This window comes from Pseudorasbora parva, chromosome 10 (assembly GCF_024679245.1).
Source record: "Pseudorasbora parva isolate DD20220531a chromosome 10, ASM2467924v1, whole genome shotgun sequence".
Classification (NCBI taxonomy): domain Eukaryota; kingdom Metazoa; phylum Chordata; class Actinopteri; order Cypriniformes; family Gobionidae; genus Pseudorasbora; species Pseudorasbora parva.
In genome coordinates this window covers 46631184-46703272 of record NC_090181.1, presented here as the reverse complement: position 1 = coordinate 46703272, position 72089 = coordinate 46631184, and positions in this window count along the sequence as shown.

The window sequence follows — 72089 nt, the reverse complement described above, 5'->3', positions numbered from 1 at the left end:
GGATCCATGTGCAGTTTATTGGAAACACACAAACTCACAGTAGTAACAGGCAAAGGTCGGTAGCCAAGAATTAACAGTAGTATCACAGGCAAGGCGTAAATCTTAATCATACCAGGCAAGGGTCAGGGCAGGCAGCAAACAGTCGAATAACCAGAGTCCAGGCAAACACAGGTCAAAATGGCAGGCAGCAAGAATCAGAGTCGATAAACAGGCAGGTTCGTAAACAGGCAGATCAGAAACAACAATGGGTAAACGCTCAGAAATGTCGCCGGGGCAGAACAAGACTTCGCAGTGTGTGTGTGTGTGCTCAGAGAATATATAGGCCAGCTGATGGGGAACAGGTGGATGGTAATCAGTCCCGGCATGTGGGATTATGGGAAATGAAGTCCATGAGTGAGTTAGTACTCTGGTGAGCGCGACCTCTGATGGCCGACGGTGGGATCTTCACCAGCGGTTGTGACAGCAGCGTCTTGTGCGTACAGAGCGTGATTTACGAGTGCTAGTAGTTATAGTTGAGATTTGAAAGCACATGGTGAATACAGATCAGAGAAAAGGCCAGATAGGAATTAGAAAAGAACCGAACACAAATAATGAAAAGGAAGATGATACTCAAGTGCCTTGCCGGGGTCCTTGCTCGGGCGGAGTTGCGCTGGGAAGAGTTGAGGTCTTTACACTCGTTGGTCTTCACACAAGGAGGGCTTCACACTGCCGCTTCTGCTGCCGCGGACTATCACGCTATTTATACTCACCTGAGTATCGTTATTGAAAGCAGCTGGGAATGCCCCCAACAAACTCACTCCCAACGTGGCAATGACCAAACAAATGCTAACTCAACAAATGCTAACTCCCACACACACCGTGAGAATACACCAAAACTAATAATACACACCACTGCACTACACAGACACACTTATCCAACAACAAATGAACAAACAATCAAATGAGAAAAGTTACAAACACTTACAGAGTAGTTGTCTATCAGTCAATTAATTGCTCACCTCTAGAACTCTATATTCACAAAGTTGTTGACAAAGATGCTGTCACGTTTGCAGTAAAGAGGAGAAAACACTATTTTATTTATACCCTGGACTAGACTTAAAACAGAACACAGGGTTTACATATGATGGCAAACTAATCAACGCAAACCATGGGAACAAATACAAACAATGTAAACAGGAAACAGGGGCCTGGGGCCCGTTCTTCGTACGCTAACTCAGTTCGCTGGATTTGGTTGTTGACGGTTTGGCTTGATCTCGGATTGTTTGGTTCTTCAAAGCTCATCCTGGACTTGCTGTCATAGCAATAGGTCCGTCAGCTTAATCCTGCTCGGGCTTATTTCATGTAAACAGGATTAGATCGCATCTTGAGGTGATATTAAAATCTGTCCCAGCCACTGCTACTTTATTACAAGAGTTCCTTACTGAACTTACTTTTAAAATAAAAGTTTATTTGAAAATAATATTTTAATGTTGTGTAAAATTTGTGTATAATACTATTAGACACAGTCACTTGATTGAGAGATTTATTTGTGACTTGTGATGGAATAATTAATTTATAGATGTATTGGAGGTTTACACACATTGTGCAGTTCATCTTTTTTTTTTTTTTTTATTGCCAGAAAAAAAAAGTAAAATACAGCAAAGAAAATATATTAATACACATATATAACAAAAAAGAAAATAAATAAAACAACAACAACAAAAAACAAAACAAAACAAAACAATGAAACAAAAAAAATGGCAGAGTACAAACCTTGGTAAATTAATTTAAAAAAAAAAAATTCTTTAAGAATATTACAAGTCTTTCTTGCTTTTTTATTCATAATATTCTTTAAACTGTAGCAATCTTAGTCTCCTGAAGAAAATCACGTTCATTGGAATAATGTATATCAAAAATATTTAATTTAAATATAACATTTGTTTTTCTTCTAATGAAATTTTCAATGTCGACCCAAAAAATCTTTGTGTATATACAATCATAAAAGAGATGAATAATAGATTTTTTTTCTATTGAACAAAAATCACATGAATAATCAATATCTAAATTAAACCTCTCTAATAGTTTTTAACTGGATATATACCGTGTAACATTTTAAATGTAACTTCTTTTACTTTATTATTTAAGCAGTATGCTTCACAAACACACCAAGCTTTATTCCAGTTTATATTCCTAAATACACCGTTCCACAATTAACTTTTATGAGTAGCTGTTTCACCGGTTATAATATCCCTAATATCCCTAATATGTTTATTAGTGTGTTTCAGAATGTCAATGTCTCCTGAAACACGCTGTCTTGAACATTTACTGCTTCAGAAGAATCACTTCACACGCTCTTACAAACTGGATAACGTGTTGAGGTATGGCACCAAATACAGCAGCAAACTCTTTTGGTGTAACTGGAAACACACATTTTTCCAAAAATTCACTATAAGATAATAAATACAGTCTGAATGTAAAAGTTGTTTAACTAACACAATGTTGTTTTCATACCAAGTACTATAGAAGAGAGATCTATTTTTATATTGAATGCATCTATTTTTCCAAATGTGCAGTTCATCTCCATCGGGCATTAATGTGATGACGGATATTATGGGATGGCTGATGCAGCGCAAGAGATGCAGATCATTTGATATTGACTGTTAAGAAACTTTAATATTGTCACATAACAAATCTGCTTCAAATTGAATTAAAAATCAAATTACAACATTGAAATAAAAATGTAAAAGTTGTACAAATATTATAAAATCGTGAATATAAATAATTAGGAATCATGTTAATCAAAACAGTGCACATTTAATTTATCTAACTTTTTTGTTGGTTTGTTCATTTGTCTGTTTCCTTATAAAGGTTTTTTTTTTTTTCTTTGACAAGTTTTTTGCCAGGTGGCTTTTTTAATTATATGATGTCATTACGTTGTCTTGACGGCAGCCAATCGCTGCAATGCTGATCGTGGTTTTGAGTATCGATGCATCTGCCCTCTTCAGGGAACACAGGCACGAGCAGTGATCTAAGATAATTATTAATCCAATCCACAAATTCGTTTGAAGAACCAAATTAGCCAGAGATCAGTTATCAGGATTAAAGGATCTGGGATCTGTCAAATCATCTCGGATGTGTTAAGCGAGGTACGAAGATCGGGCCCCAGATCTGGAAGATGTTTAAAACCCATCCAAAACAAACACAAAACCAGAAAACTCGTGACAGGTGCCAGTACTTTAGGAGATTCGTGTGTTTCTCAGTGTTGTAATATCTGCAGCTAGATACTAAAAAAAAATCATTTTATATTTCCACTTGGGGAGCGAATTGCGACTCCGCAGATATTGAGCAGAGGTCATTTAATATCAGTGTAAGAATGTTTTCTCTTGGTGTCTTGAAAGATCTTCACATTCACTATAATAGGGGCAGGAAAAGAGTTCATCTCAGCTGAACGATAGGCAAGTCGCTTTGTTTCCCACTAAATAAGTCCAAATGACTGAAGGGCAGCAGACGTTACCCTGCGGGGTTTACACTCACTGTTATTATAAACCATGGCATGCTCCTGCCCTCCTGGGGTGCGTTTCCCAAAAGCATCACTGGCCAAATATTTTCTGAATTTCTGTGGTAATGAAGAAACTTGCAGCCATAGTTGGCTTCAGGAAACACACCCCTGGTTAGTTAAGGTCAGTGTCTTTGAGTGATCTGTAGGACCCTATGAATCCTTCCCAAATTCCATCCCCTCATCCAGATTCCATTTATATTATTCTGGATTCTACTTTAATGGTTAAGTTAAATTGTACTATTAAAAAAAAGCCTAATTAATTAAAATCGTTAAACTAAAATTTACTAACAAATACATTTTTTAGGGCCCTTTGAAATTCATTTGATTTTTTCCCAAATTCCGTGTTTTTCTCTAAAAATGTTCTGGATTCCATTTTAATTGTTTAATATGCTTTTATTGATTATTAAAATTTAGTCTAGTCAATTCAATTCAAAAACTTTAAAGGTGCACTATGCAACTTTTCATCCACTGGAGGGCGCCTATTCTAAACGGCTCGCGAGCACCGGGACTTTTATTATGATGGGACGGGACTTAGTCGCCGGGCGCGCGCACTTCCGCTTTTTCTGGTCAGGTAAAAACAGCTATTTTTATCATCTCAGATACATTTAAGGGGCTTCGGCCATCCGTCCGCTCTCTTCCCTGAACTGAAATGAAGTAGTGGGCTGTACTTTCCACACGACTGACATCAGGTTCAAGTATGCCAGGTTGGCTTGTGGTTATGTTGCCCACATACCGCCTCCCATGGCCAAGACTGGTATCACGACACCTGTCGGGCCCAGGGCCGTGTTAAGCCTTTGCGGGGCCCTGGGCTAAGTTTTTGCGGGGCCCTTGCCCCCCACCCCCCACCCCCATCCCCTGAACCTGATAGCTGTACTGGAAACTTAAAGTGTTTACAAGTTCATATCAATATTAATTTACAAAGCATGACAAACAATACAGATTATTGTCAGCCTTGCAATACACCCTTTAAATGTCACGTTTAAACAAAGTTGTATTCAAACAATCACTTTATATTTACTTTATATTTATTATATATTAGCCTACGTTGCTGGCAAAATATTTACCTATGTTGAAATCAAAAACGTTTTACATTAAAACTTACTATAGACAAAAAATCTAGTCTTTAAGTTCTTTAATTTTTAAATCTTTTAAGAAATCCTGCAGATCATAAAGAGCTTTATTTCTCCACCTTCAAGAAAGGATGAGAGCTCTCCATTATGTCTCCCTATTTACCTAAACGTGTCTGTTTTCTTGCTTTACCCGAGGCAAAAAGTTATTGAAACAGATTCGACTTTAAATTACATCAATCTGTGGTGAAATAACCAGATTTTCACTTCAATGCATGTTTATTTTAATGCGAACGTTCTATCACTTTAATCCACCGCGTCCAGCACAAAATAGACTCTGTGTAGAAACGATCGACTCGCTGCTGCAGACGCACCGCTCCTGGAAAACACTGCCGGACCGCATCCGTGTGCAGTGAGAAAGCTGAAATCCGTTAACATTGGGACGTATAACAGGCGATCTAATCGTGATAAAACAATTTGCGTTGCAGATCTAAGCAGTTCATAGGAGTCATTTTTTGGACTAGCTACTACACAATGATATAAAGACGTGTTTTATTGCTATTATCTCATCTCATTTGAAGCGCCGCTAATCTAAATCGGTAGAGGAACAATTTATAATTTATGCATTGGGAATTTGGGAAACACTATGCCTGCTGGGGTGGCAATGGTCTTTCTTTTAGGTTGGCAGTTGAAACCCCGGTAGATCCGCCCCTGCCACTGTCATATTTTCTTACATTTTCGTTTGACATGTTGAGGTGACGATGTACTGGGTGTCTGCTGTGACTCGATTCGGGTGTGTGACAACGATGCTCAACGTACGCATAATTACCTCGATCCAAAAAGAAACAAAAAAAAAAGGATAACGCAAAAGAGAATTGTCTTGGGGGCCCCCTGGTGTTCGGGGCCCTGGGCTGCAGCCCATGTTGCCCATTAGGATAACGCGGCCCTGGTCAGGCCGGGGCTAGTAATGCTACTGCTAATTAAGGTTGATATCTCTGCAGCACTATAACTTGACATTTTTTTAATGACATCATCGCCCTTATTTCTTCTCATTCTTTTGATGCGTGTAGGTCATTTTTTTGGGGATATTTTTACCTCAATTTTTACACATGGCACCTTTAATAATTGAATAATTTATTTAAAATATTACAATAATAGGACTCCATGAAAGTATTTTTTTTTTTTTTTCATAAATTCTAGTTTTCCTGGGATGATTTAATAGAAATATATCGTCAAAACAATCAAATGTAGGCCTAAAATGTTAGCAACTGAATTAATGTTTTAAAATATAATCAAAAGAGCATAACCTAAAGGAATTGTTTATTTTGTCAAACAAAGTGCTGCACAACAGGTTTATAGTTACCAGTTAAAACATTCTACAACATTCAACATTTTGAGATATTGCTTAAAAAAGATCCTTCGTTTCTAGAGCAGGAGTTTGTCCACTTGACTTCCTGCATTCACCCCATTGAAGCGCAGACTTTTGCGATTTGTTTGTCATGACAGGAACATATTTCACAATATAAATGTGAACAATATCAACGTTTGTTCTGGGCTTGTATAGCCGCCACTTCGTTTCACTGCGTCAAATCAGGCGGTTCTCTGTAAATGGGCTCAAAATGGAGCTTTTGTGAGACCAAGAACAAAACAGGAGTGACAAAGTAGCTCTTTTCGGATTATTAAAGAGCGAGGGTGAATGATAACCTGTCCTGATTATTAAAATAATCAGGACAAATCCTGGCCGGCTTGGCTGATTCCACCTGCCGCCCCCATTTTTCCCGCCCGTATCACCCGCAGCACACCCCCTCGCCATTCAAAAGCTGTAATTGAATGAGTCTTTGTCATTATTGTGATTAATCATATTAATTTGTGCTAATTAAGAGATGGTTTGAAGTGATGACAATTAGATTAATGAAATTAGTTTTAACTTTCAGCACCCCACCTCTCCTTCTTCTATAACTTATAACAAAGAAGGGGAAATCATAGCACAACTGTTATGAAACAGTTGGCAATCTGGATTTGGGGACTAATTGAATGTCCGATTTTATTAATGATGAAATTTATAAAAGTCCTTGGGGGGAATATTACGCAGATTCAGCGGTTGGGGGAGGAAATTAATTAAAATTCCCAGAGATACTCTTGGCATTAAAGGCCTAGACCCACCGCAACCTCGGCCCTCGCAGCCTGCCGTGATCTTCTCAAGGCATAGGGCTTGACTTGTTTAGTCGGACGTTTGACTGTGACTGGTTGAAGGGATTCTGATGCTGACCAGATAGAGCCAAAAACAAAGGACCAGTTCAAAGTCAAGGAATCAAAACCTACAGAGATGCAAGTCAGCTTTTCGGTCATGTCTGACTTAAAAAGAACTGAATGAGAAGTACTAAGATTTGTTTCAGTTTGATTTTGTGAATTGGTTACTGGCTTAAAAGAAGGATTCGTTCGAGAATGGAACATCACTACTGCTCTGGCAATAATTAATACCTCCATGTTTACAGTACAGTGCTATAGAATATCGATATAATATCTCATTCACAATGAGGGTGACCAACTTTTGGCAGGAAAGTCCAGATTTTAAGCCCCCTGTCTGACATCTGGACGCTCATTTGTCCTCCTTTTTGGAGTTGAGCTAAATCGGCCTAAAAAAACCCTGCTCTAGAATCTTTTAGCATAGCGTCTAATGTTGTAAAATCTCTGGTCAAACAAACGAATGGCTGAAAGTGGCGTCAAATAAATATCTGATCTTGGTTAAAACCCAAACAGGCACAACATGCTGGTTATGTCATATCATAATGTTAACATGTTAACAGGTAGCCTACGTCTTCTCTTAGGTCATTGTAACACAGTTCTTAGAATAAGGAGGAAGAAGACAGGGTCGGCGTTACTGGGACTCGTGTTTATTCAGAACTCTTATGGTACAAATAAAATAAGGTCGAGCTCACAGAGCTCTCAACAACTTAGTTCAATATAACTCGTTTACGGCAATCTTTCTTCAACTCTCCGTCTTCCTGCAGACCTTGCTAAACCACGCCCCTCCACCTAAACCACCCCCCTCCACCTAAACCACGCCCTCCACCTAAATCCCCCCCTCCACCTAAACCACGCCCTCCACTTAAACCACGCCCTCCACCTAAACCACGCCCCCTCCACCACGGTCATTTTTTTTTCGAGAAGCAACATCACCTCAGGATGACACAATCTCCACTGCAGAGCATTATAAAGTCTCTCATGCAGTCAAGCACCACCAGCCATAACAGAAATACATAAATAAACAAATAATGACTGCTAATAAATAAACAAATATACACACACTTCAGTTCTTAACAAAGAGCTACCTGAGCTGCTGCAGAGGGTGCACTTCTTTGTTAAGAACTGAAATGTGTATTTATTTATTTTTGGCATTCATTATTTGTTAATTTATGTATTTCTGTTATGTCCAGAAGTCCAGAAATGTTACATTTTCAGGCACTTCACAAGACTCAGTGTTCCTTTCAGTGGTCAGTTTTTGAAATAGACATCACAATGTCTTGAAGAAATACAAATACTGTGAACAAACACTTGTTTGCCTCTTTTGTTAAACATAGGTCTACATGAAGATATATCGTAGATCAAATTGTGTGGCAATAAATAGATAAATAAATATCAGAGTGCTTTGCAATTATTCTTGCCTCACTAAATGCCGCAGAGTGTCCTTCTTTTTGATGTTATGGAAATGGATGTTTCATAAATGTAATAATTAATAGTAATAATTAAAGAATTAAATTAATTCTTCCATGAAGAACCTTTGAAATACCTGAATTATGCTTAATGGGATATTCTTTTTAATGTAGTGTGTAATAGAGCTGTTTGGGAATGTAAAAGGTCTCAGAGATTAAGATAAATGGAATTGTTGTCTCCCAAAAGAAAGAAGTGATTCTGAACTGAAACGAGCCATCAGTTTTTAAGACTCACTTCCTGCTGAACCGTAGGTTTGTAACTAATTTGAATAAGGCCAGCCTCTGCTCCTCATTGGCTGAATATCGTCTCAAACACTTTGTTGTATCTAAGACTGGATGAGTTTGGTTTGTGGGGTTCATGTAGAGAGGACACTGAGAGCGTTTTCCGACATGCACTGTAAGCATTTGGCCAATCACAACAGACTGGGCCACCTGACCAATCAGAGCAGAGCAAACTCTGTGAAATGAGAATCCTTGACAAAACAGTTTCGAAGCTGATGCAGCAATATGCATTATGAGAAAATTGTATTCATTTTTATTTTATTTTTACCTCAGATGCATGTAAACCTAATTAGGAACCTTTAAAATATAATCCAGAGAACCTTTCCATTCCACAAATGTTATTTTCAGGGCGAAAAAGGTTCTTTCGATTTTTAAAATGTTCTTCAAACTAGGAAAAAAAGTGTTTATTTTAAGAACTGTTCGTGGAACAGTTTTTGGAAAATCAAAAAAGGTTCTTCTATGCCTGCCATCAATGCGGAAAAAAACAACAACAAAAAAAACAAAAAACAAAAAAACGTCTCAGGTTACGTATGTAACCCTAGTTCCCTGAGGGAACGAGACGCTGCGTCGAAACGCTGTGAGAACGCCTCTGCGTTAATGCGTCGTGAAGCGCCTGTAGAACCATTCCATTGGGAGATCGATCGTCGCCGACGTGATGACGTCGCCGACGTGATGACGTCATCAACCGGAGACTATAAAAGGTCCGCGAACACAAACAGGAACTAGCTTCTGATAAAGCCTGAAGTAAGTGATCACGGGCACGCCGGGAGTATGGCAGGGCGACGCAGCGTCTCGTTCCCTCAGGGAACTAGGGTTACATACGTAACCTGAGACGTTCCCTTTCGGGGAACTCGAGCTGCGTCGAAACGCTGTGAGAACGCTTATACCCACATCGCCATAGGACCAAGTGTCTCGTATGTGTGAAGCCGAAGCGCACACGGTTACGAGAGTACCTGTGCCCCAACTGTAGATGCCAGGTCTACTTCATAGAACCTGACGAAGGTTAAAGGAGACGACCATCCGGCCGCGTTACAAATATCGTGGAGGGAAGCCCCCGACAAAAGTGCTTTTGAAGCAGCCATACCCCTGGTTGAATGCGCCCGGACAGCCAGTGGAGACGGCTGCCCGGCCGCTTCATAAGCAAGTGAGATGGCCTCGACCACCCACTTGCTCTTCCTCTGCTTAGATACTGGGGCCCCTTCTTAGGGGGCCCGAAACAGACAAACAGCTGATCAGTTTTCCTCCACAGGGCAGCTCTGTGGACATAAGTATCTAACGCCCTGACAGGGCACAGCAGATTCAATCTTTCCTGGTCTGACGTCGTGAAAGGAGGAGGACAGAATGCCTGAAGAGTGATGGGGCCCCGTGGGCTCGTAGGAACCTTGGGGACATAACCCGGCCTGGGATGCAGAAATGCTTTCACCATCCCAGGCGCAAACTCTAAACATGAGGGCCCTACAGACAGGGACTGAATATCTCCTATTCTCTTTAGAGATGAAATAGCCAACAAAAATACCGTCTTGAGGGTAAGGAACTTATCCGAAACCTCCTCCAAGGGTTCGAATGGAGGCTCGGACAAGCCCCGTAAAACAATGGCTAAGTCCCATGCTGGGACCCTCGAGTGCATCACAGGCCTCAACCTTAAAGTGCCACGGAGGAAACGTGTAATCAGAGGGTGTCTTCCCAAAGACACTCCACCGAAAGGGACGTGGAAGGCACCCAAGGCCGCCACGTACACCTTTATTGTGGAGGGGGTCAACCCTGCCGAGAACCTTGCCTGCAGAAACTCCAGCACTGTACCAACCGGGCAGTTAACTGGGTCCCACTGGCGTTCTCTGCACCATGCTGAGAAAAGTTTCCATTTCAGAGCGTACAGTTTCCTCGTGGACGGAGCTCTGGAGTGAAGGATGGTCTCTACGACCTCGGCCGAGAGACCTTCCTCTATGAGCCTAGCCCCCTCAGAGGCCAGGCCCACAGTTTCCACATCTCCGGGCGTGGGTGCAGGAATCTCCCGCCCGCCTGAGAGAGTAGATCCCTCCTGGTCGGAATCTCCATCGGAGAGCCTTCCAGGAGAGATATCAGGTCCGAAAACCATACTCGGGTCGGCCAGTACGGAACCACTAGAAGTACCTGGGCCCCGTCCCGGCGTACCCTCTCCAGAACTCCTGGAAGCAGGACAATCGGGGGGAAGGTGTACAGAGGTAGCCTCGGCCACTCCTGTACCATGGCATCCAGCCCCAGCGGGGGTTTTTTCCGCTTTCCCATAAACCTTCCATAGGAGCTCCACCACCTCTGGGTGGAGTCTCCATTCCCCGGGCCTCGGCCCCTGTCTCGACAGGCTGTCTGCTTCCTGATTTAGGACCCCGGGGATATATACTGCCCTGATTGACAGCAATTTCCCCTGGGCCCACAGGAGGATCCGATGTGCCAATTTGTCCAAAGGACGGGACCTCAGACCCCCCTGGTGATTTATGTAGGCGACCACCGACGTGTTGTCTGTCCTGACTAACACATGGTGGCCCCTGAGGTCGGGCAGGAACTGTTTCAATGCAAGAAACACTGCGAGCATCTCTAGCCGATTTATGTGCCAGTGCCGCTGATGTTCCTGCCATAGACCCTGGGACGAGCGACCACTCATGGTCGCCCCCCAGCCCGTGAGAGAGGCGTCTGTCGTTAGCGTTACGCGACGAACATGAGCCCCCAACACGGGACCCTGAGATAAAAACCCCGGGTTTTTCCACATGACCAGAGCACGTAGGCATCGCCGCGTGACTTTGATCGTGCGGAGCGGATTTCCCCTCGGGGAGAACCCCTTCGTTTTGAGCCACCACTGCAGTGGCCTCATGTACAGTAGGCCAAAAGGTATCACGTTGGACGCTGCTGCCATGAGACCTAACAGTTTCTGGAACTGTTTCACAGTGACGGCCCGGCCTAGCTTCTGTTCTCTGACGGCTGCCAGGACCGATGCTATGCGTGTTGGCGATAATTGCGCCCGCATAATTACCGAATCCCAGTTCACACCTAGAAAAGTGGTTCTCTGAGCCGGAGAAAGCACACTCTTCTTGGCGTTCAGCCTCAACCCCAGCTTCGACATGTGGGCGAGAACAGCATCTCGATGCTGAACCGCCATCTGCTCTGTATTCGCTAGAATCAGCCAGTCGTCGATATAGTTCAGTATGCGGATGCCCTGTAGACGCAGCGGCGCCAGAGCTGCATCCACACACTTGGTGAACGTGCGGGGTGACAGTGCTAGACCGAAGGGAAGTACACGATATTGGTATGCCTCTCCCCCGAAGGCAAACCTCAGGAACTTCCTGTGATGTGGAAGGATGGAGACATGAAAATACGCATCTTTGAGGTCTATGGTGACAAACCAATCCTCCGATTTGACCTGCGCTACAATCTGTCTGAGTGTAAGCATCTTGAATTTGAGCTTGGCCACCGAGCGATTCAATAGCCGCAGATCTAATATCGGGCGTAAGCCCCCATCCTTCTTCGGCACGATGAAGTAACGGCTGTAAAAGCCAGACTCCCTGCTGGGAGGGGGAACCCTCTCTATAGCCCCTTTTTGCAGGTGTGTCTCTACTTCCTGTGCCATTACCAGAGCCTGCTCCGGGCCCACCTCTGTAGGTAGGACACCGCAGAAAGGAGGTGGCCGACTTCTGAACTGAATGGCGTACCCCTTTTCTATTATCTGCAGGACCCACTGAGATATATTTGATAGACGTTTCCACTCGTCTAGAAAATCTACTAAGGGAACCAGCCTCTCGAGGCTGGCCTCTGGTGTATTTTGAGCAACAAGCACAGTGCCCTGAAGCGGCGGACCGGCAGGGAACGACTGACTTGACTGCTCGGGAGCCCCCCGAAGGGGGAGCGGACCACCCTCGAGTGGCCCGCGGGGACCGTCTGCGCCCCGGCATTGCGGCGGGGTTGGCAGCGCGGCCCCCAGAGGGCGCTGCAGGACAACGGGTACCGTAGGCAGAGGTAAACACCGTTTCCCTTCGGAGGAGACTACCCTCAGCGTCCTTTTGTTTCCCCTGCCCTCCGAGGAGGGGGCGGACCACCCTCAGGTGGCCCGCGGAGACCCTCTGCGCCCCGACATTGCGGCGGGGTTGGCAGCGCGGCCCCTTGAGGGTACCGAAGGAAGACGGGTACCGTATGCTGAGGTAAGCACCGTCTTCCCACGGAGGGGAAACTAAGGGAACCAGCCTCTCGAGGCTGGCCTCTGGTGTAATTTGAGCAGCGAGTGCAGTGCCCTGAAACGGCGAACCGGCAGGGAACACCTGACCTGACTGCTCGCATGCCCTCCGAGGAGGGGGCGGACCACCCTCAGGTGGCCCGCGGAGACCCTCTGCGCCCTGACATTGCGGCGGGGTTAGCAGCGCGGCCCCCTGTGGGCACCGAAGGAAGACGGGTACCGTGTGCTGAGGTAAGCACCGATTTCCTTCGGAGGGGAAATGCCAGGGACGATGCAGCTGAAGGCGAGAGATAGCTCGCAAGCGTCTCTTCGATCTTCGGCATCGCCCCATAACCATAGGGTCTCAGCCCAAATATATTACTATATGCAGATGTATGTGGGCTGAACACTCTATATGATACCGGTTTCCTCCATGACCTAGACACCTCCGTGTGCAGGTCAGGGAAGAATGGCAGGACGTTGATGCTTTGCACGAGAGGGCAGGAATCGCTCATCTAATTTCGTTTTCTCTGATTTCGATGGGATTCAGATATTTCAGCCAGCCAGTCATTCCTTATTTTTATATTTAACCTGGCCACAGCTCTCGTGAGAACCTCAACTCACTAGCGGGTGACTGAAGTGGCGAGTCTTCAGTCGCGATGCTCTCAACGTCCACCTCCTCAGAGCTGGATAGTTGGAGCACCGGTGCCCCGCCCAGGGAGGAAGAGACCGCAGAGCGGGCTTCCAAACCCCGAGACGAGACACTGGACGATACAGGTGAGGGCTGAGATAAGGCTGGGCCCGTCTCAAACCCCTCTGTAAAGTCCATGTGTGAACCCCACGACTGAAGCCACCGCTCTGCCTCGGCAGCAGCGGGACCAGAGCCGCGGGGAACACGAGCCGAGGCACCCTCCTCGAAGAGTGCCCGGCGGGAGCGCAGCGTTCTCAGTGGCATACGCTCACAGTGCTCGCAAGCAGCCCCCTCGAGGGCTGCCTGGGCATGCTGCGCTCCCAAGCAGGCTACACAAAGAGAGTGTGTATCCCCGCTCGTGATGTAGCGTGGGCAGGGATGAACACACCTCTTAAAGCTGCTTTCACTCGCCATTTTACTCTATCTATTTTATTTTCTCTTTGTTTGTTAATATATACTGCAATATTTAACAAAAGGGTGGAAAATCTCTGGATATAGACAGACAAAAACACCAAATAGACAGACAGGTTCACACAGATCGCTTGCTGAAGGCTCAGAAGCTAGTTCCTGTTTGTGTTCGCGGACCTTTTATAGTCTCCGGTTGATAACGTCATCACGTCGGCGACGTCATCACGTCGGCGACGATCGATCTCCCGATGGAATGGTTCTACAGGCGCTTCACGACGCATTAACGCAGAGGCGTTCTCACAGCGTTTCGACGCAGCTCGAGTTCCCCGAAAGGGAACAATACATTTTGGAACCTATTTTTACGATTGACCAATAGGTCTTAACATAATTGTTTAACTCGCTCTCAAACTTGCATAACTTAACGGACAAAAAAGTGCATTAGAATCATCAGGATATTCACTGTGGGTTGCATTCAAAAATTTTGCAGGTTGTGCAACTTATCACAAAAATGTCTGCCTAATTCACCACAGATGTATTTGTTTTTGTTCATTAACGTTTTTGAATGTTAATGAATTTGGAGTATTCTAAATGAGCATGTGTCCTAGTATTATTAATTTGCATAAAACACACAAAAAAACATGTCCATAAAAAGGCTTGCTGCACACCCTTTCCTTTCATCACTCTCAGCAAACACGATGCTCTCTAAACACACTCTTTTTCACCTGAGAGCACGCTTCATACAGCTATGGACGGGATAAGCAAACTGCACTATTCAGGTGATAAGTCAGTAAATTTGAGTAAAATCACAGGCTTTGCTTATCCCTTGCGAATGTGCCACAGGAAATTCAGATGTGGGGGCGGGGGGTAATTTCTAAATCACACAATGTCCCCAGATAATTCTAATCCGGCGCGAGATTAGTTGCTTAAGAAAAAAGATTCAATGGAGTTCTTTATAGAGGTCTAGGGTGTTCAACTAATTTTTAAAGAAGCCTTTATGCCAAAACGTTCTATATAAGGATAAATATCTTGCAAAATATGATTGCATAATACTTTTATGTTTATTTCAGTTTGTTTCTAGTGATAAAGCATTGCAAGGCAGCTTAGTTTAGCTCCGGTCTGTCCCACATTCTTTAGAATAACTGCCAGTTATTACAGTATGTTTACAAGTGCAGTGTTGTAGTCGAGACCAGCTCATTCAAGTCTGAGTCTGAGGAACCCAGCAACCCAGAAGATGGCGCCGCTATGTTTGGCCGGCCACTTGCTTGTCTGTTCTTTCGTGTTTGTTTTCCCTACAGTCTCGTCGCTTACTGTTTACGACCGCACCACACTACTGGAATTGCGTCTCACAACTCACCGCCTCCTAAACTCACAGTCTTTTAATCTTCCACCACCATTGTTGTCACAAATTCCCCCTTTTCTGAGACGCCCTGTCTGTCTGCTATCAGGCGGTAAGCGCCGCAGAAGGCGCGGTCGGAGAGGCGGACAACATGTCAGGCTGAGGATTTACCTGGATTCATCGTTGCAGAGGTGTGGAAATCAGCCTGGATTTGGCGACGCTAGAAGATCGCGGGATTGCTACCGGTGGCTTCGGCCGGTAAGCCCCTTCACTTGCGTCCCTTCTCCGTGCTCCCGCCGTGTTGGAACATCTATCCGGGGTTGCATTCGTAGTAACCTCCGTCCAATTCAGTGCATGACATCGCTGCCTGTCAACAGCTTGGCTACGCTCCACATGGCACTTTGCAACACCAGATCACTCAATAACAAAACATTTGTCCTCAATGACATCATCTCTTCTCATAATCTGGATTTGCTTTTCCTCACCGAAACCTGGCTTCCCCCAGGTGACGTCAGTGCTTTCTCGGAGCTCCTCCCCTCTGGCTACCTTTACCTAAACTCCCCGCGGCAAGTGGGTAGGGGCGGGGGGATAGCCACCGCACATAGACAGTCTCTGAAGTGTCGCCAGTTGTCCACTAGAGGGTATTCCAGCTTTGAGCTGCAAGTATTTGTACTATCACTACCCAGTCCTATTTTATGTGCAGTAATCTACCGCCCACCCAAATTAAATAAAGTTTTCTTAACTGAGTTCTCAGAGTTCCTAACAGAGTTCCTGGCAAAGTTTGATAACATTCTAATTTGTGGTGATTTCAACATTCATGTTTGCTGCCCCTCTGATAAACCGGCTAATGATTTTAAGGCACTTTTAGCTTCATTGGATCTGGTTCAGTCCATATCTGGTCCAACTCATAGGTTAGGTCACACTCTTGACCTTATCATCTCTCGCGGGGTGATTGTGACAGCTTGTGAGGTTGTGGATTTTGCCATCTCGGACCATTCTCTCATTCAGTTTGACATCAGTGCCGTATCATCAGAACCTACAACTACTGCCCCTCATCGTCGTCGCATTATCACCTCATCTACTGTTGAAGATTTTATTGCTTCATTTTCCACTTCTGATTTTGCTTCTGTTGAGTTAGCACCACCTTTTTGCCCGGACCATTTCATTTCTTCCTTCAACACCGTCTGCTCCCAGATTATGGACTCTGTTGCACCCTTTAAGGTGAAGTCGACTAAGGGTCCTCTGGACCCGTGGCTCAATGATACAACTAGGTCCCTTAGGCGTCGATGCAGACAGATAGAGCGTAAATGGAAGAAGGATAGGTTGCAGGTGTCATTAGAGATGTTTAGAGACAGTCTGGCCACATATCAGAGAGCACTGAAAAAAGCTAAAGGACAATATCTCTCCCATCTCATCAACAGCAATAGCCACCGTCCTGGAATTTTATTCAATACTATTAATTCTATCATTAATCCGGTGTCTTTTGCCTTGAATGATGTGTCTGAAAGAACTTGTAATGCATTCAAGCAGTATTTTGTGGACAAGGTCTTGGTTGTTAGGCAATCCATTATTCAAGACTCTACTGTTGTCATGCCGACTGGTGCGGCGCAATGTGTGTTAGAGAACTTTGAGGGAGTTTCTCTTGGGGAGCTCAAAAAAGCTGTCCTTGAACTGAAACCTACCACCTGCCCTTTAGACACTGTTCCTGCAAGGATTCTGAAGGAGGCTGTTGACATCATTGGTCCCTGTCTTGTCTCCTTCATAAACAGCTGTCTTACTTTGGGTATTGTTCCTACCGTCCTCAAACATGCCATCATTAGACCGTTGCTTAAGAAACCCAACCTTGACCCCTCCATTCTATCAAACTTCCGCCCTATTTCTCACCTTTCATTTCTGTCAAAGTTGATGGAGAAGCTTGTTTACTCCCAGCTCCAGGCTCATCTGCAATTACACGGCATTGGGGATACGTTCCAATCTGGTTTCAGGACCAGACATAGTACTGAATCTGCGTTACTGAGGGTGCATAATGACATTCTTGAAGCACTTGATAGAAAAAACTCTATGGTTCTAGTTTTACTGGACCTTACCGCTGCATTTGACACTGTGGATCATACAATTCTCATTTCTCGTCTTCAACATGTTGCTGGTCTGCAGAAAGTGGTGCTGAATTGGTTCACCTCATACCTCACTAATAGAACCTTTTCAGTAATGCTCAATGACTTTTCCTCCTCAGCTGCCCCTATGTCATCTGGAGTACCACAGGGTTCCATTCTCGGCCCTATTCTGTTTTCTCTCTACATTCTGCCACTTGGTCAACTCATCTCCAGACACAACGTTCATTTTCATTTCTATGCCGACGACCTCCAGATCTACCTTCCTGTGATACTGAGTAATCGGTCGGCACTGGATCCTCTCTATAATTGTCTTCAGGACATCAAACAGTGGCTTTCCCAGAATTTCCTTCATTTAAATGAAGAAAAGACTGAGTACATCCTGTTCAGCCCGGATTCATCTAGCAGTGCTTTTACCTTTGGACCTACGACACCTCAGTTTGCTCCGTCTGTACGTAACCTGGGCGTTATTTTGGACAAAAACATGCTGTAAACAGATTGGTGCAGTAGTGAAGGCGAGTTTTTACCAGCTAAGACTTCTTAGTAAGGTCAAATATTTTTTGTCAAGAGCCGACCTTGAAAAAGCAATTCATGCCTTCATCAGCTCGAGGATCGACTACTGTAATGCCCTCTACACTGGACTTAATACATCTCTTATCAGTCGACTTCAACTGGTACAAAACGCAGCCGCACGTCTTCTCTCTAACACATCTAAACGGTCACACATCACCCCTGTCCTCCGCTCGCTTCACTGGCTCCCAGTGCAGTTTAGGGTGGAGTATAAAATCCTATTGTTTGTGTTTAAGGCCATCCATGGTTTGGCCCCAGTATACCTCACTGAACTAGTAAAAATATATCAGCCAGCCAGGACACTCCGTTCCTCTGATCAAATTTCTCTGGTTACCACAACATACAGGTATAAAAAGTTTGGAGGCCGATCATTTAGTGTTCTAGGACCTAAGTTGTGGAATGCACTCCCTGTGCACCTTCGAAACATCACGGTGCTGAGTATTTTCAAAGCACATCTGAAAACACACTTTTTTAATCGAGCTTTTGACTTTTAGTCTTGTTCTTGTTTGTTTGTATTTGTCTTTATGTTGTTGTTTGATGTTTGTTCTGGAAAGCGCCTTGTGCACCTTTTGGCTGCTGTAAGGCGCTATATAAATAAATTATTGATTGATTGATTGATTGAGTCAAGACCAAGACCAGAGAGGGCTGTATCCAAGTCGAGACCGAGACCAGCTCATTCAAGTCTGAGTCAAGACCAAGACCAGAGAGGGCTGAGTCCAAGTCGAGGCCGAGACCAGAGAAAGCTGAGTCCAAATCGAGACAGAGCCCAGAGAAGGCTGAGTCCAAGTCGAGACAGTATGTCCAGAGAAGGCTGAGTCCAAGTTGAGACCGAGACCAGAGAAGGCTGAGTCCAAGTCGAGATCGAGACCAGAGAAGGCTGAGTCCAAGTCGAGACAGAGCCCAGAGAAGGCTGAGTCCAAGTCGAGACAGTATGTCCAGAGAAGGCTGAGTCCAAGTTGAGACCGAGACCAGAGAAGGCTGAGTCCAAGTCGAGACAGTATGTCCAGAGAAGGCTGAGTCCAAGTTGAGACCGAGACCAGAGAAGGCTGAGTCCAAGTCGAGAACGAGACCAGAGAAAGCCGAGTCCAAATCGAGACAGAGCCCAGAGAAGGCTGAGTCCAAGTCGAGACAGTATGTCCAGAGAAGGCTGAGTCCAAGTTGAGACCGAGACCAGAGAGGTCTGAGTCCAAGTCAAGACCGAGACAAGAGAAGGCTGAGTCCAAGTCAAGACCGAGACCAGAGAAGGCTGAGTCCAAATCAAGACAGAGACCAGAGAGGGTTGAGTCCAAGTTGAGACCGAGTACAGAGAGGGCTGAGTCCGAGTCGACACCGAGACCATAGAGTGCTGATTCCAAGTCAAGACCAGAGACCAAAGAGGGCTGAGTCCAAGTCGAGACCGAGACCAGAGAGGGCTGAGTCTGAGATGAGACCGAGACCAGAGAAGGCTGAGTCCAAGTCGAGATCGAGACCAGAGAAGGCTGAGTCCAAATCAAGACAGAGACCAGAGAGGGTTGAGTCCAAGTTGAGACCGAGTACAGAGAGGGCTGAGTCCGAGTCGACACCGAGACCATAGAGTGCTGATTCCAAGTCAAGACCAGAGACCAAAGAGGGCTGAGTCCAAGTCGAGACCGAGACCAGAGAGGGCTGAGTCTGAGATGAGACCGAGACCAGAGAAGGCTGAGTCCAAGTCGAGATCGAGACCAGAGAAGGCTGAGTCCATGTCGAGACCGAGACCAGAGAGGGCTGAGTCCAAGTCTAGACCGAGACCAGAGAGGGTTGAGTCCAAGTCGAGACCGAGACCAGAGAGGGCTGAGTCCAAGTCGAAACTAAGAACAGAGAGGGCTGAGTCCAAGTCTAGACCGAGACCAGAGAGGGTTGAGTCCAAGTGGAGACCGAGACCAGAGAGGGCTGAGTCCAAGTCGAAACTGAGAACAGAGAGGGCTGAGTCCAAGTCTAGACTGAGACCAGCGAGGGTTGAGTCCAAGTCGAGACCGAGACCAGAGAGGGCTGAGTCCAAGTGGAGACCGAGACCAGAGAGGGCTGAGTCCAAGTCAAGAACAAGACCAGAGAGGGCTAAGTCTAAGTCAAGACTGAGACCAGAGAGGGTTGAGTCCAAGTCGAGACCGAGACCAGAGAGGGCTGAGTCCAAGTTGAGACCAGGTCGAGACCGAGACCAGAGAGGGCTGAGTCCAAGTCGAGACCGAGACCAGAGAGGGGTGAGTCCGATACAAAAACAAAACCAGAGAGGGCTGAGTCCAAGTCAAGACTAGGACCAGAGAGGGTTGAGTCGAAGTCGAGACCAAGACCAGAGAGGGCTGAGTCGGAGTCGACGCCGAGACCAGAGAGGGCAGAGTCTGTGTCAAGACCGAGACCAGAGATGGCTGAGTCCAAGTCAAGACCGAGACCAGAGAGGGCTGAGTCCGAGTCAAGAGCAAGACCAGAGAGGGCTGAGTCAAAGTTGAGACCGAGACCAGAGAGGGGTGAGTCCGAGTCAAGAACAAGACCAAAGAGGGCTGAGTCCAAGTCGAGACCGAGACCAGAGAGGGTTGAGTCCAAGTCGAGACCGAGACCAGAGAGGGCTGAGTCCAAGTCGAGACCGAGACCAGAGAGGGCTGAGTCCAAGTCAAGACCGAGACCAGAGAGGGCTGAGTCCAAGTCGAAACTGAGAACAGAGAGGGCTGAGTCCAGTCTAGACCGAGACCAGAGAGGGCTGAGTCCAAGTCGAGACCGAGACCAGAGAGGGCTGAGTCCAAGTCGAAACTGAGAACAGAGAGGGCTGAGTCCAGTCAAGACCGAGACCAGAGAGGGCTGAGTCCAAGTCGAGACCGAGACCAGAGAGGGCTGAGTCCAAGTCAAGAACAAGACCAGAGAGGGCTAAGTCTAAGTCAAGACTGAGACCAGAGAGGGTTGAGTCCAAGTCGAGACCGAGACCAGAGAGGGCTGAGTCCAAGTTGAGACCAGGTCGAGACCGAGACCAGAGAGGGCTGAGTCCAAGTCGAGACCGAGACCAGAGAGGGGTGAGTCCGATACAAAAACAAAACCAGAGAGGGCTGAGTCCAAGTCAAGACTAGGACCAGAGAGGGTTGAGTCGAAGTCGAGACCAAGACCAGAGAGGGCTGAGTCGGAGTCGACGCCGAGACCAGAGAGGGCAGAGTCTGTGTCAAGACCGAGACCAGAGATGGCTGAGTCCAAGTCAAGACCGAGACCAGAGAGGGCTGAGTCCGAGTCAAGAGCAAGACCAGAGAGGGCTGAGTCAAAGTTGAGACCGAGACCAGAGAGGGGTGAGTCCGAGTCAAGAACAAGACCAAAGAGGGCTGAGTCCAAGTCGAGACCGAGACCAGAGAGGGTTGAGTCCAAGTCGAGACCGAGACCAGAGAGGGCTGAGTCCAAGTCGAGACCGAGACCAGAGAGGGCTGAGTCCAAGTCAAGACCGAGACCAGAGAGGGCTGAGTCCAAGTCGAATCTGAGAACAGAGAGGGCTGAGTCCAGTCTAGACCGAGACCAGAGAGGGCTGAGTCCAAGTCGAGACCGAGACCAGAGAGGGCTGAGTCCAAGTCGAAACTGAGAACAGAGAGGGCTGAGTCCAGTCTAGACCGAGACCAGAGAGGGCTAAGTCCAAGTCGAGACCGAGACCAGAGAGGGCTGAGTCCAAGTCAAGAACAAGACCAGAGAGGGCTAAGTCTAAGTCAAGACTGAGACCAGAGACGGTTGAGTCCAAGTCGACACCGAGACCAGAGAGGGCTGAGTCCGAGTCAAGGTCGAGACCAGAGAGGGCTGAGTCCAAGTCAAGACTAGGACCAGAGAGGGTTGAGTCCAAGTCGTGACCGAGACCAGAGAGGGCTGAGTCGAAGTCACTTAGCGAGACTGAGTCGAAGTCGAGACCAAGACCAGAGAGGGCTGAGTCCAAGTCAAGACCAAGACCAGAGAGGGCTGAGTCGGAGTCGACGCCGAGACCAGAGAGGGCTGAGTCTGTGTCAAGACCGAGACCAGAGATGGCTGAGTCCAAGTCAAGACCGAGACCAGAGAGGGCTAAATGCAAGTTAAGACCGAGACCAGAGAGGGCTGTGTCAGAGTCTAGAAAGAGACCAGAGAGGGCTGAGTCCAAGTCAAGACCGAGACCAGAGAGGACTGAGTCCAAGTCAAGACAGAGACCAGAGAGGGCTGAGTCCAAGTCAAGACCGAGACCAGAGAGGGCTGAGTCCGAGTCAAGACCAGAGAGGGCTGAGTCCGAGTCAAGACCGAGACCAGAGAGGGCTGAGTCCGAGTCAAGACCAGAGAGGGCTGAGTCCAAGTCAAGACCGAGACCAGAGAGGGCTGAGTCCGAGTCAAGACCAGAGAGGGCTGAGTCCGAGTCAAGACCGAGACCAGAGAGGGCTGAGTCCGAGTCAAGACCGAGACAAGAGAGGGCTGAGCCCGAGTCAAGACCAGAGAGGGCTGAGTCCGAGTCAAGACCGAGACCAGAGAGGGCTGAGTCTGAGTCAAGACCTAGACCAGAGAGGGCTGAGTCCGAGTCATGACCAAGACCAGAGAGGGCTGAGTCCGAGTCAAGGTCGAGACCAGAGTGGGCTGACTCCGAGTCAAGACCAGAAAGGGCTGAGTCCGAGTCAAGACCGAGACCAGAGAGGGCTGAGACCGAGTCAAGACCAGAGAGGGCTGAGTCCGAGTCAAGACCGAGACCAGAGAGGGCTGAGTCCGAGTCAAGACCAGAGAGGGCTGAGTCCAAGTCAAGACCGAGACCAGAGAGGGCTGAGTCTGAGTTAGGACCAGAGAGGGCTGAGTCCGAGTCAAGACCGAGACCAGAGAGGGCTGAGTCTGAGTTAGGACCTGAGAGGGCTGAGTCCGAGTCAAGACCGAGACCAGAGAGGGCTGAGTCTGAGTTAGGACTAGAGAGGGCTGAGTCCAAGTCAAGACCGAGACCAGAGAGGGCTGAGTCCAAGTCAAGACCGAGACCAGAGAGGGCTGAGTCTGAGTTAGGACCAGAGAGGGCTGAGTCCGAGTCAAGACCAGAGAGGGCTGAGTCCGAGTCAAGACCGAGACCAGAGAGGGCTGAGTCCGAGTCGAGACCAGAGAGGGCTGAGTCCGAGTCAAGGTCGAGACCAGAGAGGGCTGAGTCTGAGTCAAGACCAGAAAGGGCTGAGTCCGAGTCAAGACCGAGACCAGAGAGGGCTGAGTCCGAGTCAAGACCAGAGAGGGCTGAGTCCGAGTCAAGACCGAGACCAGAGAAAATCCACAAACAACATAGAACTTCATTTGTTTAACTTATCAGTTACGGAGGGCATTCAGACATTTTTGGGGTTAGATGCTCAGTGTTGATCATATCAGTATTCATTTTATTATTTAATTAAACAAGATTTGTTATTTTCTGTTACATTTTTGTCCTACATTGTAAACAGTAAATATATTAAAATATCACAGTTAATAATAAATAATGTAGCAATGTGACTTTCTGGAAAGTGGGATCACTACAGGTTGATGGGAATAAGTCCAATTCCTAATATGTTTGAGTACGAGTCAATTACAAATCCAAATGCAAATTAATTCATAAAAATGTAGGGAGAATGAGGTAATGTGAGACATTGGGTAATGTGAGACACCCTCTGTATCTGGTCATTTGTGGTCATATGACCATAATGTTTTCAAGCCCCTCCAATTTCCCATGTCCAATTTAATGTCATAAACATTGTGAAAATGGCAAGGTAATACACCAGGAAGACAACCTGGGGCACATCCTATAAGTGATGTGGTGAGGAAGCTGCCTCAACCTAAAAGGCCTGGAGGAACTACACGGAGAGAGCAACTACTCATCGTTCCCTGTGACCTTCAGAGAGTAGGCCTATAGAGTATGACATTAGGCTGATGTTCTAATCCAGATGGGTCTAGTCCTGTGTTCTGAGTCCCAGGCTGTTCTAGCTGGTTCTGATTGTCCTTTATTCTGACCCCAAGACACTAGCTGGCCCTAAGGGTCCTGTGTTTTGACCCCCAAACTGTGTTCTAATCTAACTAGTTCTATCTGTTATTTAAACGTTAATTAAAACATTGTGAATGATATAATGTTGTATTTGATTTTGTTCAGAGTTACTTTCAAGTGTTTGGAATATATGGTTCACATTACACCCTTGATTTCTCAGTTTACCCCTATGCTAAAGTGATACACAAGATTTACATTTACATTTAATCATTTAGCAGACGCTTTTATCCAAAGCGACTTACAAAAAAGGGTAGAGCAATAGAAGCAACGAAACAAACAAGGCCAACAACCTGTAAGAGCTGTAAGAAATCTCAATTAATTAGCACAGTACACAACTTTTTTTTTTTTTTTTTTATATATAGCCAGCTACAACAAATACTCACGTACGGAAAATACAGAACACTGGATTTTGATAGCTATGATAACAACCCATTAGGACTAAGGCTGATGCCCCAACTGTTGTCGTTAATGCGGATTCAGTGGCCCAATGGGTTGGTTTTGTATGGCATTCTAGCTAAACGCTCAGCAATAGCCATCGACAGCAAAAACTCACGTACGCAAAATACAGAACACTGGGTTTTGGTAGCTATGATAACTATGTAACATACCCGCCTGAAGGCACAAATCCGGATGAGAGACGTAGATATGATCAGTAAGTGCTATTCTGTATTGGTCAAGTGCAATAGGAAAAGTGCAATTGGAAAAGATGTGTCTTAAGATGTTTTTTAAGAATGGCTACAGACTCGGCAGCACGAATTGAGATCGGCAGGTCATTCCACCAGGTGGGAACGGTCCAGGAAAATGTCCGTGAGAGCGATTTCATGCCTCTTTGGGATGGAACCACGAGGCGCCGCTCATTCGCAGAACGCAAGCTTCTGGAGGGTGTGTAAGTCTGAACAAGTGAGTTTAGGTATATTGGTGCAGAACCAGTGGTTGTTTTGTAGACAAGAACTAGAGCCTTGAATTTGATGCGAGCAGCCACTGGCAACCAGTGCAGTTTGATGAAGAGAGGCGTAACATGCGTTCTCTTCGGCTCATTAAAGACCACTCTCGCCGCTGCATTCTGGATCAGCTGCAAGGGTTTGATAGTGCATGCTGGAAGCCCAGCCAGAAGAGCATTACAATAATCCAGTCTGGAGAGAACAAGGGCTTGAACCAGGAGTTGTGCAGCCTATTCTGATAGGAAGGGTCTAATCTTTCTAATGTTGTATAAAGCAAATCTGCAGGACCGGGCTGTTGCAGTAATGTGGTCAGTGAAGTTTAACTGGTCATCAATCACAACTCCAAGGTTCCTGGCTGTCCTTGATGGAGTTATGGTCGATGAACCAAGCTGAATGGAGAAATTTTGATGAAGTGCTGGGTTGGTTGAGAAAACAAGTAATTCTGTCTTTGCAAGATTGAGTTTAAGATGATGCTCTTTCATCCAGTCAGAAATGTCTGTCAGACAGGCAGCGATACGAACACTGACTGTAGGATCATCTGGTTGAAATGAGAAGTAGAGTTGAGTGTCATCAGCATAGCAGTGATAGGAAAAGCCATGTTTCTGAATGACGGAACCTAATGATGACATGTAGATGGAGAAAAGAAGTGGTCCAAGGACTGAGCCCTGGGGAACCCCAGTAGCTAGATGATGTGACTTAGACACTACACCTCTCCATGACACCCTGTAGGACCTACCAGAGAGGTAAGACTTGAACCACTGGAGGGCAGTTCCTGAGATACCCATTGTCTTAAGTGTTGACAGGAGGATCTGGTGGTTAACTGTGTCAAAAGCAGCAGACAGATCCAGCAGAATGAGCACTGAGGATTTGGAAGCTGCTTTTGCCAGTCTCAGTGCCTCAGTTACCGAGAGCAAGGCAGTCTCAGTCGAATGGCCGCTTTTGAAGCCGGATTGGTTGTTGTCTAGGAGGTTATCCCTTTCAAGAAACATAGAGAGTTGATTGAACACAACTCGCTCAAGGGTCTTTGCAATGAAAGGCAGAAGGGATACCGGTCGGTAGTTTTCTAAAAGTGCTGGATTCAGAGAGTGTTTCTTAAGCAGTGTGGTTACCCGAGCCTGCATAAATGCTGTGGGAAAGGTTCCCGTGTGAAGAGAAGTGTTGACAATGTGAGTGAGTGCAGGAGTGATTGAAGAAGAAATGGCCTGAAGGAGGTGAGTGGGTATAGGATCAAGAGGACAGGTAGTAGGGTGATTTGAAAGGATGAGTTTAGAAATATCTGCCTCGGAGAGCGGAGAGAAGGATGGAAGCGTGTTCGTGTTAGTTGTTGAGATGTGCTTGTCAGTTTGTGATGAGGAGAACTGTTTGCTGATGAGGGATGTTTTGTTTGTGAAAAATGATGCAAAGTCATCAGCTGTAAGAGTTGATGAAGGAGGGGGAGGAGGAGGACAAAGGAGAGAGGAGAATGTTTTAAAGAGTTTGCGAGAGTCAGAGCATTTGTTGATTTTGTTGTGGTAGTATGTTTTAGCAGTGGAGACATTTGTAGAGAAAGAAGAGAGAAGAGACTGATACAAGGTAAGGTCAGTATAGTTTTTAGATTTCCGCCATTTCCTCTCTGCCGCCCTGAGTCCAGAGCGATGTTCACGGAGAACATCAGACAGCCAGGGGGCAGATGGGTGGGGCGGGCTGGTCTGGATGAAAGGGGGCAAAAACTGTCTAAGGAGGATGTTAGAGTGGAGCAAAGAGTGTCGGTAGCACTGTTAGTGTCCAGTGCTGAGAACTAAGCAGGTGGAGGGAGTGAAGATGAAACCATAGTGGATAGGCGAGAGGGAGAGAGGGAGCGTAGATTACGCCGAAAGGTAATCTGTGTAGGAGTGCGTGTTGTATCAGGAGTCAGTATGAGGTTAAGAGTGATGAGAAAGTGGTCTGAGGTGTGTAATGGAGTAACTAAAGTGTTGTCCGTAGAGCAGTTGCGTGTGTATACGAGGTCTAATTGGTTACCTGATCTGTGAGTAGCCGTAGTAGATACTAACTTAAGGTCAAATGAAGTCAGTAGAGTGCTGAAGTCTGCAGCTAGGTGTTTATCAAGATGGATGTTGAAGTCGCCAAGCAGAATCAGTGGAGTGCCATCCTCAGGGAAGCTAGAAAGTAACACATCCAACTCCTCCACAAAGTTACCGAGGTGACCTGGAGGACGATAGACCACTACCACATGGATTTTAACAGGGTGAGTAATAGTGATTGAGTGCGATTCAAATGAACTGGCCGGTAGAGATGGTAATGGATCAAATTTCCAATCATTTGAGATAAGCAAACCAGTACCCCCACCCCTCCCAATAGGCCGAGGAGTGTGTGAAAAAGTTAAATTGGTTGAGAGGGCTGCAGGAGTGGCAGTGTCCTCTGGTTTGATCCAGGTCTCAGTTAGGGCCATGAGGCTGAGCTGAGAATGAGTCCCAATAGATGAAATGAAGTCTGCTTTGTTTACAGCAGACTGACAATTCCAGAGACCAATTGGAATAGAGAGTAAAGTAGCAGAGGATGTTAGGATATAGCGCAAATTATTAGGATTGCGGTGTCTCGTGTGTACAGAGCGTGAATTACGAGTGCTAGTAGTTATAGTTGACATTTGAAAGCACATGGTGAATACAGATCAGAGAAAAGGCCAGATCGTAATTAGAAAAGAACCGAACACCAATAATGAAAGGAAGATGATACTCAAGTGCCTTGTCGGGGTCCTTGCTCGCGAGGAGTTGCACAGGGAAGAGTTGAAGTCTTTACACTCGTCGGTCTTCACACAAGGAGGGCTTCACACTGCCGCTTCCGCTGACGCGGACTATCACGCTATTTATACTCACTTGAGTATCGTTATTGAAAGCAGCTGGGAACGCCCCCAACAAACTCACTCCCAACGTGGCAAAGACCAAACAAATGCTAACTCAACAAATGCTAACTCCCACACACACCGCCAGAATACACCAAAACTACTAATACACACCACTGCACCACACAGACACACTTATCCAACAACAAATGAACAAATAATCAAAAATGAGAAAAGTTACAAACACTTACACAGTAGTTGTCTATCAGTCAATCAATGCTTCACCTCCACCTCTACATTTAATATAAGATGACTTATATTAAAACATTCATATTTTCACAGACCTTCATCCTAAATACATTCTGATAATTTCCTTTGCTAGGAAACATCCTGAATTAATGGGAAACGTGTCAGTTTCACTGATATATCATTTTAGCTTACTTAGAGGGGAACAAATATGACACATCAGTGATGTGCGGGTCAATGCATTAACAACCCGCACCCGAACGATGGTTTCCGCTAACCCACCCGCAAATCGGACTGCAAAAAAGAAAATATTGTAACGTTACCCGACCCGCTTCCTGACCCGCATTTTTTAAAAGTAGTAAATGCTCCCTGGCATAATATCCATTAATCCAGCCTGTGGAGGAGAAATGTTTCAGGCCCTGACGTGCGCTCAGAGGTGCGGCGGCGAGAACAGCAGTTCTTGAGGCGGCCCATCATTGTCCATTTCAGCTCTACATGCATATTATTGATGAATGTGATGTTTATGTTTCGACGCTGCTTGGAGAATTCATCAGCAGCTCAACTGAGAGAGAGCCCACATTTGGAAAGGTGTGCAAGCTCTTAGGAGTGCAAATCGCAAACTGTTCTTTTTGTGAATGCTGTATGATATAGCCTAGTGTTGTCAACCCGATCACACATAAATGCGTATAAATAGTACGAGTGTGCAATGTCGTGGAATGTATACGGCAAAACTCATTTTGGCGTGCATATGATACGCTGTTTTTCGCGTGCATATGATACGCACTTTATGGCGTATATATGACACGCGCTTGGGTAGGTTTAGGGTAGCGGGGCGTATATATGACACGCGCTTGGGTAGGTTTAGGGTGGTGGGGTGGGGGGTTCGTATGTATAATACGCCATAAAATGCGTCTTATATGCACGCGAAAAACTGCGTGCCATAGACACGCCAAAATGAGTTTTGGCGTATACATTCCACGACATTGCACACTCGTACTATTTATACGCATTTTTGTGAGAATACCCTGGTGTTGTGTAATACATGCTTGGTTAATTCATTTATTTTGTTTAGTTTTCTTAACAATTAATTTGCTGCATGTGTTTATCCATTCTAATCGACGTGTGCATCTCTCCCCCGACTTTCCCCACAAAAATCCCGCCCTGGAATGTACACACCAAAATGAGTTTTATGAAAGATTTTTTTTTTTTGCATGCATATGATAAGCACTTTATGGCGTATTATACGCACAGACCTCCTACCCAAGAGCGTGTCATATACACGCCATAAATATGTACGCGAAAAACAGTGTAAAACACATTTTGGCATATACATTCCATGAGATTATACACATTAGGCTACCATGTGATGATCTGTTGGACATTACTAGGCTATATGCGTTTAAAAAATGATAGCCTTTTAAAAAGGTAGAATTGCTCAGTTCAACGTTTTGGGAAATCAGGCATTTTGTCCTGCGTCATCTTTATTTCAAACGAACCGACCGACCGCAAGTAAAACAAAAACAAATTAAAACTAAATGAGTTTTGCTAAAATTAAATCTGAAAAGGTTCTACATGTGAAGGGCCTATAAAACCTTTTCTTGTACAGTATTTTCTTGACTTGGCAGTGGAAAACAGAGCTTTCAGCCAGAGAAATCTGTGGAAGTTTCCTAACTCAGGTGCGCAGCCACATGCAATGATTGACGTTTCCGGGAGCCGCGGGCGCAGGGTGGGAGTTGACACGCGTGTGTTGGACAGGCCCTGGCCGCTCCTCCTCGTTTTGCATATTCACAGCTCTGTCGACTTCTCGGCAGGCCAATTCATAATTAACAGCTGTTGAGATGTCAAATGCGGCTCCGGCCGTGGCACATGCAAATATGTTTGTATTCCTAGCCTGCACCTCAGAGCCATGGCTGCATTTCCCGGGGTCACGATCTCTGTCCCTCTTTCTGTCGGCCGTCCGCACACACACACGAACAGACGCTCTCTCTCTCACACACACACACACACACACACACACACACACACACACACACACACACACACACACACACACACACACACACACACACACACACACACACACTGATCGACACGCACCTGTAATCGGCAACACGCTCATTCTCAGCATAACGCCGACTCAAAGCCCTTCTCTGGCACGCTGTCAGGTCCCTGGACTCACGCTCCAGCCGACAACTTCTGCATAAAGTCCGTGCCGTCTGAACAGGGGAGAGAGGGCTGTATTAAAATGAGGCCTTCTGCGGCGTGTGTGTGTATTTGTCATGCTTGTTTAGCCAAAGTTGAAATGTAAATATGGACGGCGAAAGATCTCAGTGGCGATATGCTGCTTGAAATTCTAATAAACAGGTAGCTGTCTGCTTGTTATAAATGATACCCATAAAAGGAGGGTGATTCCTTTAACTGATAAAGATGAGAAATAATTGTTTGAGCTCGCACAAAATTAATCAGATCAAAAACAGGTGCAATCGTTTCACAGAGACAGAGGCCGTATAAAATACAAAATAAATGAAATGTGATAAAGCGTTGGTTATCGGGGCACCTCGACTGGAGGTGAGCATTACAATATTATGAGTGGACTCGAATCCCCGAGGCGATAGCATTATTGCATGTATTTAAAGCGCCAGGGAGATGTATTTATGCTAAAATGAAGACATCAAAGATACAAGGTCACCCATGATTCACTTTACTCGAGGGAGAACTGCGGCTCGACCACAAACTTTTCCGATCTCATGCAGGACACAGAGGGAAATGTTTGATAACACCATTTCCACAACCATGATTTGTGTTTGTCTTTATCTGAGAAATTGCACAAATGATGGTATTCAACAATCGCAACTATTGTTATTAGAATAACTGCAAAAAGCACACAAGATAACAAAGTCTGCCATCAGAAATCTCCACATGAACATTTCTCATCACTCCCGAGGATCAAGTGATCTTGCTCTAGACCACACATATAGAAAAACACATGATAACATCTAAATTAACTAGTTGATTAAAGTCAAAAATTGATTTGTCATCACTGAACCAACCTATATGCATTGTTTCATACCAACAAACCAAATATGTATCTGTTAAATTGGGTAGAAATAGCTCTTTAATGTAACAATGAAAACTTTTTTAAAGTGCATCTCTAAACAAACACAGTCCTGCGACAAATTGTTGTAGTTCGTATGATATTGTAACATGTATTGTATCATGGTTTGGTTTGGGGTGTAGGACTTAAATTTAGTTTAAGGTTTGGGTCCTTTGTTATTACAGTGTAACTCCTTCCAAATGCAGCCTCTTATACAAATGACTAATTCTTTATTTCCCTCGATGAACTGTATGATAAACATGCAACAAAGTTAACGCTGTATTGTTTGTGTCTGTACTTTGGAAGTTGAATTGGTCACTAAACCATATTCAAAATTACATTGACATGCGTCCATTGAGAAACGCTTTTATCCAAAGGTATGCGAGGAATGAGACGGATCTCACGAAAATGCGTATAAATAGCACGAGTATGCAATCTTGTGGAATGCACATGCCAAAATGAGTTTTGGCGTGCGTATGGTACGCGTTTTTTCGCTTGCATATGATACGCACTTTATGGCGTATTATACATACGATAATTAAATTAAGCACATCAAAATCTAACGAAGTAATCACCCTGTATCAATGGACAATGTTTCAGTGGATTGACTGATTATAAAATATGAGCATTCAGTGTTTCCCATAGGATTTTTTTTTTATGGAAGATGTCTTACCAGCCATAATATATATATATATATATATATATATATATATATATATATATATATATATATATATATATATATATATATATATATATATATATACAACTTTTTGCTATATACTCATTGCGGGTTATTTTCTTTATAATCTGAAGCTGCAGATACAGATTTTGTTGTTCATATTTTCATATTACTTGCTCAATGTGAGAAATCTTCAACATCAGATGACACATTTTGATAAGATGGCCAGTTTTGCTCTAAGGTCAAAGTTATTCAAAGACACGTGAGAGTCACTGATGATTGCATGTCTTGATAAAAATTGTAACTGCATTTTATGCATTGGTTATGTAGTCTTAAAAGGAATTTAGGGGGCCACTTACCATAAGTTAAAATAAACGCATGGTTGACATAAAAGGTTCTGTTGACATAATGATGTTAATTGTTACTTTAACTTAATAATGTGTGTAATTCAGACTCTAATTTCTGCTTTAATTGAAATTCTTGTCGTAACTCAATAACTTGATTTCTAGCTCCTAGCATGCTTCATATAGGACTGGATAAGGAGAATGAATGTTGAAATTAAGTGTGTTGAGATTAATTTTTTGGAGTTAGGGATTTGCATTATGCCTTCCATTAACTGAGAGGGATGAAGTGAGTTATCGATTATGTTCATTTTGGATTGAACTATAGATTTTATTTGTTGATATTGTAGAAACTGCTCTCCCCCAAGACCGTACCTCTGGGTTAGTATTTTAAATGATGCAAATTGGTTATTTTGAAACAAGTGATGAAGATGAGTAATTCCTTTATGTTGCCATGAAGGAAAATTTATAGTTTTATTGCATAGTTGGAAATCAGGGTTGGACCAGATGGGGGCGTGTCTACATGGTGTTAGTGCTGAATTATTAATTTTGTTTACTTCCACCAGGCTGTCAGAGTTGATGCAATTGTAATATTGTTGAAATTCTTCCAGCGAGATTCTTAAGTGTGCATATGATAGACACTTTACCATAAGGCCATGGGAGAGGATTTGTGAAGTGCATTTTCATGATTTTGGTAGGAAGGCGAGTGCATTTTTACATTGATTTTGTTCCAATTCTATCCATAAATTATTGTGATTGTTTTTTTGGATCCATTAATAATGTTGTAGCTGGTTTGCTAAAAAGTAATATTGAAAATTTTGAGCTTTTAGGCTGCCTTGTGACTTTGTCCTTTGCAGTTTTTCCAGAGATATTTTTGGTGTTTTGTTCTTCAAGAGAAGTGAGAGGGTAATGAATTGAGTGATTTTAACCATTTATCGGTGGGTGTTGTTGGAAGCATTGAGAAGAGATAGTTGACTTGTGGTAAAGTTTTAATTTTAACTGTAGCAAATGCGGCCAATAATTGATAGTGGTAGGTTAGTCCAGCGTTTTAAATCTTCTACAATCTTTCTTAAAGGTGGGGTATAGTTGAGATTAAACAACTCTGACAGTCTGGGGGAAATGTTAATGCCCAAGTATGATATGGGGGTGCATGAATGTGTGTGGCATGGGCAGCTTACACATCTGGAAAGGTACCATCAATACTGAAAGGTATTTTCACGTTCTAGAACAACGTATGCTTCTATCCAGATGTCTCTTTCAGGGAAGACCTTGTATTTTCCAACTTGACAATCCCAGATCACATACTGCATCAGTTACAACATCATGGCTGCGTAGAAGAAGGATCCGGCACTGAAATGGCCAGCCTGCAGTCCAGATCTTTCACACATAGAAAACATTTGGTGCATCATAAAGAGGAAGATGCGACAAAGAAGACCTAAGACAGTTGAACAACTACAAGCCTCTATTAGACAAGAATTGGACAACATTCCTATTCCTAAACTTGAGCAGTTTGTCTCCTCAAGTTGTGTGTAATTTAGAATCTAATTTCTGCTTTAATTGAAATTTTTGGCGTAACTCAATAACTTGATTTCTAGCTCCTAGTATGCTTCGTATAGGACTGGATAAGGCGAATGAATGTTGAAATTAAGAGTTATTTTATTGGTTTTTAGTGAAGGGAAAGGCCTGTTAGTGTTTAATAATGTTATGTTTTAAATTCAAAAGAGTTTCTGTAATATTTTTGTGATTTTAGTTTGAGTTAACTAGCTATATTAACCCTGTTGTGAAACCTACACATAGACTTGTTGTTGGCAGATTTATCGCACGCACAGACAGCATATTTAGAGTCAAATTGAACTGCTTGGCTCGGCCAATCAGAACAGCCCCTCGGACCAAACAAGCGTGACTGAACGCATCCAACAAACAGTGTCTGTCCCAAGCGCCTCCATCACAAAAGTCTCTTCTGCTTAAAGCATTGATAGGGAGGCAGGTGTGCTGCGGGCCCCACGATACCCGCCTCTCTCTCTCTTGCTCTTCAAGTATGGCAGAGTTGTAATGAAGATAATTGTACAATAAAAGCGCCTCTCTAAATCATTTCCCTTCTGTCCATACAAGATTGATCACGAAAGCGATTCTTCAGACCGCTGTAATTTTCATATTTAATGAGCGTGACTCCAAAACTATTACACTAATTAGTCAAATCTCACATATCGTTAATGATGCTCGCAGTAATTAATATTGTATTTAATTAAAAAATGACCCATTTCAGTGGCTTGCATGCAGGCAGGCAGGCATCACCGACCGGTTGCCTTGCCTAAGGCGTGTGTGTGTGTGTGTTTGTGTGTGTGTGTGTGTGTGTGGGGGGGGGGGGGGGGTGTTGTATTAGTATATTAGTAGGGAGGATCTGATGAAGTTCTTTTATAAGACTTCAGTTCTGTTGCTGATTTAAAGCATGTTAATGACTTTCTACTTTCTACTGTTTCCTCTTGAGGATAAAGGTAATATGAAGAGAAAAAAAAGCATTATGTACCTTTAAGGTACTAATACACACTCTTAAAGTACTGATATGTACCTTTTAAGTTACTAATATGTACCATTTAGGGGTGAGTAGGGTACAAAGATGTACCTTTTCACTTTTGTACCTTAGGGTACCGCCCCAGTGACAGCGCTGTACCTTTTTTTCTGAGAGTGTACAAAATTGTGAATAAAAAATAAATGCAAAAATTTACAAATTGCATAAACTTATATTTGTTCACAATAGAATATAGATAGCATATCAAATGTTGAAAGTGAGACATTTTGAAATGTCATGCTAAATATTGGCTCATTTTGGATTTCATGAGAGCTACACATTCCAAAAAAGTTGTGACAGGTAGCAATAAGAGGCCGGAAAAGTTAAATGTACATATAATAAGGAACAGTTGGAGGACCAATTTATAAAATATTAGGTCAATTGGCAACATGATTGGGTATAAAAAGAGCCTCTCAGAGTGGCAGTGTCTCTCAGAAGCCAAGATGGGCAGAGGATCACCAATTCTCCCAAAGCTGCGGCGTATAATGGAGCAATATCAGAAAGGAGTTTCTCTGAGAAGTTATCATTATCTGAAGTGAATAATATCATCCAAAGATTCAGAGAATCTGAAACAATGTCTGAGCGTAAGCGTCAAGGGTCAAAACCAAACTGGATGGCCGTGATCTTCAGCCCTTAGACGGCACTGCATCACATACAGGAATGATACTGTAATGGAGATACTCAGGAATACTTCCAGAAAACATCGGTGAACACAACCCACCGAGCCATTCGCCGTCGCCGGCTAAAACTCAATAGGTCAAAAAAGAAGCCACATCTAAACATGATCCAGAAGCGCAGGCGTTTACTCTGGGCCAAGGCTCATTTAAATTGGACCGTGGCAAAGTGGAAAACTGTTCTGTGGTCAGACGAATCAACATTTGAAGATCTTTTTGGAAAACTGGGACGCCATGTCATCCGGACTAAAGAGGACAAGGACAACCCAAGTTGTTCTCAGCGCTCAGTTCAGAAGCTGATCTCTGATGGTATGGGGTTCATGAGTGTGTGTGCCACGGGCAGCTTACACATCTGGAAAGGCACTATCAATACTGAAAGGTATATCCAAGTTCTAGAACAGCATATGCTATTCCTATTGCTAAATTTGAGCAACTTGTCTCCTCAGTCCCCAGACGTTTGCAGACTGTTATAAAAAGACGTATACTGTTATAGGCCTTGTCCTAACTTCTTAGAGATGTTTGATTTTTGTAGCATTAATCAAATGGGCAGTGTATTTTCCCAGCATGTTTTTGCAGATCATTGGGATTGCGTGTGAGAGACGCGCATCTGTGTCAAGCAGCGTGTGGCGTCACAGTCGAGGAGGAGTCGAGGCCCGCTTGATTTATGGGAGCCCTTTCACAGCAGAGCGCATAGTCTGGAAAATCTCCCGTTTACACAAGAATTGCCTGAAAAATGAGATCTGTGACTACATTCTTTTCATTAGCGGCTTACTCCAGCACGGCTCTTGGGAGAGAGCGACACAGAGACAGAGAGATGGGGTGATGGTTCAATGTGCCGCGGCCTCAGCAGCTGTTCAGCGCTTTCCTGATTACCGACCACATTCATTTCACAAACAAACCGCTTATTACATTTAGCCAGAAATTAAAGACAGAGAAATGGGAATCAGAGTTTGTAAACTAGAGCCGCTCGAGGCAGAGAGAGACAGGCAGAGGGAAATGCAGTGGACTGAGAGGAAGAAAGAATTAATAAAAACAAATGTTCAGTGATTATATTGCCAGCTGTGGATGCATATGGGGCCTGAACGTTATGCTCCTGTTGTAATAATACAGCACTTTTCAGATTTGACTGTGTTTAATCAACCCCACGATTTTTGGTGAGACGACAATCATCATTTACCAAAAAATGCTGAGGAATAGGGATTAAAGTCTTCTTCTTCTTCTTCTTCTTCTTCTTCTTCTTCTTCTTCTTCTTCTTCTTCTTCTTCTTCTTCTTCTTCTGCTCTGGGAGTCTATGAAAGCCCATAGAACCGCTTGTGGGAAAGTTAGGAAATTTGGCACACTGATAGAGGACAGTCTGAACTGTCATCATAACTATTTTGAAGTCTTTAACTCAATCCCTCTAGCATCACCTACTGTTCAAATATGGACTCATGTTTATGTTAATAACTTTTGAACCACACTTTTCTGTCATGAACATTTTTCCAGCATTTAAAATTTTCCATAAAAACTACTTTCTCAATCTCCTCCTAGGCTGTTGCTCTAAATTTCATGAAAATAGAACCAGATCATCTTCAGACATGCCGACAAATAGTTATAGAATTTATAGAATCTCTGCAACGCTTTAGCATATTCTGAACAAACTTGGTGTGTGTTATGACAACCATGACCTCCGGCTACCTGCAGCGTTTCAGTGCAATGCCACCTAGTGGTCAGGATATATGAAAAATGGCTGAAAAGCTTTGGCTAAAAATCACAAAACTCTTTAAGTCTCTTTAGATTCGGTACAGCATGCTGAGTTGAACGATTTACCCATTTTCCCATAGACAGTAAAAGAAATGGACAGAGCAAAGTGAAGTCAATTAGAAGCACTCACTTCCTGATGGCTGAGTGAACTGCGCCGGCTCAGACTGAGCTTGAGGACGTAGATGTGACGTGAGCAACTGGTCTGACAGCTGTAGGTCTTCTAGTAGTTGTGGGAAGTATGGGCTTCTCCCCATTCTTCTTCCTTGACATTATCGGACTTTATGTCTCCACGTCCCCCCGACTGTCTCATAGACAGTAAAAGATTGCCTGCGAGCGTCTCCTCAGGTCTATACGGTAATTTCTCACCTGTGCGACAGAGTCGCGTTGGTTATGACGCAATCGTTAGCCTATTTTTACAAAAACAGCTTCTGCGGGGCGAGTGTAAGATACAATGTAATGGAGCCTTTTATGCATTGTCGTGTTTCTTTATAAATAAACAATGGACAAATGGAGTCTTTAAACGCCTCAGATGTAAAGTTATTCACTGTCAAAGTGACGCAAACATGAATGGGAGTCAATGGGATGCTAACAGCAGGTGATGGCTTGGTTAGCAATGGCAGCCCCTATGGGGGGAACGCTTTCCGAGATTACCCCCTTGGATTTTCCCAATATTGGCCATTTTGGGCATCAGCCATTTTGAATTTTGTCATAAAATGCTAAGAAAATGTTAAGAAAATGTCATGAAACTCTTTATGAAGGTATGTGTCTTCAGCACCATGCCCTGAAGGTACTCAAAATGTTTTGGGATGTGCCACCTTGTGGTCAAAGGTTATAATGAAATTTGCTATTTTTTAATAAATTGGCTCGTTATAATGAAACTGGCCGTAATAGATTATTTGAGTCATGTTGAGAATGTGGATATTCGTTTCGCCATATTTGGCCAAACTTCCTGGACAGGATTTTTATGTTCTTTCAAAACCTCCTTTTTTGAACTTCTCCTAGACTGTTTGTCCGATTTCTGCTAATAACTTACACATTTATGCTATAACATACACATTTATGCTAATAACTTTTGAAACTCTAGAAACAAAATTATTTTATCCTGGCTCATAACACTTAAATTGCACCATATATATTGGCATCTTCCATCATGAAAATCTTTCCGCCATTTTGAATTTTGGGGAAAAACCTACTTTTTCGAACTCAAGTTATCAAGGCTGAGACCACAATCGAGCTGTTCAATTATATAGGTTTATTGACACCAATAACGATTTTATGACAACCAATCTTTTGTGTAGTTAAAATAAACTTAGTTTGCATGCTTTTTTTTTGTTCAATATTTTTTTATTATAGTAGTGATATTCTTATTATAAAAGCTAGCTCTGGAAAAAAATATTCAGAGCTGTAGCCTAGTATAGTAGTAGCCTATATATTGATTTAACATAAATACCTTGTGTGTATATATTCATTGCACCTATCTGTTCTGTTCAATGTTACTTTTATATTGAAGTCCATGGTTATAATTATTGTGTCATAACTACATCTCTGATGTTTATAACAAACAAAACAGTTTGAAAATCGGTTGAAATTTGAGCAAGTTATGGTTATTTAAAAGTACATTCACCATTAAAACACACTCTTACGAGTAGGGATGGGTACCGAAACCCGGTATTAAACGGGCCCTGGGGCTGAATTTTGAAAGACCGTTGTATCGATAAGCTCGGACCTTATCGGTTCTTCTGTCGGTACTTTTGAAAATACACGTGTGGAGAAAGAGAGAGAGAGAGAGAGACCACGAGCAAAACGACAGAGGGCATAACTAGTCAAACATAGCCTGGTTACACTTTAGATCTGTGATAGTCTGATTTTATTTTAGATTTTGGCTTCCAAAGATTAAAATAATATTTATGTCTAGCGCAACTTATGTAGGCTAATTCCCTTTGCAGCAGTAGCCCACGCTGTCATTTCTCCATAAAACTCAAACGCAATGACAGAATCAGCACGATCAGGGATTGTTGTAAAATACAGTCTAGCTACTGTTGGTAAATTGTGGGGTGCGTTTTAATAATAAAAAGAGCGATTTGAAATTTGAAATGTGCGCAAGAGGATGTTCCCAAGTCGGCGCGCGCCCTCCGAAACAGCCCGCAACGAGACGAGCAAATTACACTTTCGGTTTCACACTCGCGTCTAAACGATCAAATGTACACAAACATCTATGTCAAAATCCCGGCTTGGAGAGTCTCTTAAACACAACAGTTTAACAGGTTTAGTTTGTGTCTAAAATGGACGTAGTTATATGGATAGTCAGGAGAAAATGTAGTGCATCTGCCTATTATCAGTCGCCTAGAGCTGCACATCTGTCTTAAAGAGGCAGTGGTGTTAATAAACATGCTGATGAATTACTGCGAATTAAACAACCAAATGCAAAGAGAAAATCACTCACAGCTCTTGAATTAATAACTTCAGCTTTATTACGCATTATTTTGGCTATTTATGATAAACTATGCAGTGTTATTTTACTAGAATTCTTCCTGAAATTAAAGCACTGTATAGGCCTATATAATGTGTATTTTTGTTAATTGTGTGTGTGTGTGTGTATATATATATATATATATATATATATATATATATATATATATATATATATATATATCAAAAAGTACCGATAAGAATACCGTTAAAGTACCGGACCGATAAGCAGTATCGGTAAGAGTAGTAATACCGTTAAAATCTTAACGATACCCATCCCTACTTACGAGTGAGTGGGCTGCCTGTGACAAGATGGCCGCAAGTTGTGGACGGCGACCTCCATTGGCCAACAGCACGCACGAGACATCTAGCCTTTATATGGATATCTATGCTCACAAGTATGATCTGCGTCAATGTGCAGTCTTTGAGCACAGTGCCACCTAGTGGTCCGGAGATATGTTTTTTTTTTTTTTTTTTGTGCCTAAAAATCATAAAAGGGGTCTCATTAGATTCTAGTCAGCCTTTCCAGATAGCCTAGTTGACTCTGATTGTTCAGCGGACCAAAGACTTTTGTGGTTGGTTAAACGGTTGTAGCGCATATCATAAATGTAACACCCCTTACCATTAGTTTCAGCTCCCAAAGATTCATGAGCAGCTGTAAGCAGTATTACATCTAGGATGAACAGTTAGGATAACGACATGTTTTAACTGTAGCAATGCTATTGAAATAATGGCAGGACTACAAACAAAAGATGCTTATGGCAAGTGTTTTTTTGTTGGTGAGATTCACTCTCTTTGGTGTGTCCATTAAAAAACAGCCAGGGTTATTATAGTAAACTAAACCATAAGCAAACGTTCATTATTTGAAATAAAATAAACTGAATTATATTTTTATAAAGGTCAGAGGAAAAAATCACAGGAAAAAATCCACTGAACAATGCAGCATAGTGTGTTTAATGCTTATTGTAGGGGGTTTGCAGTATAAACTGCACAGTAGGTAGCGTGTCTGTATTCCAGTGCAAACACAGCCTAGGCCTTGTGGAAGAGAAAATGGACTGTGTGGAAGAGACCTCATTTTATCTTATTGATGCCACTGAACTGGAAGTACCGTCACTGTGTGTGTGTGTGTGTGTGTGGCAGCGTGCTCAACAATGTAATTGGAGCGATGAAAAATTATCGTGATTGGGCCGAGCGCGATCACCCGCCTCCCTCCTGCCGTTTTCTCACCCTTCCCCCCGAAACCATCCCACAATGCCGTGCTTCCCCTCACAAGCCACCCAGCTGCGGGGCCCCGGACCAGCAATAACATCTCCGGGCCCATCTGTCACCATCTAATGTGACAAAGTTTTTATCGTGTGTATTAAGGCGGCCAGATTAAAAAGTAAATACGGCAATCTCGCTCGGGCCGCTCGCGCTGGCAGGTTATGGTGCATTTCACGGTGGCCTGAGCAGCTCATCTGCGGCCCCCCTGACAGGAGAATCAAACAGCCCTCGAGGGAGCGGCCCCGGGGCCGCGGATTGGAGGGGGCCGCGGGGAGTCCCGCTCGCCGGGTTAAGGAGATGTTAAAGGATACTATTAAAGTTATACGTCTTTTTTCTGTCTGAGGCAGCCGCTGTTTTTCTCACCTCGCTGTCGCATCCTTTCCTGAGGTTTTTCCTTTTTGTTTTTGTGCAGAAAATAGAGGCCAGGTGAGATCAACCGTGGCGGTGATTTATAAGGCAAAATATTGCTGTTATCCTTAATCTCTGGGTGCCAGCCTTTTTTATACTGTATTGCATTGGGTTAAGTGAGTTAATTTCTCCTGCAGATATTCTATTATCTATTTTTAAAATGCTCTTCTTACTTAGTATTTTGGTCTTGTTTCTAGTCCAAACAACTAAAAATTCTTAAAACAAGAAGTATTTACTAGACAAGCAAAAGTAATTGTCTTGTTTTGGGAAAAATAACTCAAATGAAGAGAGTTTTTGCTTAAAATAAGATAAATAATCTACCAATGGGGTGAGAAAAATAATCTTAATTCAAACAGAAAACAAGATTATTTTGCTCACCCAATTTGCAGATTATTTATCTTATTTTAAGCAAAAAAATAAGTTTAATATTTTCCCCAAAACAATACAATAATTTTTTACTTGTCTAGTAAATGTTTCTTAATGTAAGATTTTTTAGATATTGACAAGAAACAAGACAAAAATACTAAGTAAAAAAGCATTTTTTTTGCAGTGATCAAATCAATGATCAATTATCATTAAAACTGAGCAACTCTTTGGACTCAATGAGACAATAAATCTCTCTCGTTTTCTAGAGATGTCTTTCCCATCCTCCTGTTGTTGCTGTTGCATGTGCATGGACAACTCCACCCATCTGCATGGATTTACATATGATTCCCTTACTGGGTAATTAGTTCATCAGTACCCTACTAATTTTGAAAAGTTAAGGATTTCTGCAGACTTGATAGCTCTCTCGTTAAAACACATAGGGAGATTTTAACAACAGCTATGACATATTGTGAATAAATCTATTGATGAAAGTATCTTCCCCAGTGTCTTTAAAAGAGCTCTTATTACCCCAATTTATAAATCTGGAAGAAAAAATTAAAAAAGGCTCAAACAGTAGAGCTTGGTGCTAACAATGCTGAGGTCATGGGTTCGACTCCCAGGGAAAGCCAGAACTGACAAAAAAGTAAAATGTGTACCTTAAAAAAAATGCAATGTAAGTCGCTTTGGATAAAAGCATCTGCCAAATGCATAAATGTAAATGTAGATAAGCAACTACAGGCCTATATTGAAAACATAAAGGCCAACTTGGACAGAGGGGCCACGGTGGGTGCCGTGTTTCTGGACTTGCGAAAAGCCTTTGACACGATAAACCACCGCGTCCTCCTGTCTAAGCTCTCTAAGTATAATCTATCTATGAAGACATTGCATTAGATACAATCATATCTTACAAATCGGATGCGATGTGTGAGGGTAAAAAGTCCTGCAAAACTGGGGTCCCACAAGGATCAATTCTGGGACCCTTGTTGTTCAGTATTTACATCAATGATCTACCTATCAAGTGCGTAGAGATCATCATGTACGCAGATGATGCCGTCATCTATGTACATGAGTGCACTGTAAAAAAATATATTGTTGGTTTAACTTAAAAAAGTAAGTAACCTGGTTACCTTACAATTTTGAGTTTATTGAAATTAAAAAATTGAGTTGATACAATGAAGGAAATTGGTTTAATAAATAGAAACTCTAAATATTATTGTATCTGAACCACATAAACTTTTTTGATAAATCATGAAAATAGCACAATTTGGCTGCGTCATCACAGATAAAACACACAATTACCCAATATGCGTACACAATCTTTTAATAATATTTGAATAAAGGTTGTTAATTCTCAAAATGTTCATTTGAATTAACTCAATTTTTTTATTTCAATGAACTAAAACGTTTAAAGCAACCAGGTAACTTATTATTACATATATTTTTAACAGTGTGGGATATTGAGCAAATAGCAACTAAATTGTCCTCAGGACGAAATAAGTAATTGGATGAAATCTTCTTGCTTAACACTAAACTGTAAAAAATTATATGTTCAATAAGTTATGACACCATATGTTTTTCATTGTTTCAACTCATCAAAATAAGTTAAGAAATGTTAAAATTAGTTATACAAGATGTAACTCATTTTTAAAGACTTAAACACAATTTAAGTTGAAATAACTTAAACATCCAAGTTGATTGTACTGCAAAAGTTCAAAATTTGCCTTTTTTTTTTACAGTGTAAATATTGAAAAAACCTGTTGGAATGTATTTCACTAAGTCCAATAAAGCTAAAGATATGCCTAAAATTTATTTTAATAGATAATTTTTTTTTTTATTGTGACAGAGATAAAATATCTAGGTGTCCATTTGGACCAAACTCTAAGTTTTAAATACATATTAAAAGAATGTGCAATTCTATTAAATATAATATCTCTATATGACAATTGAAGCATCTTTTATGTATTTTAATGCCACGATCTCTCCACACATCACCTACTGTTTGTCCTGTTGGTCTCAAGCCAACGAGACTACACTCAAACCGCTTAGATCGGCCTATAATCAGGCGTTAAAGGTACTGGACAGAAAAGCTCCTGGCTATCATCAATGCAATAGTCTTAGTAAATATAAAATATTAAGTTTTGACTCCCTAATTCGATATACAAATTTAAGAACTGTTTTCAAAATTGTTAATAATATTGCTCCACCTTCAATGAAAAAAATCATAAAAGCTTTATTCTGAACTGACGACCCGAACATCTCACTACACTGCTCACAGAAATTGTGCTATCCTGAAAAGATCCTCTGCCTTCGCCTTACGCGCTGCTTTAAAACCATCAGTCCCAGGTTGTCTAAAGTTCATCAGAATAATTTATCTCGAAACTTAAAGAAACACATCCTCGATAACCAGCTGTGTCAGCATCAGCACATTTAAATTGTATGTGTAAAATGTTTTTGACTATGTAGTATATATTTTAGGTTGTGATGGTTTTTTGATTAGTGTTTTCCTAATATTGCATGTATTTGTTAGTGCTACTGAAAGTTATTTAAAAAAGTAACGTTTTAATATGGTGTGCACCTGCCCGGGGACTGCAGATGGAAACCAGCATTAGCTAATTCTGCTACAAAACATCTTTTTGTAAGATTTAAACTAATTAAATAAATAAATATAAATTAATTAATCATTATCTGGTGTCTATAATTCATAGTTGGACGTAACGTCACCCCCATATAGTAATGCCCACTTGGACAGAAAAACAAAGGCTTTCCTCCATTGGCCGCCATTTTTACCAGGTTTGTACCTAGTTCTAATGCGTTAAGACTTATATTAAAAGACCAAATCCAATAAACCAGGCTTTCTCAACCTTTTGCCTACGGCGACACACATTTTTTTTTTGTATGCCGGTCATACGACCCACTAAGGCTGGAAATAAATAACATACAGTCTTGTTCAAAATAATAGCAGTACAATGTGACTAACCAGAATAATCAAGGTTTTTCGTATATGTTTTTATTGCTACGTGGCAAACAAGTTACCAGTAGGTTCAGTAGATTCTCAGAAAACAAATGAGACCCAGCATTCATGATATGCACGCTCTTAAGGCTGTGCAATTGGGCAATTAGTTGAAAGGGGTGTGTTCAAAAAAATAGCAGTGTGGCATTCAATCACTGAGGTCATCAATTTTGTGAAGAAACAGGTGTGAATCAGGTGGCCCCTATTTAAGGATGAAGCCAACACTTGTTGAACATGCATTTGAAAGCTGAGGAAAATGGGTCGTTCAAGACATTGTTCAGAAGAACAGCGTACTTTGATTAAAAAGTTGATTAGAGAGGGGAAAACCTATAAAGAGGTGCAAAAAATGATAGGCTGTTCAGCTAAAATGATCTCCAATGCCTTAAAATGGAGAGCAAAACCAGAGAGACGTGGAAGAAAACGGAAGACAACCATCAAAATGGATAGAAGAATAACCAGAATGGCAAAGGCTCAGCCAATGATCACCTCCAGGATGATCAAAGACAGTCTGGAGTTACCTGTAAGTACTGTGACAGTTAGAAGACGTCTGTGTGAAGCTAATCTATTTTCAAGAATCCCCCGCAAAGTCCCTCTGTTAAAAAAAAGGCATGTGCAGAAGAGGTTACCATTTGCCAAAGAACACATCAACTGGCCTAAAGAGAAATGGAGGAACATTTTGTGGACTGATGAGAGTAAAATTGTTCTTTTTGGGTCCAAGGGCCACAGGCAGTTTGTGAGACGACCCCCAAACTCTGAATTCAAGCCACAGTACACAGTGAAGACAGTGAAGCATGGAGGTGCAAGCATCATGATATGGGCATGTTTCTCCTACTATGGTGTTGGGCCTATTTATCGCATACCAGGGATCATGGATCAGTTTGCATATGTTAAAATACTTGAAGAGGTCATGTTGCCCTATGCTGAAGAGGACATGCCCTTGAAACGGTTGTTTCAACAAGACAATGACCCAAAACACACTAGTAAACGGGCAAAGTCTTGGTTCCAAACCAACAAAATTAATGTTATGGAGTGGCCAGCCCAATCTCCAGACCTTAATCCAATTGAGAACTTGTGGGGTGATATCAAAAATGCTGTTTCTGAAGCAAAACCAAGAAATGTGAATGAATTGTGGAATGTTGTTAAAGAATCATGGAGTGGAATAACAGCTGAGAGGTGCCACAAGTTGGTTGACTCCATGCCACACAGATGTCAAGCAGTTTTAAAAAACTGTGGTCATACAACTAAATATTAGTTTAGCTATTCACAGGATTGTTAAATCCCAGAAAAAAAAAATGTTTGTACAAAATAGTTTTGAGTTTGTACAGTCAAAGGTAGACACTGCTATTTTTTTGAACACACCCCTTTCAACTAATTGCCCAATTGCACAGCCTTAAGAGCGTGCATATCATGAATGCTGGGTCTCATTTGTTTTCTGACAATCTACTGAACCTACTGGTAACTTGTTTGCCACGTAGCAATAAAAAATATACTAAAAACCTTGATTATACTGGTTAGTCACATTGTACTGCTATTATTTTGAACAAGACTGTACATTTTAGACCTAGGCTAGTTCATAAAAATTCAGCTGTTCGTGGTTTGTTCATGTTAGTTCACAGTGCATTAACTAATCTTAACAAGATTTTAATAATGTATTAGTAAATATTGAAAGTGCAGTTCATTATTAGTTCTTATTACACAGCTCTGTGAAATACTTGATTCTGATTGGTCAATCGTGCATTCCAGCGAATTGTTATTCCCTGATAACAACCGCAAAAACTGAATAACACACACCGCTCATCCGGGCACTACGAGTTATCGTGACCAGTACTACTTCTGTGCTTAACGCTGGCGCCATCTTGTGGCTTCAACAGCCGTGGGTTACAATGGAAGACTTCAAGGCAGGTTTCCTTTATAAAGTTTTAAATATGGATATTTTTCTCACACAAACGCATCGATTGGAATCAGAAGGCTCTATTAACCCATCGGAGTCGTGTGGAGCACGTTATTTGACGGACAGCTGCATATGGACTTCATAAACAGCTCCAACTACTGCTGGGATTAACGTTAGCCTGGACTTTTTAAATATAACTCTGATTGTATTTGTCTGACAGAAGAATGTCATAAACACCTATAATGACTTGAGGGTGAGTAAATCATAGGCTTGGTTTCATTTTTGGCTGAACTAACCCTTTCAGCATTCATTCTCAACACTTAGAAGCAATAGATAAAGGCTTAAAGCAGTCTGGAGCTGTTTTTCTTCGCGGAAGCTTTGCGTAAGAGCTAATAAAATATTTAATCTCAAGACAATATTTTGTGTCTAATTTATGTGAGACTAGTAGCCGTGTAATAAGCGGGATAATGTCCACCCAGCCGGTTGTTATCGCAGAATAAACCCCTTCAGAGTGACCAGTGGCGCCACCAGGGGGTGGCCAGGGGTGGCCACGGCCACCCCTGCCAAACCCCTGGCCACCCCACTGGCCACCCCGCTGGCCATGGCGTAGGTTTAGGGGGGGACGGTAGGTACTAGTCCAATCAATATTTAGAATAAGCAAAATGACGCGTCCCGTATCAAACCAATACGGGACGCGATGCACAAGATTGTGTCTTAGCGGCGCTTTGCTGCCATAGCGACGGAGTCCCGAGAACATGCGCTGGAAAATTGCGCGTTTTTTTAAAAACATGTCGAGCTCGCGTCCACAGTTTGAACGCAAGAGGATTTCCAGATATAAGGCTGAATAGAAAAAAAGGTATCATGAGTGGGTCTGTCCAGTAACTTAAGATGAACCCAAGACAAACTGCACCCTTTGCAGAGAAGCATTTCAGTGTCTCAGACTGTCTGACTTAAAGCATGCGATGACAGACACATCCGTGAAATAAAGGTAGGCCTATTGTTTTTTTAATGGATAATATAATATAATATTCCATACATTATCAAAGCTTGGCAGACTTATTTTTCTAGACATTAGAACGGTTAATTAATAGATTATAGCCTATTAATGTTATCAATTTATCATTTAGCAGTTTGATATTTAAAAAATATTTAGATTAAAATGGGACAAATAATTACATAATAATATAGTCATAATAGTAAATTAATAAAGAGGATTAAACATTTTTGAATTTCAGAATTGTTAGTAAAGTGGTTACTGGTTCAGAATGACTGCTTAAAGAGACAGTGCACCCAAAAATGAAAAATCTGTCATATTTTCCTCACCCTCAAGTTGTTCCAAACCTGTATGCATTTCTTTATGTAGATGTATTGAAGAAACATTCCTACCATGGAAGTCAATGTTGCCCCCAAAGCAAACATTTGGTTACAAACGTTCTTCAAAATATATTATTTTATGTTCAACAGAACGAAGCAACTCATACAGGTTTGGAACATCATGAGGGAGAGTAAATGATGACAGAAATGTCATTTTTGGGTGAACTATCCCTTTAAAGTACACCAATACAGGCTACTAAAGAGTTCTTCAGAAATAAATAAAATAATCAAAAGTAAAATAATTTAAAATGTGTTCTGTTGCAAGTTTACATACTTGATTCCATGTTTATTGTTGAGCTGTTGTCATTGTTTCATTGTCACTCTTATCACGCTTTAATTGCCAAGTTCATAAATTATTTTCAAAAACGGATTCAAAACTGATTTGGAAAAAAAAAACATACACACAAAATAACTTATTTTCAATATAAAAAGTGATTGTGGACTGGATATTTTTTGACCGTTTATCACAGTCTTGGACATGTCAAAGATTAGTAACAACACTGGCTTTGATGCATTGTTAGTTTGTGTGCAGCATCAGATTTACATTTTTTTTTAATCCCTCATTTATATGCAGTTATTATACTCAATACAAATACCAGAAACTAAGCTTCTTCTTTTTTTCTTCAGCACAGGCCTATCTAAAGGGTTAATGTTGCCACCTGGTTATCAACTGTAAAAAAATACACATTTACCTCCTCCCAAAAGGGAAAACCACCAACAAGAATGCATGATTATATGGTGTCATGGCTTTCCAATCAAAAAATGTGGCTATAATGGAAGTCAATGGGGCAAAAACAGGCACGAACAGTAAATGAGGGAGGAAAAATCTGATGCTGCACAAAAACTAACAATGCATCAAAGCTAAAGTTGTTACTAATCTTTGACATGCCCAAGACTTTTATATATATATTTTATATTTAAAATAAGTCATTTTGTGTTTGTTTTGTTTTTTTTCCAAATCTGTTTTGAAAATCATTTATGAACTTGAAAAATAAAGAGTATTATTATTTTGGTACTGGATAATTTGAACTGAAGAGCCTCATAAATTAATAGACTTATTAATAAACTTTGCGCGCTCAGACAGCAACAGGTCAGCTCATGCCCGCCAGTCAACAATTTCAAAAGGAGTTAACGTTAGAAGACGAAGACTACTGGTAAGTAAATAAGTCAAAAAATATTTTTTAGTAAAAGACGACGACGCGGAATTATGTGTTGTGACGTGCTACAGGCCGGTTTACTACACCAGTAGAATACAATTCTGAAATTATGGTTTCTAGTTTTGGTGTGCCACCCCAAGATTTTAAGTGGCCCCATCTGGCCACCCCTATGAAAAATTTCTGGAGGCGCCACTGAGAGTGACGCTCCGCTTCACCTCGGGGTCCTGATCACTCTGAAGGGGTTTATTCTGCGATAACAACCGGCTGGGTGGACATTATTCCTTTCATGTTAACTATTGAACCATATTGTAAAGTTTTACCATTAATTCACGAAAACACAATTTTTTCAATAATTAGGCAGACTATAAGGCAAACTGGTTTATTTATTTTTACTCACATTAATGTGACATTTGAGACCACTCGTAGTGTTGCACTCAAGCTAGCTGTTGTCAGTCTATTCCTGCTTTTTGTTTTCATTGCAGTCACTGTTGACAATCACGACTCACAAAGATAGGTGGTGCTGAATGGGAAGATAAACTTCCGTATTTCCTCAAAAAAAAAAGCCTGTAGTCAATTAAACGCCGGGCCTCTGATAGTGGCCGGGGGCGTGGTCAGCACGAACAAATAAAGGCCGGTCTCAAATAAAGGCTGGGGGAAAAGGTGTGGTTAATCTCCTAAATGCATTTCATTTAATGTGCATTCAAGTTCATCGTAATGTTCAATAGGGTTGAGCCGTGACGCTGACCGACATCACGATGGAGCGAAACCATCCTGATGCCACGCGCCCCGATGCGACATCTGTGAAAATGCTGTGTCAGGCAGGCTACTAATATTGATCTTCACAATGCGTGCGCCTTAATCAGCTCCCTAGTTCAGTAGTCAGGGCACTGATCAGGGAGTCAGCCCATTGACTTACCGGTATGTCCTGATCAGTGCCCTGACTACTGAACTAGGGAGCTGATTAAGACGCACCTAATATTAGCCTCTCGTCTCTCGTCTTCTTAAGGGGGTCGCACCCAAGCCTCGAAGCTCAGCTCCGCACAGCCCCGTCTCAAGCCTTATTAATTTATACTTTCGCCTGTCTCCGTGGGGCGAGCCTCCGCTGACCAAGCTCCTCCCCAAATGGACGAGGCGTTTATACTTGACGCGCTCGCCGTTGTGCTATTCTTTGAAATGACAGAGGGCGACATTTCACCAAAAACCACACTACAAAAGAATGGTGTAAAACTCAGTAAACCTTGGCTTGATATTATTACTTTTAATTATTACTATTACTTATTACAAAATATGCACTAAATTAACGATCTCTTAAATATTTCCTAATTTCACTAAACTTTAGTGTCGTGATTTATTTATTTATTTGCTTAAACCTGGATCTTTATTTAAAATGGCTTATTTCTGCTTGTGTAGGCTCATTCAGTAAATATAAGCACCTCATGTGCAAACTGGGGGCCGGTGTGATGAGACGTCATGCTCGGCTAGATTCGCTGAGACCTCGTTCATCTTCGGATGCGGAGCTGCATGCAGAATTACAAAAAATGTGCATTATGTTGTTGTATGGTGATATTTTTTCAAATCTTTCTTAAATAAATCAATGACATTTGTCCACTGGAACGATCACTTTAAATTGAAAACGGTTTACTCAAAGCAGTTATATTTCAAACAGATGGAATTAGAAATACAGGCCTGCCCCTAATAAAAGCCTGCTTCAAATAAAAGCCGGTTCCCATCGGCAGTTCAGGTGAATAAAGGCCCCGGTCTTTATTTGAGGAATTACGGTATGTCGCGTGATCTGCGAGTTCTGGATATTCGTGTCTTGTTTTAATCCGAAGGAATTCAGGTCTCAAGCTAACAGGCCGTGGCTGTGTACAGTGCGTACGTGGTCTGGCATCTCGAGCGTACTGTCGTTACCAAGCATCGGGGTAAAACGCTTGCATAAAGATAGTAGGACCTTGTCCAATAAGAGCCGTTCGCGGCAGTGATATATTATTGTGATAGGACAGTTTAGAATTAGCGTTAGAAAGTTACGGCAATAATGATTCAACATACGAAATTCAAAAATAGGAGAACGCATAGAAAGTCTCGCGACCCCCTATAGAATGATCCACGACCCACTGGTTGAGAAACACTGCAATAAACACCTCATTGATGATGCATATTATAGATGAACCCTGAATATTAGGGGTGTAACGATTCATCTACTACATCGATGTATCGATTTATATTCCTATGATCCAACTACATCGATCTGTGCTCGGCAAGTTGGCCTTCCGGACGACATATATCGATCTAATATCGCTTTAAAAGGTAATCGATCGATTGTATCGATAATAGGAATTTGATTTAAGCACGTCAGGCTTTATTTGGATGTTTTTTCTTAGCACTTTTAATGATAAAGGCGTTAACTATACTCAGTCTGCCTATATGTGACGTCAGCCACACGCGCCAGCAGCCGTGCAAAGAATACAAAACATAGCGCGGACAGGATTTGTCACGACAGCGAGGACAGAGTAGAAGCCAACGAGCGAGAAATTATCAAGCCACCATTGTGGTCCAGTTTGTGGAAACACTTTAGTAAAAGACGGAGATTTTCTAAATAAGTCGCTCACTGTTAGTAGCAGGTTCAGCCACTGCTCATTCAACCTGAAGAGATGTTGGTTGCACTTTATTTTTGATATTTATTATTTTTGTATTATTTTTATGTTGAAAAACAACAGCAAAAGTAGCAGGTAAACCTACTGTTAATTAAACCTGAAGAGATGTTAGTTTCACTTTATTTTCGATATGATTTGAACTGACAATAATGTAAAAAATAAATAAATAATGTACCTTGAATGCAATGTAAGTCGCTTTGGATAAAAGCATCTGCCAAATGCATAAATGTAAATGTAAATGTAGCAGTAGTAGTATGTTGGTTGCACTTACTGTACTTTTATTTACTGACACTTTATTCAAATAAAATGTGAACACATTTGCCATTCATTGTTTACTTGTTTTATATCCATAATTAATTGATACCTGATTCCCTTAAAAGAAACAACAGGAATCTAGGAAACTTCATCTGCGCGTATTTATTTCAGTCACAATGAATTTTTGGCAAAAAAGTTACTCAATCGTTTTCAAGTCACTGAATCGTTTTGCATCGTATCATTCTAAATGAACCAATATCGTCCTTGAATCGTATCGACAATCTCAAATCGTGATACGAATCGAATCGTTGTTAAAACGAATCGTTACACCCCTACTGAATATAAATGTTTTCAATAGAAAAGCATTATAAAGAAAACGCTTAAGCATTTAGTGTGTTCCGTTCATATTCTGCTCGACACGTGGTAAATATGAGCAAAGGCGGCTGTGAAAATAATTCTGCATTGATCTTTCATTAAAAAATAAATAATAATTCACAAAATCTAAACTTTCATTGAAGTAATAGAAATGAATTTGGGGGAAACGCACATAATAATAAATAAGGAAATAAATGTTTTTTTCCCAATGCATGTTGGCCACAATTATTGGCACCCCTCGAACTTCTTTTGTATATTCCTATTCATTTTTTAGCACACTAGGGTGAGAATTTGTGAAATTTCCAGAAAGTTTCCATGAAATTGTTCAGCTATGACTTCCTGTTGGTTTTAGTTTTCTGCTTTTGAGAGGTGATCTAAATATTCGTGGTATATATATATATAATGAAAATGATGAAAAACTGCCTCAAACTGTGTGTGAATATATGTAGTGGACTTATGTTGAAGAGGTTAATTCACTGAATGGACTGAAACTTTTGCTGTATTTTTCATTTTCTCACTTTTGTGTTTTTTTGTGACTTTATATGTAAATCTTCTCAAGTTTCTGAATAGATCTTTGACTTTGAACTTGCTTTGTGTGCTGGTTCCCAGTTGTTTTCTTCAATGTGAATTCAATCGACACACCCAGGAAATACTTTCATTATACAAACTGGCGCAGCACCCTGTTTGTATTTCGTGCCGTTTATAAGGAAAAGATTGCATTTCACACGTTGTTGGCTGAAGCCCTTCAGTAAGTGTGTTCTCCATGTTCTCATGGCTGATTTCGTCTCACCTGCGCTGGTGTGTTCGGCTCCATTTGCTCCGGCTCCACTCTGATGAAAGCTCTGGAGCTCCATCTGTGTCCCTTTATGAAGTCCTGGCAGATGGGGGACGTGTGCGGCGGATCATTGGGGCTCCTGGGAGGAGATATCAGTGTGTGTTTGACACCTTTAGATCGTACCGCTTCAACAGGTGACAATGCTAAAAGAGTAAAACATGAAGAAAAGCATTGCTGTGGCTCAAGCTGTAGAGCGTGGAGCTTCTAAAGGCGAGGTCAGGGGTTTGATTCCCAGGAGAACTGACAGACATCTGTATAAACCTTAAATGTATTCCCGTTGTGTTACAGATTATACTCACACACATGTTGAACAACAACACTATCATCTTCTGTAGAGCTGCTTATTGTTAAAATGGAAGGCATTTCACTTTTTAAAATGGTTTTCCTGTTTATTATTGTGAAGTTGCACTGAAAAAATAGATACTTTGGACGAACTTAAAAAATAATAATATTGGTCACACTTTTAGTTTAGGGTCCACTTCTCGCTATTAACGACTTTTGCTTCAATAATCTAGTGCTTATTAATAGTTAGTAAGGCAGTTGTTCAGTTTAGATTAAGGGATGTAGAAAAAGTTCATGCAGAATAAGGCATTAATATGAGCTTTATAAGTGCTAATAAACAGACTTTTAATATCTTAGGAATATGCATGATCATGAGGTTATAGTGAGTGTACATTTTTTTATTATTATTTTGGTAAAACTTTATTTTAAGGTGTCCGTCTTACACTGTTATTATACATTTAAAGGGTTAGTTCACCCAAAAATGAAATGTCTGTCATTAACTCCTCCCCCTAATGTCGCTCCACACCCGTAAGACCTCCGTTCATCTTCACACACAGTTTAAGATATTTTATATTTACTCCCAGAGCGTATGCAAGTGTATACACTCATTCATAACCGTTTGATTCTTTATTTGAGGATTAAACACAAACGCAGAAGAGAAGCCAATGCTGAATAAAGTCGTAGTTTTTGTTATTTTTGGACCCAAATGTATTTTGGATGCTTCAAGAGACTCTAATTAACCCACTGATGTCTCATATGGACTACTGTGATGATGTTTTTATTCCCTTTCTGGACATGGACAGTATAGTGTGCATACACTTGCATACGCTCTCGGACTAAATATAAAATATCTTAAACTGTGTGTGAAGATGAGCGGAGGTCTTACGGGTGTGGAGCGACATTAGGGAGAGGAGTTAATGACGTAAGACAGACCAGAGCCAGACCAGAGACAGACCAGAGACAGACCAGAGACAGACCAGGGAGAGACCAGAGCCAAACCAAAGACAGACCAGGTTGAGACCAGAGACAGACCAGGGGACAGACCAGGGACAGACCAGAGAGAGACCAGAGACAGACCAGGGAGAGACCAGAGCCAGACCAAAGACAGACCAGGTAGAGACCAGAGACAGACCAGGGGACAGACCAGGGACAGACCAGAGAGAGACCAGAGACAGACCAGGGAGAGACCAGAGCCAGACCAAAGACAGACCAGGTAGAGACCAGAGACAGACCAGGGACAGACCTGAGAGAGACCAGGGACAGACCAGGGACAGACCAGGTAGAGACCAGAGAGAGACCAGGGGACAGACCAGGGATAGACCAGAGACAGACCAGAGAGAGACCAGGGACAGACCAGAGACAGACCAGAGACAGACCAGGAACAGACCAGGGACAGACCAGAGACAGACCAGGGACAGACCAGAAATAGACCAGAGACAGACCAGAGCCAGACAAGGGACAGACCAGAGCCAGACCAGGGACAGACCAGAGCCAGACCAGAGACAGACAAGAGCTAGACCTGAGACAGACCATGGAGAAACCAGAAACAGGCCAGAGACAGACCATGGAGAGACCAGAGACAGATAAGAGACACACCAGAGACAGACCAAGGACAGACCAGAGACAAACCAGGGACAGACCAGAGACATACCAGAGCCACACCAGAGACAGACCATGGAGAGACCAGAGCCAGACCAGGGACAGACCAGGGACAGACCAGAGCCAGACCAAAGACAGACCAGGTAGAGACCAGAGAAAGACCAGGGGACAGACCAGGGACAGACCAGAGAGAGACCAGGGATAGACCAGAGACAGACCAGGAACAGACCAGGGACAGACCAGAGCCAGACCAGAGACAGACCAGAGATAGGCCAGGAACAGACCAGGGACAGACCAGACACAGACCAGGGACAGACCATGAAGAGACCAGAGACAGACCAGAGACAGACCAGAGCCAGACCAGGGACAGACCAGAGAGAGACCAGAGCCAGACCAGAGACAGACCAGAGACAGACCATGAAGAGACCAGAGACAGACCAGAGACAGACCATGGAGAGACCAGAGACAGATAAGAGACAGACCAGAGACAGACAAGAGATAGACCAGGGAAAGACCAGGGACAGACCAGCGACAGACCAGAGACAGACCAGGGACAGACCAGAGACACACCAGAGACAGACCAGGGACAGACCAGAGCCAGACCAGAGCCAGACCAGGGACAGACCAGAGACAGACCAGAAACAGACCATGGAGAGACCAGAGCCAGACCAGGGACAGACCAGAGACAGACCAGGGACAGACCAGAGACAGACCAGAAACAGACCATGAAGAGACCAGGGACACCCCAGAGACAGACCAGGTTGATACCAGAGAGATACCAGGGATAGACCAGGGACAGACCAGAGACAGACCAGAGAGAGACCAGGGATAGACCAGAGACAGACCAGAGACAGACCAGGGACAGACCAGAGACAGACCAGAGACAGACCAGGAACAGACCAGGGACAGACCAGAGAGAGACCAGGGACAGACCAGAAAGAGACCAGAGACAGACCAGAGACAGACCAGAGAGAGACCAGAGCCAGACCAGAGCCAGACCAGAGACAGACCATGAAGAGACCAGAGACAGACCAGAGATAGACCAGGGACAGACCAGGGACAGACCAGCGACAGACCAGCGACAGACCAGAGACAGACCAGAGACAAACCAGAGACAGACCAGGGACAGACCAGAGACAGACCAGAGACAGACCAGAGACAGACCAGGGACAGACCAGAGACAGACCAGAGCCAGACCAGAGCCAGACCAGGGACAGACCAGAGACAGACCAGAAACAGACCATGGAGAGACCAGAGCCAGACCAGGGACAGACCAGAGACAGACCAGAAACAGACCATGGAGAAACCAGGGACAGACCAGGGACAGACCAGGTAGAGACCAGGTAGAGACCAGAGAGTGCCAGAGACAGACCAGGGACAGACCAGAGACAGACCAGAGACAGACCAGGGACAGACCAGAGACAGACCAGAGCCAGACCAGAGCCAGACCAGGGACAGACCAGGGACAGACCAGAGACAGACCAAAGACAGAACAGAGACAGACCAGAGACAGGCCAGGAACAGACCAGGGACAGACCAGAGACAGACCAGGGACAGACCAGAAAGAGACCAGAGCCAGACCAGAGCCAGACCAGGGACAGACCAGAGCCAGACCAGGGACAGACCAGAGCCAGACCAGAGAGAGACCAGAGCCAGACCAGAGACAGACAAGAGCTAGACCTGAGACAGACCATGGAGAGACCAGAAACAGGCCAGAGACATACCATGGAGAGACCAGAGACAGATAAGAGACAGACCAGAGACAGACCAGAGACAGAACAGGGACAGACCAGAGACAAACCAGGGACAGACCAGAGACATACCAGAGCCACACCAGAGACAGACCAGAGACAGACCATGGAGAGACCAGAGCCAGACCAGGGACAGACCAGAGCCAGACCAAAGACAGACCAGGTAGAGACCAGAGAAAGACCAGGGGACAGACCAGGGACAGACCAGAGACAGACCAGAGACGCACCCGAGACAGGCCAGGAACAGACCAGGGACAGACCAGAGACAGACCAGGGACAGACCAGAAAGAGACCAGAGACAGACCAGAGCCAGACCAGGGACAGACCAGGGACAGACCAGAGACAGACCAGGGACAGACCAGAAAGAGACCAGAGACAGACCAGAGCCAGACCAGGGACAGACCAGAGACAGACCAGAGAGAGACCAGAGACAGACCAGAGCCAGACCAGAGACAGACCATGAAGAGACCAGAGACAGAGCAGAGACAGACCATGGAGAGACCAGAGACAGATAAGAGACAGACCAGAGACAGACCAGAGATAGACCAGGGAACTACCAGGGACAGACAAGCAACAGACCAGCGACAGACCTGAGACAGACCAGGGACAGACCAGAGACAGACCAGAGACAGACCAGGGACAGACCAGAGCCAGACCAGAGCCAGACCAGGGACAGACCAGAGAGAGACCAGAAACAGACAATGGAGAGACCAGAGCCAGACCAGGGACAGACCAGGGACAGACCAGAAACAGACCATGGAGAGACCAGAGCCAGACCAGGGACAGACCAGGGACAGACCAGAAACAGACCAGGGACAGACCAGAGACAGACCAGAGACAGACCATGGAGAGACCAGGGACAGACCAGCGACAGACCAGAGACAGACCAGGTAGAGACCAGAGAGAGACCAGGGGACAGACCAGGGACAGACCAGAGACAGACCAGAGACAGACCAGAGACAGGCCAGGGACAGACCAGGGACAGACCAGAGACAGACCAGAGACAGACCAGAGACAGGCCAGGAACAGACCAGGGACAGACCAGAGAGAGACCAGGGACAGACCAGAAAGAGACCAGAGACAGACCAGAGACAGACCAGGGACAGACCAGAGACAGACCAGAGAGAGACCAGAGCCAGACCAGAGACAGACCAGAGCCAGACCAGAGACAGACCATGAAGAGACCAGAGACAGAGCAGAGACAGACCATGGAGAGACCAGAGACAGATAAGAGACAGACCAGAGACAGACCAGAGATAGACCAGGGACAGACCAGGGACAGTCCAGCGACAGACCAGAGACAGACCAGAGACAGACCAGGGACAGACCAGAGACAGACCAGAGACAGACCAGAGACAGACCAGAGCCAGACCAGAGCCAGACCAGAAACAGACCATGGAGAGACCAGGGACAGACCAGGGACAGACCAGAGCCAGACCAGTTAGAGACCAGAGAGAGACCAGAGACAGACCAGGGACAGACCAGGGACAGACCAGAGACAGACCAGAGCCAGACCAGAGACAGACCAGAGCCAGACCAGAGCCAGACCAGGGACAGACCAGGGACAGTCCAGCGACAGACCAGAGACAGACCAGAGACAGACCAGGGACAGACCAGAGACAGACCAGAGACAGACCAGAGACAGACCAGAGCCAGACCAGAGCCAGACCAGAAACAGACCATGGAGAGACCAGGGACAGACCTGGGACAGACCAGAGCCAGACCAGTTAGAGACCAGAGAGAGACCAGAGACAGACCAGGGACAGACCAGGGACAGACCAGAGACAGACCAGAGCCAGACCAGAGACAGACCAGAGCCAGACCAGAGCCAGACCAGGGACAGACCAGAGACAGACCAGAAACAGACCATGGAGAGACCAGAGCCAGACCAGGGACAGACCAGGGACAGACCAGAGACAGACCAGTGACTGACCAGAGAGAGACCAGAGACAGACCAGAGACAGACCAGAGACAGACCAGAGACAGACCAGGGACAGACCAGAGACAGACCAGAGAGAGAACAGGGAAAGACCAGGGACAGACCAGAGACAGACCAGGTAGAGACCAGAGAGAGACCAGAGACAGACCAGGGACAGACCAGGGACAGACCAGAGACAGACCAGGGACAGACCAGAGACAGACCAGGGAGAGACCAGGGACAGACCAGGGACAGACCAGGGACAGACCAGAGACAGACCAGAGACAGACCTGAGAGAGACCAGAGACAGACCAGGGACAGACCATGGACAGACCAGAGACAGAACAGAGCCAGACCAGAGAGAGACCAGAGACAGACCAGGGACAGACCAGAGACAGACCAGAGAGAGACCAGGGACAGACCAGGGACAGACCAGAGACAGACCAGAGAGAGACCAGGGACAGACCAGAGACAGACCAGAGAGAGACCAGGTAGAGACCAGAGAGAGACCAGGGACAGACCAGAGACAGACCAGAGAGAGACCAGAGACAGACCAGGGACAGAGCAGAGACAGAACAGAGACAGACCAGGGACAGACCAGAGACAGACCAGGGACAGACCAGAGACAGACTAGGGACAGACCAGAGACAGACCAGGGACAGACCAGGGACAGACCAGCGACAGACCAGAGACAGACTAGGGACAGACCAGCTTTGCTTTGAACTGAAGCGCTTTAAACCAAACCAGAATCCAATATAAAAATGCACTTTTACTGGTCATTGTATAAATAAATGGGACTTGTCTTGTCTCTTTTCCCACCCAACCGAGTGACAACCGTCACGTAAAATAATGTACAGTTATGGCTCAGTAGATCTCAGTGAGAGAAGATGCTGCATTCTGAAAGAGAATCGGTGATGCCTAACTGGGCAAACTCCACATGTTGAGTGTTTGTTTGCAGTGAGCAGTGACAGACAGCCGCTCCAGTGCGAGAGGTCAGACACGTGTTTCTGTCTGGCTCTCTGTCATTAGAGGCGTGGTTAATGCCAGATAAAAACACAGCTTCCCATGGACAATTAGCCCAGCGTGAGGCTGCGCCTGACAGACTGTTGTGACAGCGGCACTGAGAGCCCAACAGATGCCATGGAAAAAAACACCAGAAATGAACGTGGACTGCACAAACATTAATGCTGTGAATAAATTTGCGATCTTTGCATAAAAAGTTTGTCAATGATTCAATAAAAAGCCTCTGAACGACATATTGGCCAGTGAGCTGCCTCACTGTCTATCGGTTGTTAAGCAGAAATGAAAACCTCATAAGAGACTCTGCACTGCAAAAATGCTTTTCTTTTGTCCTGTTTTTAGTCCAAATATATACAAATTCTTACATTAAGAAACATTTACTAGACAAGCAAAACTTTTGGTCTTGTTTTGGGGTAAAATAACTCAAAATTAAGTGAGCTTTTGCTTAAAATAGAGTTATTTTTCCCCAAAACAAGACCAAAAGTTTTGGTTGTCTAGTAAATGCTTCTTAATGTAAGAATCACGTAAAACACTTTTTTGGAAGTGTGTGCATCTTATCTGGCTGTTGTTAGTATGAGTAAAGTTTTAGGCCGGTCTGTGTGTGTGTGTGTTATTTTGGTATCAGCAAAAGTCCTCTTATACTCTGTTTTAGTGCGATTGGTTTGTCATCATGTTGGGACGTGTAATGTGAGCTGCTTTGGACACAGAACATTGAAAAGGCCACAGACCCACACTAAGAGGAGTAAATTCAGCCAAAAGAAGATGAGAAGGTCAAGCAGGCCAAGTATTGAAACCAGGCAGAAGACATTGACTTTGGTAGGACACAGGAAATCAATTTCAACATGAGCTGGGAATTTTCAATATTGTCTGTTTGTTGTCTTTTTATGTGTGTATACCCATACGGAAATACACTATTTGTACTGTACATACGTATATTAAATATCAATATATGTAATATACTCTATGCTCATGTAAAGTAAAAACAAGTATGAAACCTATTAGAAATTGGAGCAATTCCATATATCTTCATGTACATATAATACATATTTTGACATATATGGTCTTAACATACAGTACCCCATATGTATATATAGCTTATGTAGATAAACAAATTTTGCTATATATGGTATAAACCTATAGAAATCTATATAAAATCCTATGAGCATATTTGCATTTATATTCTATGAATAAACTTGCATATATAAACTGGACATATAGTGATCACATATGGCCCTACAGTACCATAGAAAAATTCATCATATAAATAATTTGAATATATGCATACAAATTCTACTATGGGTATTTAATATGGTATACACCTATAGAAAATCATATGTAAGCAATGTTTGCTTGTTGTGTAAATAAACTGTTATACATAAATTAGATGTATTTTGTTCACAAATATGGTCTAAACATATATATATATATATATATATATATATATATATATATATATATATATATATATATATATATATATATAGTACATCTCGGGATATATGAAGATATAAGCTTATACCATGTATGAAATACCCATAGTATAATTCATATACTATTTATATACTACTATATTTATTCATTTCCAAGATGTACTGTATATATGTGATATGTAATATAGTATATACATATATGACAAGACTTCTGGGATATAGGGACATATATACTACATGTTTGTATGGCGTTTATTCCCATTCTCAGCATGAAAACGAGGCCATTTTTAATGTGTAAAAATAGTGGTCAAAAGTTTGAATGAGAATGATGACTCTGAAGACTGGAGTAATGATGATGAATTCAGCTTCGATCACAGGAATATATATTCACAACTGATTTACACTGGAGGAATACTTCACTGCTTTACTGGAGTTACGAGCAGATAAGTGCAGCCTTGTGCAGCGTAAGAGACTTTCAGAAACATTAGAAATATGCCATATTAGTACAGAATGCGCTTCATGTCCTGATCAACAACAGTGTTTTTAATCTGTCACCTTTTGCCCCAAACCGGTCAATACGTCTTCCTTAGTGAACAGTGCACGTACAACAAGAAAAGCCTTCTGTAAGAGAGGATGATAGGTCTCGCTTGAGCCCTTGAAAGGTAAAAACCTCCTGAAAGCCATTGCCAATGACCCCCATTATCCTATGCATGGCACTTTGTGAAGATTTATATAAATACGGAGGCCAATCCGGGTTATTGCTGTTCAGTGGTAGGGGACGGAGACTGTAGCTTACGGCGCATTAAACCTGGCTGGGCGGACACACGCTCTAATTGATGAATGATCTTTGTGTTCATTACTTTCGCGTGCATGTTGTTCTTTCTTTATTGTAGTAAACCCTGTTTGTAGCCGAGCACCTACGCTGCTGATTCTGTGATATCCTCATTATTTAGCATTGCAGATATACAATACTGTAATGTCAGGCAAGGTCAAGTGTGACAGGCTCTCTCCTCTCCTCTGCATGGCAATTAAGCTCGACCCGAGGGACGGATACGCTTGATTTTACTAGAGGACGAAAGTGCCACTCACCTCTGATTGGCACCCGTATCCATCTCTCTCAGGTGGATCACATGGGACAGGTGAGTGATTTGGGGACGACGGACGTCTTTAGGGGTCTTTATTAGTGTCGTTGATGAAATCTTGTCCAATATATATATGCAATCATAACACATATTCCAGCCAGACTCCCCCTTTATCTGTTCATCATTTAATTAACACTTCAATTAGCTGTAATTGCAGAAGTCCTTTTCCTCGGAAAAAGGGCAAATATAGTTGCATTCTTCTTTAAGACAGGCTGAGATGAAAATCCGGCAGCGTACACTGCAAACAATGCTTTTCTTACTCAGTATTTTTGTCTTGTTTCTAGTCAAAATATCAACAAAAAAAAATCTTACAGTAAGAAACATTTAAGTAAAGATCATTGTCTTGTTTTGGGGAAAAAATAACTTAAAATGAAGAGAGTTTTTGCTTAAAATTAGATAAATAATCTGCCAATGGGGTGAGAAAAATAATCTTAATTCAAACAGAAAACAAGATTATTTGTCTCGCCCCATTGGCAGATTATTTATCTTATTTTAAGCAAAAACTCTCTTCATTTTGAGTTATTTTTTGCTTGTCTAGTAAATACTTCTTGTTTTAAGAGTTTTTAGATGTTTGGACTGGAAACAAGACAAAAATACTAAGTAAGAAGAGCAGTGCATTACTCAAAACATGCTTATTTATTTATTTTTTTAATTATTTTTTTGCAGTTATACAGCCGTTGCATTGAACATGGAAATATAGATAACCGTGCAAGCAATTTCTTCTCTGAAATATTATTTTTCAATGCCACATTTCGACATGGTATATGCCACTGAAAATGTCAACTATTATATTTATATTAGTGCTGTCAAATCAATTAATCGCATCTAACATAAAAGTTTGCTCACGTAACGTCACGTGTGTGTGCACCACTGGCTGTCCTGTCGACGTAGTCTTCACATAGCACAGGTCCACCATCTGATCTGGATACGACCTGCACTCTTAGAAAAAAGCCTTCATTGGGCCTCTATATAGACCCATAGGCTTCTTTACTCAACTCCAAAGAACCTTTTATATTAAAAAGGTTCTTTAATGACAAGAAAAAAACTTTTGGCACTTAAAAAGGGATCTATATAGGACATTTTAGGGGTTCCAAATACGTAGCGCCTGATAGAACCTTTTATGGTTCTATATAGAACCTTTTCTTCTAAGAGTGTGGACAAATATGGCCGCCAAATTACTTGTCTGACATGCATAATAAAGCGTTTTTAGTCAGTTCCACAGATCCATGTGAACGGGACTAATTTGGATAATGTTTTAATCTGTACAGAGGGAAAGGGAAGGAGGCTTTCACAGGAGACAGTCTAGTTGACACGGTCTCTGCTGACACTTCATGGATGAGATGTGGTCGCGTCTAAGCGTAGGTCCCCCATCTGATCCAGATCCGGCCGACTACAGTAAACCTCTGGATTAACAGAGAGACTAACATTAGCATAGATGCCGTTCTTCTTACGATGTAACATCAGGTGTTTTGGGAAGTGTTCCCGTTTCTGCCAGACCTAGTTAATGCAGCCTAACAATCATTTAACTGATTTAAATAATATAAATTAATAATGTTCTATGAGTACGCCATGATAAAGAGATGCGTTGGAGATGTGGTGAACCGGCGACAGGGTCATGGGTGGCTCATTGATGCACGAAGGCTTGCCCGTGTGGTCCGATCAAACAGACGAGCTACTGGAGCTCAAATTAATAGGGTAATATAACTTCACGATTAATCGACTTGACAGCACTAATTTACATTACAGAACTGCTGTAATAAAATAAAGACTATTTCAAAACTCTATTAGGGAAAGATTGCAGTTATTACTCAATGCCAGTAATCTCATAATGCCAAATATCAGCGGATGCAAAGTATAGTATTTAGTTATTATGTGAAAGTATTGCTGTACAACAAGGTAAAAACTCGATTCTCTTCTTCAGTCCAATGCAACAAGCCCATCCGACACATGTAACATGCAGCGATGATTATTATTCCTGGATCGTTCTTTTCTTAGTGCCTGCATGTGTTTCTCCTGAGCAGTGAAGACAAATGCAGGACTCAAGGCCGCGGTGGCGCTACGTCTGGCTCGCGCTCGGATTCTGATACTCTTTAGAATAATTGCATATCAGCGCCCAGCATCTGCACAATGCTCTCCAAACACACTGTTATGCATGGTAAAGACCCCACTGTTTGCATGAGCCCATTTATTATGACTGATAGCGCTGCCTTCCCTGACATTTTGTAAACTGGAAGCACCTAATCTTGTTTGGGTTTGATGCTTATTAAAATACAGCGGTACAAATAAAGCCGCGCCACTGGCCGCACTTCCCTCATCCTGATAGACCCCGCGTGGTTTCCCGTTCGAAATAAATACATTTGTCTTGTTTGTGCCTCGCGTCCCTGTCCGTGTCCGAGGTGAGAGGGGTGTCTGCGGCTGCCTGCTTCGATCGCATGATTTATGATCGCAGCTCTCCGTTCCCTCCGAAACACTGCTGGGATTGCAGGAGTTAACTATAAACGGCCCGACTCCAGTCCCTCGTCAGTGCCCTGCCAAGTGGAATTCAAAAGCCACTCGAACATATTAAATTTGGGTTCTATGTTCAGTCTGAAGTGCACTATGTAGGGAACAAGTGTACTTCCATATATTTCTATATAGAGGAAAATACCCAGCAGTCATTGTGCGCCAGCAATGCATGTAGATTAGCCTACTTACAACTTGTACACTGCAAAAAATGCTTTTCTTACTCAGTATTTTTGTCTTGTTTCTAGTCCAAACATCTAAAAATTCTTAAAACAAGAAGTATTTACTAGACAAGCAAAAGTAATTGTTTTGTTTTGGGGAAAAAAATCCAAAAATAAGCAAATCTTAATTCAAACAGAATACAAGATTATTTTTCTTACCCCACTGGGAGATTATTTAGCTTATTTTAAGCAAAAGCTCTCTTCATTTTGAGTAATTTTTCCCAAAACAAGACAATAATTTGTACTTGTAAATATTTCTTAATGAAAGAATTTTAATTTTTTTGACTAGAAACAAGACAAAAATACTAAGTACGAATAGCATTTTTTTTTTTTTTTTTGCAGTGTAGTCTGTTACCATTTGCAAATTACATGGTGCTGTTTGTAACTTGCTAATAGTAATTGGATTACTTTTGGCATCATGCATTGATTTGAATGGGACAGATCTATTCAAAATACTCTGTTGATATAAAAATGTAAAGAAAAAAGAAAATATATTCCATTCTTTATTAACAACATTGCAATTAGGTAATAATCCTTCGAAGGATACAGACTCTGAATTGTAATACAGATATACGGAGTGATAAAAAGTGTTAATTAAAATGTGTTAGATCAGATTATTTGATGTGTGTGTGTGTGTGTGTGTGTGTGTGGGGGGGGGGGGGGGGGGGGGTCTGTAAATCTAGTGGTCAAATGCTGTGCTAGTGACATGTCTGTTTGTGCAGATCCACAAATCTAGAAGACTTTCTGAACATATGTAAGTGATAGGCTTATTAAAAGATTAAAAAGACCAATAGATTTTGAATAATATGCCACCATTGTGTGAATAGTCACTGTAGTCTGAGTACGGGCCCTATTTTAGCGATCTGAGCACATGTTCTGAAGATCATGGCGCAGGAGCTCTTAGGGCGTGTCCGAATCCACTTTTAGTTTAATGATTACCGGTAGTTTAACGGTTGTCCAAAAGGGTCATCCTTAGTCTCTTAATGAGTCATGGGTGTGTTTTGGGCGTAACGTGCAATAAACCAATCAGAGCCTCATCTCCCATTCCCTTTAAAAGCCAGTTGTGCTTTCACCATTGGCGGTCTCACTCTTTACATGCAAGCGGAAAGACCGAATGCTTTTCCGGAGAGGAATCCTTTTATTATAATATTTATAAATGTCTGTGCGCTGCTTCACATCCCTGTGTGTGTAATAGTCAGTGTGTGTGTGTGTGTGTGTGTGTGTTGTGCTGTGCTCTTCCTATAGACTCATATTACTAACACACTCTTTAAATAACACTGATATACTGCACTATTGACTTTAGAGCAGGTGTGTGTTGGTCAGTGGTTTTCAGTTCCTCACAATGGCAATACTCCAACAATGCTCCTGAACACACCTGGTTTAGACCAGACGCCCATGGGGGAACACACACACACACACACACACGTCGTGTTTCCATGTTTTATGAGGACTTTCTATAGGCAAAATGGTTTTTATACTGTACAAACCGAATTTTCTATCCCCTTACACTGCCCCTACCCCTAAACCTACCCATCACACACACACACACACACACGCACGCACACACACACAGCCCCTAAACCTACCCATCACATTCTGCATTTTTTCTTTCTCAAAAAAACCCATTATGATTTATATTATGTTTTCCTTATGGGGACCACAAAATGTCCCCACAAGGATTTCAGATATTACCATCTTTGTGGGGACATTTTGTGTCCCCCACAAAATGGGGGACACAAAATGTGTTTTGTGCATTTTGTGTCCCCCCCCCCCACCACCACACAAACACACACACACAAAGAGATGCACAGTGCATTTGACATTTAAACAACATGGAGCTGGGCATGAACAAGAGAACTGCGTCAGACTGAATCTAGCAGAACACACTTGCATCACACATATGATTAGGCCCTATGAGTATTTTAAAACAATATAATTGTCACATGTCTGGTCTTCGTCTGTTGTGTTTTCCCCATGTACTTCCTAATTTCAGTCCCCTTGTTTGTTAAATTATGTCAGCTGTGTCTTGTCATCTGTATCACCTGTTCCCCTTTGTTAGTAGTCATCATGTTAGTATTTAAGTTCCTTGTGTTCACTCTGTCTTTGTCCGGTCTTAATGTTATCACCGGTATGACCACGGTGATGTTGTGAAGGTAATGTGTTAGATGTTCCTTGGAAATCCAGTCTATTGTGAATAAAGATCTTTTGTGTTTGGAAGTCTTGAACTCTCCTTCGTTTTAGCATCTACACAACGTAACAATAATCCAATTACTAAGTATTTATTTTTTGGAATATTCACACTATATAGAAGAAAAGGTTCTATACGGAACCTTCAGACACTTCATATATATATTAGTGCTGGGCAACGATTAAAATGTTTAACCCCAATTAATCGCATTATTTTCAGAGATTAATCGCGATTAATCACAGTATGCGCAAAATTCAATAATGATTACAAAAGTGCTGCTAAATGAACAAAAGTGCAATATCATATGGTTCGCAAACACTTTAAACAAATAAGGTGCTTTTTACAGCAGTTAAAAGTTAGTAACAGTTACAATATTTCTTGTAAATATCAACTTAAACATTAATTTAATCAAATTAAATTAAATTGGTGGTATACGTATATTGATAGTGTAGTAATATTCTCATCAGTGTTCTGTCAGCTTTAACATCGGCCAACTTAAATCTGCATATTTGTGATATTCACCCCAGGGCGTTATTTAATTTTATAAAGGCCATTTTTTTAAAATCTTATTAAATGTATGCATCATCTTTCATGTTAAATTCTTACTGACACAGATAGGCTGTGACCCACGACTTTTATTTTGGAGGACTGCTGAAGTGCATGGACACACATGAACAGTTTACACCAATACCCACACACAATCTAGAAGCCGGCAAAATAACATCAGTTATGCTAGATCTGTGGTTACTTTTCTGCTTATGTGTTTCTTGTTGTTTCTCGTAACTTGTTTATTGAACTAGGCTACAGCATTCATGCTACACAATTCACGATTGCAAAGTCGACTTGTGTTATTAACAATATCATAAATCATAAATATCAACATCTACAGAAAGCTCAGTTTGACCCCAGTATGTTTCTTCTGTGAGTTTATATCGCTGCTCAATTGGTTTGATTTCTCCACGAATGTCTCTCAGAGAGACAGGCAGCGCAAGCCTCAACGCGACGTGTTAACGTACCAGAGGCAGAGATACACTCATCAATCGCTGTTTACATTGAATATAATAAAAACAACCAAAAAATCGGAATCATTCTCGCGTTTCTGGTTATTTTTATATTTTATTTGTCCCAGATAAAGAATGTCAAGCCCTTGGCTTAGGCTACAGACAGCGCTGTATTCTCCTGACCAATGGTTTGTCTGTGTGTGTATTCTCCTGACCAATGGTTTGTCTGTGTGTGTATTCTCCTGACCAATGGTTTGTCTGTGTGTGTATTCTCCTGACCAATGGTTTGTGTGTGTGTGTATTCTCCTGACCAATGGTTTGTCTGTGTGTGTATTCTCCTGACCAATGGTTTGTCTGTGTGTGTATTCTCCTGACCAATGGTTTGTCTGTGTGTGTATTCTCCTGACCAATGGTTTGTCTGTGTGTGTATTCTCCTGACCAATGGTTTGTCTGTGTGTGTATTCTCCTGACCAATGGTTTGTCTGTGTGTGTATTCAGAGTCAGAGCAACGGCCTTTCAACATAATAATAAATAACTATGTTAATGCGCGATAAAATAATTGTCGGCGTTAATTAATCAATGCATTAACGCGATAATAATGCATTAACTTGCCCAGCCCTAATATATATATATACAGTCTTGTTCAAAATAATAGCAGTACAATGTGACTAACCAGAATAATCAAGGTTTTTAGTAGATTTTTTATTGCTACGTGGCAAACAAGTTACCAGTAGGTTCAGTAGATTGTCAGAAAACAAACAAGACCCAGCATTCATGATATGCACGCTCTTAAGGCTGTGCAATTGGGCAATTAGTTGAAAGGGGTGTGTTCAAAAAAATAGCAGTGTCTACCTTTGACTGTACAAACTCAAAACTATTTTGTACAAACATTTTTTTTTCTGGGATTTAGCAATCCTGTGAATCACTAAACTAATATTTAGTTGTATGACCACAGTTTTTTAAAACTGCTTGACATCTGTGTGGCATGGAGTCAACCAACTTGTGGCACCTCTCAGCTGTTATTCCACTCCATGATTCTTTAACAACATTCCACAATTCATTCACATTTCATGGTTTTGCTTCAGAAACAGCATTTTTGATATCACCCCACAAGTTCTCAATTGCATTAAGGTCTGGAGATTGGGCTGGCCACTCCATAACATTAATTTTGTTGGTTTGGAACCAAGACTTTGCCCGTTTACTAGTGTGTTTTGGGTCATTGTCTTGTTGAAACAACCATGTCAAGGGCATGTCCTCTTCAGCAAAGGGCAACATGACCTCTTCAAGTATTTTAACATATGCAAACTGATCCATGATCCCTGGTATGCGATAAATAGGCCCAACACCATAGTAGGAGAAACATGCCCATATCATGATGCTTGCACCTCCATGCTTCACTGTCTTCACTGTGTACTGTGGCTTGAATTCAGAGTTTGGGGGTCGTCTCACAAACTGCCTGTGGCCCTTGGACCCAAAAAGAACAATTTTACTCTCATCAGTCCACAAAATGTTCCTCCATTTCTCTTTAGGCCAGTTGATGTGTTCTTTGGCAAATTGTAACCTCTTCTGCACATGCCTTTTTTTTTAACAGAGGGACTTTGCGGGGGATTCTTGAAAATAGATTAGCTTCACACAGACGTCTTCTAACTGTCACAGTACTTACAGGTAACTCCAGACTGTCTTTGATCATCCTGGAGGTGATCATTGGCTGAGCCTTTGCCATTCTGGTTATTCTTCTATCCATTTTGATGGTTGTCCTCCGTTTTCTTCCACGTCTCTCTGGTTTTTGCTCTCCATTTTAAAGCATTGGAGATCATTTTAGCTGAACAGCCTATCATTTTTTGCACCTCTTTATAGGTTTTCCCCTCTCTAATCAACTTTTTAATCAAAGTACGCTGTTCTTCTGAACAATGTCTTGAACTACCCATTTTCCTCAGCTTTCAAATGCATGTTCAACAAGTGTTGGCTTCATCCTTAAATAGGGGCCACCTGATTCACACCTGTTTCTTCACAAAATTGATGACCTCAGTGATTGAATGCCACACTGCTATTTTTTTGAACACACCCCTTTCAACTAATTCAACTAATTGCCCAATTGCACAGCCTTAAGAGCGTGCATATCATGAATGCTGGGTCTTGTTTGTTTTCTGAGAATCTACTGAACCTACTGGTAACTTGTTTGCCACGTAGCAATAAAAAATATACTAAAAACCTTGATTATTCTGGTTAGTCACATTGTACTGCTATTATTTTGAACAAGACTGTATATATATATATATAAAAAAAACTTTTATATAAATTTTAGGGGTTCCATCATTCAACCATTTTATGGTTTTAGTTTTAATTACTTTTTAATCAATTTACAATTGTAATTAAATTATTAATGTAATTTTTTTTAAAGTTAAATTATTATGCAATCATTTGAGACTTAGAACCTTCTTGGCATAAAGTGTTAAAATTGAGTCAAGAACTCTAGGGTTCTGTCTAGAACCACTGACCTTATAATCGCTGTTGTTTTGCTGCTGATGACATTGGAGGATGTTCCAAATGTGGTCAGATTTGCAGTGAGCTGTAGACACATGCATATCGGCTCTTCTGCTGTCAGCTTTGCAGGATGTCTGTCAGGTTTAGAGGAGGACAGACAAAGACAGACAGGTAGGAGGGGACGTGGGTACGCCAGCCGATGAAGACAGGTGAGGGGGAGTGTTTAGGAAATAATTGAATTCAACAATGGCTGGCAGATATGTGAATGTGACTTTGCAGGAGTCTGATCCTTTATCGACAGCTAAAAACAACAGTCATTATCTGTTAATTACATTAACATTTTATCAGCGGCGCAGGGTGGGCTCTATGGAAGATAGGCCTTCGTCAGCGCCTCCGGAGCTTGTCCCGGGCAAGTCTCGCATGTCCTGCTGGGACTAACAGGAAGCCGTGGCCTCACCTGACATAAAGGGGTCTGGAAAGGCCAGGGTTGTCGTGACTCCTGTCCCACAGGCCAACCAAATGACGAATGACTTCCAGGCCTGTATTGTTCTGTTGTGCAATTGAGAGCACTTTATTTTCCTTCAAAAGAACGCAATCAGATGTTATTGATGCATTTCATAAAAACGATTGTTTCCACCCTTTGGCTTATAGAGCATTTGCACCAAAATACACTCTTAAAAATAAAGAGGGTTTCCCAGCAATGCCATAGAATAACCGTTTTTGATTACACTTAAATTGGATGGTCTGCTTTAGATATTCTGCCAACAAAAAGTAGTAGAACTTTGCAACTACATGTCAACTACCTCTCATTAGAGTATTAATATACTATTAGGTTAAGGTTAGTAAAATAGCCCGAACAGTTAAGATTTATGTATTTTGATTGCATATAAAATTTGCATCCGTTTGGATTACATATTTTAACATAAATAAACTAATAAAATAAATGTGATATATATATATACTATATTGTCAAAAGTTTTATGACACCTACCTCCACATGCATATGAGCTTTAATCCCATCCCATTCTTAATCCATAGGGCTTAATATGGAGTCGGCCCACCCTTTGCAGCTCTAACAGCTCCAGCTCTTCTGGGAAGGCTTTCCTCAAGGTTTAGGAGTGTGTTTATGGGGATTTTTGCCCATTCTTCCAGAAGCTCATTTGTGAGGTCAGGCACTGATGTTGGACGAGAAGGCCTGGCTCTCAGTCTCCGCTCTAATTCATCCCAAAGCTGTTCTATCAGGTTGAGCTCAGGACTCTGTGCAGGCCAGTCAAGTTCCTCCACACCAAACTCCTCATCCATGTCTTTATGGAGCGACGCTTTGTGCACTGGAGCGCAGTCATGTTCGGACAGGAAGGGGCCGTCCACAAACTGATCCCACAAATTCAGGAGCATGAAATTGTCCAAAATGTCTTGGTGTGCTGAAACATTAAGAGTTACGCTCATATTACATATGACCATATTACACTTTTAAACACCGTTCTCCTGGCGACCGTCAAACCCAGACTTGTCCATGTGATTGTCA